At 42.8% G+C, this 60,948-nt stretch overlaps 1 protein-coding gene across 1 annotated transcript; it reads left to right on the top strand.

Annotated features, from left to right (window-relative positions):
- Positions 1–1,385: 1,385 nt before the first annotated feature.
- Positions 1,386–57,463, top strand: loxl4 (lysyl oxidase-like 4; the record flags this gene model as incomplete). Its single annotated transcript, XM_084150659.1, has 14 exons — positions 1,386–1,713; positions 3,317–3,624; positions 3,953–4,167; positions 28,591–28,629; positions 28,902–29,115; positions 29,437–29,614; positions 40,323–40,477; positions 40,913–41,080; positions 44,831–44,993; positions 45,361–45,604; positions 48,481–48,596; positions 48,821–48,957; positions 56,820–56,931; positions 57,121–57,463. 14 exons carry the CDS (start codon positions 1,386–1,388, stop codon positions 57,189–57,191), a joined length of 2,448 nt encoding a protein of 815 aa, XP_084006785.1. The 3' UTR covers positions 57,192–57,463.
- Positions 57,464–60,948: the final 3,485 nt, after the last annotated feature.

Raw genomic sequence — 60,948 nt, 5'->3', positions numbered from 1 at the left:
AGAGGGACACGGAGTGAGAGACAGAAAAATGTGGGAGGGAAGGAAAGTGATGAATGGAGGAAGGGAATGAGAGGGAGGGAGGAGCAGAGGGATTGACCAGGGACCTCATCTAGTAGGCACACTCGTTCACTCAGTCACTCTCTCCTCTCCCTGTGTCTGTAGCTTTCTAACAGGTGAGTCCACTTTACTCTTATTTTAGGCTGGTTTTATTTATAGCCTTTTTATTAACCTTATTGCAGTGCTTTTGGTTTTGATTCATAATTCAAATTGTAATTGAAGTATATTAGTCTAGATAATGTATGTTAAGTTTACATGTTGGCTCTTGGCTGATGTTTTTTGCCTACTCATACAAGGATTTTCTCAGATGGTTCAACGTGAGTGGTTGCTTCATTCTAGATTAGTTAGTGAAGGACTAAAACATGTGATTTGATGAACATCAACCATGTCTGTGACTCAACCTTTTTAAATGAAGATTAACCATAGTCCAAGTATCATTTTAGGTTATGCCTATGAAGCCACATTGATTCATACCTGGTAAATGCAAATACCCACCTGATCAAATGGAATCCAGGAGTAGGCTTTATCTGGGTCTGTGAAACTGGCATCATTGATGTTGGATGTTACAGGTGTTTCATTAAAATTTTGAATTTTGTGCCAAACTCACCAATTTCTGATAATTTCTGATTCAAATAACTTTCTGGGGTATTTACATGTAATTACACTAAGGAAGTGAAATTATTATAACGGCTTCTGTGCAACTCAATGTAAAATGTAATCTAAGTGTATACTCATGTGTTTCAGTGGATACAGTGAATGTCTCAAACATTTGTGGAGTTATTTAGTAAAGTTATAGTGTTGTGCAATGCTAGGTCTGCCTGTGTCTGTCCAGGGTTAAATTTTTTCAGTATCCCCAGGGTGATATTTTGTACAGATAGGAGGTTAGATTTTGAGAACTGAAATATTTATAGACTAATTATACCTCTAAGTTTGTGTGAAATGCAATTATAGTTCTGCGGTTGAACAGAATGTTGGAAATTTAGTGTTGGAAATTGAATAGATTATTCATATTCTGCCCATATTAGACTGGTTTCTATCAGGTCCTCTTCATTGTATCTCTAAACTATGTCCAGATGATGTCAGTGTTGGCCTGTTTGAGGATAGCAATCTCTTTCTCTCTTTTTTCCCCAATTTACTATCAGTGCAGCATTATGGAGCTAAATATCTAATTGGAAATAATCACCTCTGAATACAATACTATTGATCACTATAAAATCCAATCGACTAATAAAATTGTTATCAATTACAATATTTAAAACTAAATGATGTTGATGACACTCTTTCTCTCTCCCCCCCCCCCCCCCCCCCACGCCTCTCAATACTCAGACATGATGCCTCGCATCTTCCTCATCTGCTTGAGTTCTTTGCTCCTCCTCTTCCTCTCCTCCCCCGCGTATTCGGAACCCCGCCGAACGTCGTCGTCATCACCACGCAGCAGGACCGCGCGCGCTCCGGCTCCCGCAGGCAAGGTGCGCCTGGCGGGAAACTATGCCCGGGGACATAACGAGGGTCGCGTAGAGGTGCTGCACAACAACACGTGGGGGACGGTGTGTGATGACGAAGTGGACATCAAACTGGCCAATGTCGTCTGCCGCGAGCTGGGCTTCCAGACCGGCATGACGTGGGCGCACAGTGCCAAATATGGAGAGGGTGATGGTAAATGTTCCAGAACAGGTGTTGGATTTTGCAACGATCATAATATTATCTGTATTATGTTATTATGTTATTTCTGTAACATAATACATATAATATACTCTTTACAATTGAAAGGTAAATTAAACAAACATGGTCACCTGTTGATTTCCAATATTTTCCATCTGTCAAATGTCAGTGCATAGGCCTATCTTTCTGTAAAGAGTGCACCTGCTTTCTAACTTAAATAACTTTCTCCAAACCCTCCACACCTTGCACTTGACTTTTACTGGGGGGCCTGATTTACCATATTGCATTGGCTGCACATTTAGTAATTTCACAACAACAGTAACCTATCCCAGGCTGCAACCTGGTCTCAGAGCATTTCGTATTATTCTGCATGTAAATCAAGACACTCCATTTCGTATATGTTCTGAATTTGCAGAATGTACTATATGTTACGAATTTGCAAAACGTATATGTTTAGATTTCTAGCTAGGTGGCTAACTATAGCTAGCTGGCTAACGTTAGCTAGGCTAGGGTTTAGGGTTAGGGCTTAGGGTTAAGTTTAGGAGTTAGGGTAAGGGTTATCTAAAATGGTTAAAGTTAGGGGAAGGGTGTGCTAAAAGGGTCAAGGTTAGAGTTAGGGGAAGGGTTAGCTAACATGCAAGTAGTTGCAAAGTAGCTAAAAACTAATAAGTAGTTGAAAAGTTGCTAATTAGCTAAAATGCTAAAGTTGTCCGTGATGAGATTCGAACTCGCAGCCTTTGGGTTGCTAGACGTTCGTGTTATACGCCCACCAATCCACTCCGACCAACCACCCTATTTTCGTTTTTGCCTTAAGTAACCATCTGTCTTATGTAACAATACCAAAGTAACATATCCTACTAATTTCAGTGTCCCGGGTTTACTGTATTATGTTTAGTCTATGAGACCAGGCTGCAGGATAGGGTGGTGGTGCTAGACAGCCTAGCCTAGATACTGCTCTGTTGGTTCACTGGCTCTTCCATTTTAATTGGAATTTAAAGGGGGCAATAAAGAATGTCCATAAACCAAGGCAAGTGTAGCACGTCGCTGGCAGGGCAAGGCTGTCTTTACTGTAAAACAAATGCTCCTCTCAGGCCGTATATCGCCAGCCTGCCAGGCAGCGGCTGTATTGAGCAGTGCAGTGAAGTCCCATAAGTTATCTTTGTATCTTTATGATGGTGGCGGACTCAGCTCAGTCACTGCAGGGTTATTTTGATGATATTAATTGGTGGTATTTACTGTGTTTACTCTAAGGGTGTTGGAGGCCTACAGAAGCTGAGGAGACATATGATGTCTAGTCCCACAGTTGCATCTTATTACAGTATATGGCACATCTTTTATTTAAAAAAAAAAAATATATATATATATATATCAGTGAATGAAGGAATGGATAGATGATTCAGTCAATCAATCATTAAATTAATCCATCCATCCATCCACGCACCCACCCACCCACCCACCCACCTACAAACCCATCCACACATACACCCACAAACCCACCCACCCAGCCATGTATCCCTCGCTCCCGCCCTCTCCCTACATCCATCAATGACAAGTTGATGTCCATATCCGATAATAACCCAGTTTCCCCCGTCCCCAGGTCCTATCTGGATGGACAACGTGCGTTGTGACGGCACAGAGAAGACTGTGAAAGACTGTAAACATAATGGCTGGGGCGTCAATGACTGTAAGCACTCTGAGGACCTTGGCGTGGTCTGCAGTCCGGAGCGACGACTGGACCAGGTCACAGGTTCGCGTAATGGTCAGTCGGTCGCCCTGCGTCCGGATGTCAGCCCCTCGCCCCAGTGGCAGAGCATTCTGGCCAGCCGCAGTAACCCCCGACAGGCCCATCAGGGGAACGGACACACCCCGGAGAGCCCCAGACTGAGACAGCACCTTTACAACCCGGTAGGTAGCATTAGACCTTATACTCTCTAACCCTGATACCTCTAGTAGTAAAGTAGGTACTGTAGACTAAAACAGCATCTATACAACCTGGTAAGCAGTTACAGTGGGCACCACCAACTCTATAACTTTGGCACGTGCTAATGTCTGGTATTTGCTGATCAACCACCGATACAGCCAATGCCAATCAATGAAATAATCAATAGTCAATCACTCTCTTTATTGTCCCAGTTGGGAAATTCATTGTGTAGGTCAATTGAATTTGAAAGTGTCCTTGATCAAACTATTCTACAGTGAAGCTTTAAGAAATCCCCTCCCCCTTCTCTCTCAGTATTCCAGCAAGGTGCGTATTCAGGAAGTGCGTCTGCGGCCCATCCTGATGCACACTAAGAAGCGAGCCCTGATCACTGAGGGTGTGGTGGAAGTGAAGCATGCTGGGAGATGGAGACAGGTGTGTGACCTGGGCTGGAACCTCAACAGCAGCAAAGTGGTGTGTGGAATGCTGGGGTTCCCTGAGGCAGAACTACACAATGAAAGAACATACAAGTAAGTCACCCCCTCCATTTTGCCCTCAGGTCTGCAAATAGTTGGAAAGGGTAGTTTTCGGACAGGGCTACGATTTTTTTGTCCTCATGTGTATGGTGTTCATATTAAGAAGTCCCTCAGTTGTCAGGTCAGACAAAACATCCTCAGTTGTCAGACAAAGTGTCCTAGATTGTCAGTTCTCAGTTGAAGGATTAAAGAAAAATACCTGATGGAGTTTTGTTTTGTCTAACAACTCTGGGAGTTCCTAATATGGATGCCTTACATGTGTTAAGTACTGCGCTATTGGCGCTGACTCCTGGACTGTGACAGCATTGACATTAATCCCATTGTGAAATGATTTTTAAAAAACATAAATTGAATAAACGCATAGAGAAGAGAATGTGAAAAAAGAGACAGCAATTTTAATACTCCTTTAAGTCACTGGTGTTCAGACTGGAGTGTAAGCCTATTGTCTTCCTTATCTCCCTCCTCCAGCCTCCCCTCTCTCTTTTCTATTTTTCTCATTTTCTCCCCCTTTCTTTCCCTCCTCCAATGCACCATGCCCAGAATAAGGACAGGGAAGATGATAAAGATAACTAATCTCCCCCTTTCCTTCTCTCACTCTCTCTCTCTCTCTCTCTCTCTCTCTCTCTCTCTCTCTCTCTCTCTCTCTCTCTCTCTCTCTCTCTCTCTCTCTCTCTCTCTCTCTCTGCTCTCGCTCTCTCTCCCACCCCTCCCTCCTCTCTCTCTTCACTTCCCCTCCTCTCTCTCTGATGCTATCTCCCTCTCCCTGCCCTCTCAGCCCAGACAAACAGCTCCACTCAAACTTATAGATCCCAGTGATGAGCTCTAATATCTATACTGATTGTTATTTAACTGACCCATCAATACAGAGGCATATAGGGAATTGGACAGAGAGACAGGGCTTTTTGTGGAGGGACTGGTGGTATTGGCAGTTCCCTCATAGGGAGTTTAACTCAACCATTCATCTCCTCACCTTTACCTGCTGTTCCCTCTGAGGACACTGCTGATGTTCTGCCAGCCCAGGCATGAGAGAGAGAGAGCGAGAGCGAGCGACTGACTGACTGACTGACTGACTGACTGACTGACTGACTGACTGACTGACTGCCTGCCTGCCTGCTATGGAGGACTAAAAGTGCCACAATTAAATAAATAAATACACCATTAAATAATTACTTAAATGTGTCATTTATTAATTCAAATTATAATTAAATACATAAATGTGTTATTAAATGTGTCATTAATTAATTCAAATACCGATTCATTTTATGTAAAATACATATATAATAATTTCACTATTTACATTTACATTTCATGGTCCTGCGTTGGAGTGCTTCCTGAATTACTTAAAACTGTCAAACTGACCCATCAAAAGTTGGTAGGCGGAACCTAACGCCTGATTGGTTACCCTCTGCATCAAGCCAAGACAAATCAATTCCGGATAATGTCAGCAGGTCCTGCTTCTACATCCTCTGCTAAGTTTAAAATGTCTCTAACCAACTCCCTGGAAAGTTCACGGAGATCCTCCATTGTCTCTATCCAGGTTGGCCTACTCTACTTCAGACCAAAGCAATGGATCAGACTAGATTCGCGTTAGCCCCGCCCACTGACTTTGATGGGTCAGTTTGACAGTTTTAAGTAATTCATGAATCACTGCAATGCAGGATCATGAAATGTAAATGTAAATAGTGAAATAATTATATATGTATTTTACATAAAATGAATCGGTATTTGAATTAATTAATGATACATTTAATTACACATTTATGTATTTAATTCTAATTTGAATTAATTAATGACACATTTAAGTAATTATTTAATGGTGTATTTATTTATTTAATTGTGGCACTTTTAGTCCTCCATAGCCTGCCTTCCTTTCTTTCTTTCTCTCTCACTCACTCAACTACATGTCCTCTGACCCTGTGGAAAACAGTGGTTTCAGGACGGTTTGGTTCATAACCGAGGGAGGACCACATATTAGCATGACTGTTTCTGTTTTGTCCTGTGTGACTCAAAGTTGAGACATTCATTCTCCATATGGGCTGCAGCTACTGAAGCGAGCCATGTGTGTGAGTGCTTGTGTGTACGTGTGTGTGACTAAGCTGACCACAACATCTGTTCTATACTCCAGGTGTTAGATTCCTGTAGCTGTTTAAAGAGAGCTACTGTTTTAGCCAGTTAATTTCCTCACTAGTCATTTTCATGTCATGCTATGTGAAAGTGAGGGGAGTTTCAAGACCACACTGGTCAATTTTCCTGTTGTAAAATACTTGTTTGGTCTGTTTGCCTGTCAACCAGTTTTCTTGTGCCAGATGTTTCAATTACAACATGATATCTTTAGTTTATGTTTGTAAAGGGGGTGGGAATGGGCGGGCCTATAATAACTGACTACACCACCTTTTAGAATGAAGGGAGGTCCTCATGTAAATATAACACTGGCTGTTTTATGACAGCAAACACTCACCATGTTACACCTGGGATGGCTCCTCTTAATCATGAGGTAACCCAACCCTATAGTTCCAAGTAGACTACACCACCTTCTGTTTAATGAGGGGAAGGACATCAACCTTAAAGAATGGCCTATTGTTTTCCCTGCACAGTTCAGTTACAGATCACAAGATGAGACAGTTTAGAAAATGCAAAAATACAATTTTATTACAGCGTTCAATATGTTCACAAAAGTTAGAGAATTAATTACTTTGTTTCAGATATTTAAAATACTCCTGTCTAGCCGACCACCAGACACTGTCTCAGAGCCACCGGAAAACGTGTGGTGAGACAGCATTTTCCCCAGTACTTTTAAAGCAGCAGCACCGACCGGGCCAGTAAATTCTCAATGCATTTTTGCATTCCAGTTCAACATTTACCTGCTCTGTCGCAGTCTACCATTGAAAACCATTTAAGACTACATGCAAATAAAGTCGTGCTATTTGTATTTGAGCAATATGATTGCCCGTTCATTCAAGCACCACTACGCTTCCACAAGTCACAACTTCTCGAGCGCTCAAGCAGTACAGAAGTTGATAGCTACATTCACACAGCACACGCAAGCTGTCCTGAGCAAAAATAAGTGGCCATCAATCTACTCTCTGAGCTTATTTATTTTAAAGTGATTTACAAAAGTAAACCTTCAATAGTAAACATACTAGCAATATGCTGGCTACTGTTGATAGTCTGCAAAAAGAAAGCTACAAAAATACACTTTAGCATTTGTCTTGGCTAACCTGCTGTAGCCAGGTGATCTCATTTGGAACATAATTGTCTTAAAGGGGCAGTGTCCTATTTTGAGATGTGAAAACAAATCTTCTCAAAATGACATACATTAGTAAAAAACAAATAATGCAATTAATACAATGCAATTCTAAAGAATAGAGTTATGACTTACATTGCTAAATTATATTAAACAGCTTTTTAATACATATCATAATAACCAAATATAGCCTATTAAAAGCTGTATATAGAGAAAAAACATTCCAACCTATAGGCCCTGGATGACCCCAATGTGTTTAAAAACTACATCATGTCCGGGCCAACTGGCCCGGTCGGTTCAGTGAGAAAATAACTGTCCAATGTTAAGTTATGTTTTGATCACACGGACTGGGATATGTTCCGGGTAGCTTCTGAAAATAATTTAGACATATACACTGAAACGGTGACTGAGTTTATCAGGAAGTGTATAGGTAATGTTGTGCCCACTGTGACTATTAAAACCTACCCTAACCAGAAACCGTGGATAGATGGCAGCATTCGCGCAAATCTGAAAGCGCGAACCACCGCATTCAACCATGGCAAGTTGACTGGGAATATGGCAGAATACAAACAGTGTAGCTACTCACTCCGCAAGGCAATTAAACTGGCAAAACATCAGTATAGAGACAAAGTGGAGTCGCAATTCAACGGCTCCGACACGAGACGTATGTGGCAGGGTCTACAGTCAATCATGGACTACAAAAAGAAAACCAGCCACATCGCCGACACCGACGTCTCACTTCCAGACAAGCTAAACACCTTCGCCCGCTTTGAGGATAACACAGTGCCACTGATGAGGCCCACTACCAAGGACTGTGGCCTCCTTCTCCATGGCCGACGTGATTAAGACATTTAAGCATTTTAACCCCTGCAAGGCTGCCGGCCCAGACGGTATCCCTACCCGCGTCCTCAGAGCATGCACAGACCAGCTGGCTGGTGTGTTCATGGACATATTCAATCTCTCCCTTTCCCAGTCTGCTATTTCCACATGCTTCAAAAAAGATGGCCACCATTGTTCCTGTACCCAAGAAACCAAAGGTAACTGAACTAAATGACTATCGCCCTGTAGCACTTACCTCTGTCATCATGAAGTGCTTTGAGAGACTAGTCAAGGATCATATCACCTCTACCTTACCTGTCACCCTAGACCCACTTCAATTTGCTTACCGCCCCAATAGATCCACAGACGATGCAATTGCCATCACACTGCACACTGCCCTATCCCATCTGGACAAGAGGAATAACTATGTAAGAATGCTGTTCATTGACTATAGCTCAACATTCAACCCCATAGTACCCTCCAAGCTCATCATTAAGCTCGAGGACCTGGGTCTGAACCCTGCCCTGTGCAACTGGGTCCTGGACTTCCTGACGGGCCGCCCCCAGGTGGTAAAGATAGGAAACAACATCTCCACTTTGCTGATCCTCAACACTGGGACCCCACAAGGGTGCGTGCTCAGCCCCCTTCTGTACTCACCCCTGTTCACCCATGACTCCAACTCAATCATCAAGTTTGCAGACGACACAACAGTAGTAGGCTTGATTACCAACAATGACGAGACCGCCTACAGGGAGGAGGTGAGGGCTCTGGGAGTGTGGTGCCAGGAAAATAACCTCTCACTCAACATCAACAAAACAAAGGAGATGATCGTGGACTTCAGGAAACAGCAGAGGGTGCACCCCCCTATCCACATCGACGGAACCGCAGTGGAGAAGGTGGAAAGCTTCAAGCTTCCTATGGCGTACACATCACCGACAAACTGAAATGGTCCACCCACGCAGACAGTGTGGTGAAGAAGGCGCAACAGCGCCTCTTCAACCTCAGGAGGCTGAATACATTTGGCTTATCACCTAAAACCCTCACAAACTTTTACAGATGCACAATTGAGAGCATCCTGTCGGGCTGTATCACTGCCTGGTACGGCAACTGCACTGCCCACAACCGCAGGGCTCTCCAGAGGGTGGTGCGGTCTGCCGAACAAATTACTGGGGGAAAACTACCCGCCCTCCAAGACACATACAGCACCCGATGTCATAGGAAGGCCAAAAAGATCATCAAGGACATCAACCACCCGAGCCACTGCCTGTTCACCCCGCTATCATCCAGAAGGCGAGGTCAGTATAAGTGCATCAAAGCTGGGACCAAGAGAATGAAAAACAGCTTCTATCTCAAGGCCATCAGACTGTTAAATAGCCATCACTAGCACATTAGAGGCTGCTGCTGCCTATTGAAATCACTGGCCACTTTAAGAAATGGAACACTAGTCACTTTAATAATGTTTACATATCTTGCACTACTCATCTCATATGTATATACTGCATTCTATTCTATAATATTATTCTGTATCTTAGTCCATGCCGCTCTGTTATTGCTTGTCCATATATGTATATTTTCTTAAATCCCATTCCTAACTAATTATGTGTGTATTGGGTATATGTTATGAAATTGTTAGATATTACTGCACTGTCGGAGCTAGAAGCACAAGCATTTCACTACACCCGCTATAACATCTGCTAAACGCGTGTATGTGACAAATAAAAGGTGATTTGATTTGTCATAGCCAACGAATAGGAGCCAGAGTTTTAGCTGAACAGGTCATGAGATCAGGAAAAACGTCAGGCCCCAGAAAAGACACGTACAAATTTTGCCACACCACTTTTGAACCTGTGGTGCCACCTCTGCACTGTCTCCTCACTGCATCCCCAGGGAGCTGGAATCCACTCTTAACACACCATCCACGCCCACACCACGGGAACCTGCAGTAGAGATAGTGATGTGGAAAGAAAGATACAAGAAAAGCACAGCAAACCACACAGAATACCAAAAAGAGGAGAAAGCATGCAAATTCCTAAAACAAACCACTTCAAGCCAGGAATATGTATTTTGTGCACATTCTTATATATATATATATATATATACACACACAGTGGGGAAAAAAAGTATTTAGTCAGCCACCAATTGTGCAAGTTCTCCCACTTAAAAAGATGAGAGAGGCCTGTAATTTTCATCATAGGTACACGTCAACTATGACAGACAAAATCAGAAAAGAAAATCCAGAAAATCACAATGTGGGATCTTTTATGAATTTATTTGCAAATTATGGTGGAAAATAAGTATTTGGTCAATAACAAAAGTTTCTCAATACTTTGTTATATACAGTTTGTTGGCAATGACACAGGTCAAACGTTTTCTGTAAGTCTTCACAAGGTTTTCACACACTGTTGCTGGTATTTTGGCCCATTCCTCCATGCAGATCTCCTCTGGAGCAGTGATGTTTTGGGGCTGTCGCTGGGCAACACGGACTTTCAACTCCCTCCAAAGATTTTCTATGGGGTTGAGATCTGGAGACTGGCTAGGCCACTCCAGGACCTTGAAATGCTTCTTACGAAGCCACTCCTTCATTGCCCGGGCGGTGTGTTTGGGATCATTGTCATGCTGAAAGACCCAGCCACGTTTCATCTTCAATGCCCTTGCTGATGAAAGGAGGTTTTCACTCAAAATCTCACGATACATGGCCCCATTCATTCTTTCCTTTACACAGAGGGAATTATTTTGAAGCGGCGTTAATACGCTTACACAGTATAGGCTACAATAATATGGAATCACACCAGGGGCGTCAAGCACCCCAAAAATCTGAGGGGGCACAAAGTACGTGAGGATGATTGGGGAATTCTTCTGCATATCTAAGCACTCCTCTTGTGTGGTCTTAATCTTCATGACTGCCGGTTATATTTTTTTAAAGAAACTAAATATGCTTCTCTGCATCTCTGCTAAAATCTGGGTAAAAGATTGAAAGGAAATGTGAGTCTTATTCAGTACATTTAGTAATTGCTTGATTTTCTAAAGTCTACCAACCTTACCAGCAGGCTTGCAAGCTAAGATAGTTAGACAAGCTAGCTACTCTAACTTGATTGATATCCTGAAATGGCTTCTTGGTAGCAAGTTATGAGGTTGGGAGATTGGGAACCTATCTGGGCTAGCTAAATCCAACTTCATAAAAGTGCTAGGTGGCTAGTAGTATTACATAGAAAAATACTACAAAAAAACAACAAATATATTTTACAATAAATACCAATTACAGGACAAATCTGAGGGGGCACAGTGATTGGGATTAGCTTTTTCTAAGCGCTGGCTACATGCGCCTGGACTGGCTCCCCTTTCCCTCCCTCCTATCCGGCTTCTGAATTGCAGAGCTCCACTCACAACCCCTGCACAGCATGTGTTATTTCTCTCGAATACTCCATGCTGCTCAATGACTCACTCACTCATTCACCCCTGTAGGCAAATATGACTGAATGGTCTTGAGAATGTCAGCTGTGTGAGGACTGTAGGTGTTGTCAGCCAGGTCAACACTGCATCAGGCCTGGATACCACACTCAAGTTTAAAGTTTTATTGTCACCAGTGGTGGAAAAAGTACCCAATAGTCATACTTGAGTAAAAGTAAAGATACCTTAATAGAAAATTACTTAAGTAAGTGTGAAAGTCACAGAGTAAAATACTACTTGAGTAAAAGTCTAATAGGATTTGGTTCTAAATATACTTAAGTATCAAAAGTAAAAGTATAAATAATTTCTAATTCCTTATATTAAGCAAACCAGACGGCACCATTTTCTTGTTTTTTAAATTTACGGATAGCCAGGGGCACACTCCAACACTCAGACATCATTTACAAACGAAGCATGTGTGTTTAGTGAGTCTGCCAGATCAGAGGCAGTAGGGATGACCAGGGATGTTCTCTTGATAAGTGCGTGAATTTGACAATTTTCCTGTCCTGCTAAGCATTCAAAATGTAAAGAATACTTTTGAGTGTCAGGTAAAATGTATGGAGTAACAAGTACATTATTTTCTTTAGGAATGTAGTGAAGTTAAAGTTGTCCAAAATATAAATTGTGAAGTACAGATACAAAAAAAACTGATTTAAATAGTACTTTAAAGTATACTGAACAAAAATATAAACGCAACATGCAACAATTTCAAACGAGATTTTACTGAGATACAGGTCATATTAGGAAATCAGTCAATTGAAATAATTTCAATAGGCCCTAATCTATAGATTTCACATGACTGGGAATACAGATATGCATCTGTTGGTCACAGATACCACTCGCCCACACAACGCCATACACGTGGTCTGCGGTTGTGAGGCCAGCTTGGACTTACTGCCAAATTCTCTAAAACGATGTTGGAGGCGGCTTATGGTAAAGAAATTAACATTCAATTCCCTGGTAACAGCTCTGGTGGACATTCCTGTAGTCAGCATGCCAATTGCACACTCCCTCAAAACTTGAGACATCTGTGGCATTGTGTTGTGACAAAACTGCACATTTTAGACTGGCTTTTTATTGTCCCCAGCACAAGGTGCACCTATGTAGTGATCAGCTTCTTGATATGCCACACCTGTCAGGTGGATGGATTATCTTGGCAAAGGATAAATGCTCACTAACAGTGATGTAAAGAAATGTGTGCACAAAATTTGATAGAAATAAGGTTTTTGTGCTTATCGAACATTTTTGGGATCTTTTATTTCAGCTCATGAAACATGGGACCAACACTTTACATGTTGCGTTTATATTTGTGTTCAGTGTATCTTTACTTTAGTACTTTACACCACTGATTTGTCACGTGCACAAGTACAGTGAAATGCATTTCTTCTTCATTTCTGCCTAAACAGAACAGCAGATGAAAGAGGATAGATGGGGTAGTTATAGCTTTCGCAGTATTCCTTGAATGGTGTGAAGTCTGACTACACACCAAGGAGAGGGAGGAAGAGGGAGTGGTGAGTGAAGAGGACAAGATTGGTGAAGGACTTGGCCTGAAGCCTTCACAGGCAGCTGACTTCTGTTGGCATCTTGTTTTAAAACCTCTGAGGTCAAGGGAACAGAAACACCAAGGCTTTCAAGGAAAGAAAGAGAAAGTAAGGAATAAAGAAATACAAAAATAAGGGAGGTGGATATATTCAGGAGCATTTCTTTGTGACAGGTCCATGCTAGTCTTGCCTATTCCTTAATAAAACTGCATTCTGTGTATCATAGGCTACTACATACTATTTAGAACATACTGTTTAGTAAAAATGTATGCAGTTAGCAACAAATATCAACATAGCCTACTAGGCTCACCCATACTGAGAATGCATCATCTAATGCGCAATTGTGTTTCCCGCCATTTGGGTACAGCGTATCCCCTTATCTCATTATCAGCTGAATAACAGCTGTTGTCAAACACACGTGGATCTGAAAAGATGACTCTCTTCCTCAATAGTGTGCAGGGAATTCTACCAGAAAGAAAGAGGCAAAGCAAGAGGATTTACTCCGCCCAAAATCTGTCCGCCTGAGATAAGCCCTTTTTTTAGGCTTATTTGATCAAATATAAGTTTTGTAATGTTTAAGCTGTTACAAATTATATAAGTACTGATATAAGTGGATGCACGTGGCATTCCGGCAACTTTTAGAAAAACACCTTAGTTATGCCTGTTGTTCACACGGGTAACTGCCCTCTCATTGGCTAGAATAGTCCCACCTGATCTCGCCTGCCTTCAATCATTGAGGACATGTATTTCCATTGTTAGAGTGCTCACTCGGCTATCTTGTCAATATAATAGATAATCTTTGATTCTACTAGATGAAAAGCCAAAGTGAGTATGACAACCTGGCATTTAAAGCATACACTTTTTTCGAAATTTCACATAGCCTACTATAAAACATTATATTTTCGCATACCTAAAATGTCTACTTGTACGGGTATTCGGACACGGCCATTGTCTTTTTTCAAAGTTCAAACCACCAGTTTGTTTTTCCGTCAGTAGGCCTATGTTGCATTCTCAGTTTACTAAATTAAATGGCATTTGGGATGGCAGCAGTGGCTTTCTGTTTTGATTCAGTTATGTCTTTGTGTCCGAGGTCTTTGTGACCTGATGTTGTGTTCACAAGGGACAAACGGGAGAAAACTTCTGGAAACGGACAACAAAAAGGGACATTCTCAATGGCAAAACTCCATCTGTTTCAAAGCATTTTCAGTTCATTTCGTGCCTACTGAACGGTACCCAAGTGTTTGTGTGCCTTCTGGTTTAGCTGGTGAAAGCTTTAGACCTGTCATCACATCACTCTGATATACAGTCATTTAGCAGACGCTCTTATCCAGAGCGACTTACAGTTAGTGAATACATATTTTTTTTATACTGGCCCCCCGTGGGAATCGAACTCACAACCCAGGCGTTGCAAACGCCATGCTCTATCAACTGAGCTACATCCCTGCCGGCCATTCCCTCCCCTACCCTGGACGACGCTGGGCCAATTGTGCGCCACCCATGAGTCTCCCGGTCGCGGCCAGCGGCGACAGAGCCTGGATTCGAACCAGGATCTCTAGTGGCACAGTTAGCACTGCGATGCAGTGCCTTAGACCACTGCGCCACTCAGGAGATATGACCTAGAATGGCCAGATCGTTTTCACCTCATTACAGTTACAGTTGAAGTCGGAAGTTTACATACAGTTAGGTTGGAGTCATTAAAACTTGTTTTTCAACCACTCCACAAATTTCTTGTTAACAAACTATAGTTTTGGCAAGTCGGTTAGGACATCTACTTTGTGCATGACACAAGTAATTTTTCCAACAATTGTTTACAGACAGATTATTTCACTTATAATTCACTGTTTCACAATTCCAGTGGTCAGAAGTTTACATACACTAAGTTGACTGTGCCTTTAAACAGCTTGGAAAATTCCAGAAAATGACGTCATGGCTTTAGAAGCTTCTGATAGGCTAATTGACATCATTTGAGTCACTTGGAGGTGTACCTGTGGATGTATTTCAAGGCCTATCTTCAAACTCAGTGCCTCTTTGCTTGACATCATGGGAAAATCAAAAGAAATCAGCCAAGACCTCCGAAAAATAATTGTAGACCTCCACAAGTCTGGTTCATCCTTGGGAGCAATTTCCAAACGCCTGAAGGTACCACGTTCATCTGTACAAACAATAGTATGCAAGTATAAACACCATGGGACCATGCAGCCGTCATACCGCTCAGGAAGGAGTCTCCTAGAGATGAACGTACTTTGGTGAGAAAAGTGCAAATCAATCCCAGAACAACAGCAAAGGACCTTGTGAAGATGCTGGAGGATACAGGTACAAAAGTATCTATATCCACAGTAAAACAAGTCCTATATCGACATAACCTGAAAGGCCGCTCAGCAAGGAAGATGCCACTGCTCCAAAACCACCATTAAAAAGCCAGACTACGGTTTGCAACTGCACATGGGGACAAAGATCATACTTTTTGGAGAAATGTCCTCTGGTCTGATGAAACAAAAACTGTTTGGCCATAATGACCATCGTTATGTTTGGAGGAAAAAGGGGGTTGCTTGCAAGCCGAAAAACACCATCCCAAAAATGAAGCACGGGGGTGGCAGCATCATGCTGTGGGAGTGCTTTGCTGCATGAGGGACTGGTGCACTTCACAAAATAGATGGCATCATGAGGAAGGAAAATTATGTGGATATATTGAAGCAACATCTCAAACAATTTAAAGGCAATGCTACCAAATACTAATTGAGTGTTTGTAAACTTCTGACCCACTGGGAATGTGATGAAATAAATAAAAGCTGAAATAAATCATTCTCTCTACTATTATTCTGACATTTCACATTCCTAAAATAAACTGGTGAGCCTAACTGACCTAAGACAGGGAATATTGAATAGGATTAAATGTCAGGAATTGTGAAAAACTGAGTTTAAATGTATTTGGCTAAGGTGTATATAAACTTCAGACTTCAACTGTATTGATGTTTAAAGTCTGTATAGTTATTAAGGGCAGTTTTGCTCTTTTATATTTTTTTTCTAATGGATTTTATTAGTATTTTAGTCCTGGCTGGTTGACAATTGTAAGACATAACAGTTTTTATAAATAGCCCAATATCCCACATCCTAAGCTTGTGTGATTGAGTGACTGATGGTTGGTTGACTGATTGATTTTAACATGGCTTAAAGGTGCAGTCTGCAACTGTCATTATTTGCTTTCTTCAAACACATTTGTCCAAGAAGCTAAGTAAAAATAGCACTTTTTTAACTGGAAATGAAAGTTATAGATTGCACCTTTTTAATGTAGGCCTAACCGAGTAGAGCTCAGTATGGACTGGCATGACCTGGCATGGATTTGACATATAGACCAGACAGTCTCTGGTCCATTCTTAGAAAGACCAGACCAGAGCATATGGCTCCTGTCCCCTCCTGGCTCCTGTCCCCTCCTTGCTTCTGTCCGTCTCTACTGGTCTGGATGAGACTCTGAAGATGTTGTAATTACAAGTTGGGCAGGAGTGAGGCTCTCTAGGATTTCTTCCCTGCCTGCCGCCAGATACATTTTTTCCCAATTATAGCTGTGTGTGTGTCCGTTGATATCTGTGAGTGTGTGTGTGTGTATGCATGCATACTTTGTGTGTGTGTCTGTGTATGTATGTGTGTATCGTTCGTGTGTCTGTGTGAGTATGTTTGTATGCGTGCATCGTAAATGTGTGAGTGAAGAAGAGTGTGTAGGGCAGGGACTGAGCCACTGAGGCTATCCAATTATAGCCTGGGCCCTACTTTGGCCCCGCTGTGTCAGCAACGTCTGTTTCTCTCTGTCAACGTGGAGATTGGAGGACCTACAACCACCAGCTCTCTCTAAGATGGGGGCTTTCATTTTCCTTAGGGTGACATATAAAAAAAAAAAAAATGTATTCACTAAACTGTAAGTCGCTCTGGATAAGAGCGTCTGCTAAATGACTAAAATGTAAAATGTAAATGTAATTTTGTGTGGCCGATTCAGTCTTGGTTGGTATCTCAGATCTGAGCAATCTGAGTGATCCTAAGTGAGCTTGTCTCTAATTTATATGGCTTTCTTTTAATGTATGTAGGCCTATGTATTTCGGCTGTGCTTTATGTGGTTGTGGAGAAGCGATGAACCCTGGTGCTGAGCCCAAGTTGTAATTTAAATAGATTTTTGTTTTGATGGATATGTCAAATTGCATTTGTTGTGTAAGAGCTCATCCTAGCCAAGGAGGAGCTCATAGGCTATCATCTCTGATCCCATGGAAAAAGTTGATCCTGACATGATAGGAGGACAAAGATTATGCAACTCTGCAATTTCACCTTGGCAACTGAAATTGTGCTTAGATCGGTGGTTCCCAACAAACGCTATCCTGACAAAACCTTTGGTGGTTAAAGTGGTTGTTATTAATATTCGGGGTTCAAACAGTGCATGGGGTACTCCTTCTTTTGGCGAGAGCGAGAGAGCGAGAGAGAGAATTGTTGTCATTTAGGAACAGGGGTGGGTCCCCCTATCGTTAGCCGCTCTTGCTCTCCCTGTGGGTTGGTAAATGAGGGGTGGAGGCCTCGAACACACCGATTATACAGGCAGACTGGGGCTCTTGAGAGGTTAAACACATTTAAACACACACCATTACAGAGTCAGAGGTGTAGTCTAGGAACAGTCACTCTGTTTTCTCAACCTGATCCGACCTGTTCATAATGTGTGTTCATACAAGTGTTCATAATATACTCACTAGTTAGCTGGCTACCATCTGTGCAATCATTACAGAGAAAGAGGGATTTATGCAATCGTTATGTGTAGAGAGAGCTCACCATAAATACCTACAAAGACAGGAGAAGTAGCATGAATAAAGTTAGAATAGTAGTAATTATACATGGTTTTATATAGTGCTTTTTAATGTTCTAAAGACACTTTAAAGTTAGGTTGAAGTTAAGTGAACTTAGGTCAAGTTGAATGAAATATACTGTCATTGAATCAAATGTAGAGTCTGGTGTATGGTTGAAACGTGTTTTTCTTTCCTTAGTGCTCAATTTACTCATTGTCAGTGTGGCTTTCTGGTGAGAGAAAACAGTTGGTTTGATTGGTGTGTGGTGAGGTCACAATTATGTTGGTTAGGACATCTACTTTGTGCATGACACAAGTAATTCTTCCAACAATTGTTTATAGACAGATTATTTCACTTATAATTCACTGTATCACAATTACAGTGGGTTAGAAGTTTACATACACCAAGTTGACTGTGCCTTTAAACAGCTTGGAAAATTCCAGAAAATGATGTAATGGCTTTAGATGCTTCTGATAGGCTAATTGACATCATTTGAGTCAATTGGAGGTGTCCCCTGTGGATGTATTTCAAGGCCTACCTTCAAACTCAGTGCCTCTTTGCTTGACTTCATGGGAAAATCAAAATACATCTGCCAAGACCTCAGAAAATAAATTGTAGACCTCCACAAGTCTGGTTCATCCTTGGGAGCAATTTCCAAATGCCTGAAGGTACCACGCTCATCTGTACAAACAATAGTATGCAAGTATAAACACCATGGGACCATGCAGCCGTCATACCACTCAGGAAGGAGTCTCCTAGAGATAACGTACTTTGGTGAGAAAAGTGCAAATCAATCCCAGAACAACAGCAAATTACCTTGTGAAGATGCTGGAGGAAACAGGTACAAAAGTATCTATATCCACAGTAAAACGAGTCCTATATCGACATAACCTGAAAGGCCGCTCAGCAAGGAAGAAGCCAATGCTCCAAAACCGCCATAAAAAAGCCAGACTATGGTTTGCAACTGCACATGGGGACAAAGATCGTACTTTTTGGAGAAATGTCCTCTGGTCTGATGAAACAAAAATAGAACTGTTTGGCCATAATGACCAACGTTATGTTTGGAGGAGAAAGGGGGACGCTTGCAAGCCGAAGAACACCATCCCAACCGTGAAGCATGGGAGTGGCAGCATCATGCTGTGGGGGAGCTTTGCTGCAGGAGGGACTGGTGCACTTCACAAAATAGATGGCATCATGAGGAAGGAAATGTATGTGGATATATTGAAGCAACATCACAAGATATCAGTCAGGAAGTTAAAGCTTGGTCGCAAATGGGTCTTCCAAATGGACAATGACCCCAAGCATACTTCCAAAGTTGTGGCAAAATGGCTTAAGGACAACAAAGTCAAGGTATTGGAGTGGCCATCACAAAGCCCTGACCTCAATCCTATAGAAAATGTGTGGGCAGTACTGAAAAAGCGTGTGCGAGCAAGGAGGCCTACAAACCTGACTCAGTTACACCAGCTCTGTCAGGAGGAATGGGCCAAAATTCACCCAACTTATTGTGGGAAGCTTGTGGAAGGCTACCCGAAACATTTGACCCAAGTTAAACAATTTAAAGGCAATGCTACCAAATACTAATTTAGTGTATGTAAACTTCTGACCCACTGGGAATGTGATGAAATAAATAAAAGCTGAAATAAATCATTCTCTCTATTATTCTGACATTTCACATTCTTAAAATAAAGTGGTGATCCTAACTGACCTAAGACAGGGAATTTTTACTAGGATTAAATGTCAGCAATTGTGAAAAACTGAGTTTAAATGTATTTGGCTAAGGTGTATGTAAACTTCCGACTTCAACTGTATGTCCCCATAGTACAGTATGTCATACCGAGTGACCGACTGAAAGTGAATGTACAGTTATTCATATAACTACTGTTCCCTGAATGAGGGAAGAGAGAGGTATATCATATTTTGGCCCCGCGCCATCAGGGGATTTGGGCTCGTTGAAGAGCTGTACTGAATTGACGAAATTAATGTGATCCCTGGTATTATAGCCATTGGTTGTGAAACTAGGAGGCCCAGAAATGGTTTACAGAAGCCTGAACTGTCAGAGCCTCATGAGGCCTGAACTGTTAGAGCCCCATATAGGGAACCAGAACATGCTGCAACTTGGCTATGCGCACTGATACGCTGCCACTGCAGCCCGTCCATTGACCACATGGTTCCAAGAACAACACTTACCTTGCGAGCCTGAAATGTCAGAACTCCTACAAGGAACCGCCAAAACAACAGAACACCTGTCTTGACTTGGTAAAGCACACACTCGCACTGCATAGCATCAACCAGAGTCCATGAACCACGGCAGCCCGAGGCTCAAACCCGCAGGAAACCTGCAATAACCTGGAAACTGTGTACTCGCGTGCTGCCATAGCAGCCCAAGGCTCAAACCCACAGGAAACTGTGGTAACCCAGATAATTTGCACATTACGCGCTGCCGCACCCAAAGGCAGCCCAACCCAGATAAATACGCAATCTGCGTGCTGCCTAACATCCACTCCTGGACCCAGCCATAAGAACACTATGAGCCACACTGGGAGCAGTTACATCCAAGTGATAAAACCTCACACAGGTATGTCGGGAACCCCAACTCGCTGCAGGAATGTTATCACCAATCGACATGCCCCAGAACAATGCCCAGGCAGCCGCCACACCCCTAGTGGAGTGAGTATGCACACTGCTAGGCAACCCTTGTCTTTGCTGTCTTACGCAAGGGAGATAGCCTCCACAATCCAATGAGAAAGACGCCGCTTAGTAAGTACCCTACCCCGAGCTGGATTAGCGAAACAGACAAAAAGCTGGTCACAAACGCGGATATCCTTGGTCCTATCCATATACGTGCGTAAAGTGCGCACCGGACACAGGCCATGCAACCTACATTGTTCACTGGAAGCAAACGGAGGAGGTGAGAAAGGAAACCGCTTGAAATCCAGGGACCTGTAAAACATAGGCATAACCTTGGGAGCAAAAGCTGCATTAGGACGTAACATCCCTTTGGAGTCACCAGGCGCGAACTCCAAACAGGAACGGGTACTGATAGCGCGTGGAGATCTGACGCCAAGGCCATGAGCAAGGCAGTCTTGTAGGAAAGGACCTTCAGGTCCTCAGACTCCAATGGTTCACACAGAGCATCCAGGACCAAAGCCAGGTCTCAGGTCGGTGCCATAGGCTTAGACACTGGTCTGAGCCGACGCACACCTTTCAGGAACCGTACCACCAGAGGATGAGACCCCGGGGTAGAGCTGTCAATCCCTATATGACACGCCGAGATGGTTGCCATATAAACCTTCAATGTGAAAAAAGATGTCCACCAAAGAACTATGAAAAGGAGAAACTCCTTTTAACCTGACACAAACCCTCAAACCCATAGCCGTCAAATTCAACCATTCAGGGGCTAAACCCAAAGATTCTATATCTGCGCTCGTGGGTGCCAAACATGCACCTGGGACAATAGATCCCGACGACACGGAACCCTTCACGGGTCCTCGCCGAACAAGCGGATGCTCTCCAGGAACCAGGGTTGTCTGGGCCAATGGGGAGCCACCAGAATCAACAACAGACCCTACTGTCGGACCCTCTCCACGGTGGTCTAAATCAGGTCCACTGGAAGAAACGCATAGAGCAGTGTCTGAGACCACTGATACGCCAAAGCATCCATTCCCAACGGAGACAATGTACATTTTCTCACGATGCGGCCCTGCCGAACTGGTCCCATATCTGGGCAACCACCGAGGGGTGCAGTCTCCACTCCGTAGAGATAGGACACCCCCTGGAAAGTAGATCCGCACCCATGTTGAGGAATCCGGGAAGATACGTCACCCTGAGCGACAGGAAATTAGCATTGCTCCAAAAGAGCAGCGTTAGCAAATCAGTCAGTAGCTCTAGGTAATTGATATGCAGCGCCCTTTGCACTGTTGATCAAATCCCTCTTTCCGAGTAGCCCACCCACAGCGCTCCCCATCCCAGTAAGGATATGTATGTCGTGATCACCCTGTGGGACACTACCCAGCCCATGAGAATCCCCTACAACAGCAGTCTCCCATCCCTCCAAGGAGTCAACGCCCTTAGGCACGACGGGGATACCTTGAGCAACCGATGGCAGTGGCGAGATGCGTCAAGACTCATATAAATCACCCAGTGTTGAAACAGACACATCAACAGAAGTCCCAGAGGCACCACAGCTATCATAGAGGCCATCAGACCCAATAACCACAGGCACAAGTGAAAAGACACAGAGTGCCCCAGCTGAAACCGTGCCAGACAGAGACAGAATGTGACCCTCCTCTGTTGAGACAAAAACGCTTTATTCAGGACCAGAATGAGACCCAGAAACTGAATTTGCTGAGCCGGAGTCAAACAGCTTTTCTGGTGATTCACTATGAACCTCAGAGACTGAATATGAGAAACCAGTGTGTCAGTGTGGAGTTCCACCTGTTCCCTCAACTCCGCCACGACCAATCAAGCATCCAGATATGCCAATACTCTGATCCCCTGGCACCACACCGGTGCCAAAGCTGCCTCCACCACCATAGAAAATGTGTGGGGCGATAGTGAGAGCCCGAAAGGCAGGACCAGAAACTCATAGGCCACACCCTCGAAATGAAACCTCAACTTTCTGTGGGGTGAAAATACGCTTCCTTTAGATCATTGGACGTGAACCAATCGCCGGGACACACCAACTGCAATAGCCGATGAAGTGTGAGCATTTTGAACTTGCAAACCTTGAATGTGCTTGTTTAAAACATGCAAGTACATTATCTCCTGAAGGGGCAGAGCGCCACCCTGATTACTGGGATAATTAGTTTTTCTGTCATGCTTGTTTTCATATCCACCACTCTTGACAACCGTGTGTCTGAATGTGGGAAAGGAACTGTGTTTATTATGCCCACACCTGGACGATACCACACTCTCCATACCCCTGAACACAGAGGGACTTTGGTGAGAAACAATTTTGTGGTACCGCTGTTCTGAAACCCAGCCCAGACTGGGTTTGGGGACTTTGGCATCCAGTAACTTGCCCCCATTGACCTGAGCCACTTGTAAGCACTGTTGCCACAGTAGATACTTGGGGAGGAGGGCCCCGCTGAGCCACCACCATCGCCCCCATACTTTTCCCCACAGCCAAGATAGTACAGCGGGACAAATGCAGCACAAACTCAGCCATAGCATGGATTTCGTTGAGAAGCTCTGAAACTGGCTTCCCCGCCTCCATGGTCTTATTCAGCTCCTGCAACAAATCAGTATGATACATCTGCAGCATTGTGACCACATTCAATGACCGGGCCGCCACATCCTCAGCCTGGTACACTTTGTCAAGCTGATCTGCCAAGAACCGGCAGTGTTTATTCGGAAGCACTGTGCTAGGATTTACCCCCTTGTTAGCCTCTGGAGCTAAGTAACTCGGCGGTGTGCATACGAGCCCTGCCTCCTCCATACCCTCTACATTCACGATTTCGCCTGGTAGCACCAGCCTGGCTGAATGAGGGGAATCCCAGGTCGCCTTTAGCTCATCTGCGAAATCTTTAAATGGGGGTAAGCGACGCTTCACCACTGCAGGGACAGGAGGTAAATACTAGTGATGTTACATTTGATATCGGAGCTCCGAGGCATGTGTCGAAATCGCTAAGCAGCTAACTTTGAAGCAGTGTGCCGACGCGTGTAACATTTTATCAGAATTACGTCATCAATGACATCCGAAGAATCATTTGATCGCGTGCTTTTTCAAAATGTGTGTTGCAAAATGCTAGATTACACTGATTTCGTTGTGGTTCCGGTGCTTTCTTTGATTCCAAGGTGCTTTCAAACACCAGCCTCTACTGGACACCATACTTACAAATATAGTTAGAATTTTGTACAACATTTTTCACCCGACCGGTAGCTTAGCAGGTAGAGTAGGGAACTATGGAACATTTAGGGACCAGCGCATTTTATGTGATCATCATTCAGTATTTGAATGTTTTATTATACTTTTATTGTGTACTAGATCTTATTGGTTGAAAATTATTATTATTATAAATAATCAATTCCAGGTGAAAGCCAAAGGTCATAGCTTTCTGGGGGGGAATACTACTACATGAATATAATATTGATGACTAAAGCCATAGCAAAACAGTGCAAAATGGCTGTAAGCTCAACTGGTTTTAACACCTCAATCACACCGCATTTTGGTACACCAGAAGTACATTTATTTCCAATGGAACCTGCGTTTGCCTTGCCGATTTGCGTTGCAGAGGCAGTTGCAGTGCGTTCTATGTGGTGGATACGTTGGATTTATCAAACGTATGCGTCAAACTGTATGCGTAGACGGCTTGACAAAAATGGTAGCAGAAGGTGAATGTTGCACACATATCCAGATGATGCTGCGTACAATTTTGCACAATGACGCTGTCGGTGTGATCAAGGCGTAAGCATCCTAAATAATGCCATAGATTCCGTTTTTGAAAAATAGTAAACTTGAAGGCAAAAAGGGGAAGCATGATGTAAGATGCAAACCTGGTATTCCAACTGATTATAGGCTACTGAAGCCAACGATTTACCATTGCGCCACAGAGTTTTGATTAAAAAAATACATATATCTGATAAAACATTTACTTGACTATGACTGTGATATGTGGTTGTCCCACCTAGCTATCTTAAGATGAATGCACTAACTGTAAATCGCTCTGGATGAGAGTGTCTGCTAAATGACTAAAATGTAAATGTAATCACACGCTGCTATTTATTGCTGACCAACAGATATCACTAATGTGCATTGTGAACAGATAATTAAGCTCTGAGTAATGAACAGTTTTTCGTCATAATTTGGTGAAAGCGCTGAAGCCTTCAAAGATCCTCAGTTTCCCATCACTAGTAAATACCTTCCCCCAAACCTGGAGGAATTCCACTGTGGGGGAGAAGACAGCCAATCCACCTCCAGGTGATCTGCCGCCCTACGACACAACTCCATCAAAGGCTCATTAACCACCAATGGTTCACTCTCCCCCGCCTAATCCAAAGCCGGGACTTTAGGCTGCCCCGGACTGATGTCATCTGATTCACACTCTGAAAACCCTTCAGAGCCAACCAGGGATAGTATATCATCTCCGGAATCTGTACTCTGAACACTGCCAGAGAAACTGGAATGAGCCTCACTCGGCTGGGATGACACCCCTATCAACTCCAACCACCGCTGCTGGTCTGTCCCGGCCTCTAGCCTTACTCAAGCAAGGAAGCACTGGCTACACAAGCAGAATAGAAAGTAGTGGGTTTTTAGCAAACACAAATCCTACACAAGCAAGGAAGCATTAGCTACACAAGCAGAGCAGAAAGTAGTCAGCTTTTAGCAAACAAAAAAAATGATACCAAAACCCAAAACTCGCAATATCTAGGGCAGGGATCATCATCTAGATTCAGCCGCAGGCTGATTTTTTTCTTGAGTGGGTGGTCGGGGGGACGGAACATAATAACAAATAATGTGTAGACTGCAAATTGACCGCAAGAAGCCCAAACAGATATAATGTTTGACTAAAACATAATAATTTCAAACCTTCCTTACATTTGTATACGATCACATGTCTCTATATTATGCGTAGGAATAATTGGGAACAGATTTCTTAAATAAAAATCACTTGGCTGATTTCCTGGTGTTTTTAAAGTATTTTATGTTAAAAGAAAACATACGAAAGCTTTGGGGGCCAAATAAAACCACCCGCGGCCCACCAGTTGGGGAACCCTGATCTAGGCTGACGAGTACTCTCTCCCCACTGACACCTAAGTTGGAGCAGAATCTCGTAGTCATCGTGTGCTTGAAAAGTTTGTAAATGGCGTGACGTAACACTTTGTGTTACTTGAACTAAGAAATATTTGTTTTCTTAAACTTGCACACAGTGCTTTTAACATACAATGTTTTCAACTTACATATTTGACACACGTTGACATACATGATTACATTGTGCATTATACAGTAATTATTATTCAACATGTCCTCACCTGGGATTTGAACTCACAACCTCCTGGTTCATGGCATTCTGATCTTCCTGACACACCACCATGTCTGTGTCAATTATCAGTTAATCTGACTATTCTCCCATCTTTATTTGATTTACTTATTTCAGCAATTCTAGTTTTTTCTGGAGAGTTGTCTAACGTTGGTGGGGCATATTACTCTGTTTTAATGATGCTCCTCAATAGTTTTTTTGTGTACTTTTAACAGAGCTGAGATTTGCTTTGAAGTGCAAAGTGTAGCAATACAGGTGAAATCAGTCATTGGCACAGACATGTTGGCATAGCAGGAAGATTAGAATGCCATGAACCAAGAGGTTGTGAGTTCAAATCCCAGGTGAATACATATTGAATATTAATGGCTATATAAATGAACATGCACAATGTAATTATATATGTTAACGTGTGTCAAATATGTAAGTTGAAAACATTGTATGTTAAAAGCACTGTGTGCAAGTTGACAGAATGTTTTCTCAAGTTTAAGAGATCTAATATTTCTTAGTTCAAGTAACACAAAGTTGACTAAAGTAAACAGAAAAATGGCTGTGGAACCACTTACTTAATAATAATTTTAATCTCTTGATTCCAACATCCTTGTTTGTAGTTTGTGACTAGAAAGGCAGAAATGTTTGTTAGTTTCATGTTGCAAATCCAAATATCCTGTGTTATCCGTAGATGTATTTGTTTCCCTAAGTGCAGCTGACTGAGGTGTATGTGTGTAGTCTAACTCAACTCCTGTTTGGCACTCCTGTGGCGGGAACTGAGGGACGGCTGCTTTGATGCTGATCGACTGTATGTGTGTGTGTGTGTGTGTGTGTGTGTGTGTGAGTGAGAGAATCAACAGGGGATTCCTTTTGGGCACGTCTTGGCTATGCCTGTGATGGAGTGCCAGGAATGAACTCTGGCCTAAATGTCTGTTTTATGAATCAAAGTTTATTCGGGTCTTTCATTTATTTAGTTTCTCGGACGGCCTGACCAGTTCTTACGGTTAATGTGTGCCAACACTGAGTGTTTGTTTGTGTGCGTATGGGGGTTTTGTTACAACATTTTCCCAGCAATGTCGTTCATAGCTGTTCAAAGTCACATTTTGTAAATAGCCTATGCATGGTTGGTTAGGTTAAAGAGTAGTTTCAAAATGCCCATGGTTTATGCTTGAATCCATTCCTAGTGATCCAGTTATTTACAAATGTTGTTGTACTAGCAATGTTCTTGTAAGATGCCAAGTAAGAGTGATTTAAGAGTTCTTATTTTGTCATGTTACCAACACCCAAGCAACACCACACCAGGGTCATATTCCTTATGGCAAAACGTATACTGTTAGAAAAAAGGGTTCTTCGGCTGTCCCTATAGGATAACCTTTTTGGTTCCAGGTAGAACTATTTTTAGTTCCAGGTAGAACCATTTTGGGTTCCATGTAGAACCCTCTGTGGAAAGGGTTTTACATGGAACCCAAAGGGGTTATACCTGGAACCAAAAGGGTTCTACCTTGAACCAAAAAGGGTTCTTCAAAGGGTTCTCCCATGGGGCCAGCCAAATAACCGTTTTAGGTTCTAGATTGCACCTTTTTTTCTAAGAGTGTAGCAACTTTTTCAATGGAAAACGAAAACAAGCGTTTTTTATTAGACAAGTCCAGGTAGTCCATCCCTGTTTCAGTCTGTTTCCTTAGAATACTACCCAGTTGTTTGAGCAGATCTATGCCCCCACGTTGGCAACAGACATAATTGTTTTTCCATTGAAGCCTGGCTTAGCTGACAGTACTTAAAATACACTACTATGTGTGGTACATAGTCCTACACTCTGACCACTCATTCTAAACATACACACAGACCTAGACTAGACATTCCTGATGCAAATATCTACACCCCAACATAAAGGAGGGAGAGCCAGGAAGTGGTGGTCAGAGAGAACAGGGAAAATGAGTTTGTTCTTATTCTAACTATGCCACTCATCATCACCACAATACCACCTACACACACACATGCACGCACACATAAAGGTGTACTGTAACTCAACACAGATGGGCCTTTCTGTAGGCTGACATATTTGTCTGTGTAAGTGTATTTATAGTTGTTGACATCCGTAAGGCCAGTATGTCAGGGACAGATGCTTCTAGGAAATAACTGTTACTGTGTCCAAACAACAAACAACACATGCCCACCGAGGTGGCTTTTTTTTGACAGTGTGTTTGGCTGTAAATCTGTGTGGCATGGACCATATTAACCAAATGTGAGGCCAGTGTGTGAGGTGTAGGGAATACTTTACCCATCTGTGTCTATGTTCATCAACACACATGCCCAACGATATGGCTAATAAATAGTGTGTGTGTGTGTGTGGGGGTATCATTTTTTGTGGCATGTACCATATTAACCAAACACCAGATATCTACAGTGTGTGGGTATCACTGTATGGCATTAACCAAGCACATTACACAGTTGTCTTCTGCAAAAGCTGACTCTGTAGTCAAGCTTTAGTCATCTCACCTTACAGGACTAACAGTTTCACGAAACCTCAACAAATAAACAAGAGATACTACCATCCTTTCCTATTCTTTCCTGTTTCTTCACAGGAAAATCTGGGACACCAAGGTTGCTGATCCATCCACAAGGTAAGACCTACTCAATGTTTGAACATCTCAACTAACTAGAAAGTCTTTGAACATTTTTGTGTGTCTGATTTATCTCTATTATAATGCCTTGTGAGCTTTAAATGCATTATGTAGAGTGTTTAAATGAAGTGTTACTGGATAGTTCTTGTCTTGTTCCTCTCCTTCATGGAACTGACATGACATACGTAACCAGACGTTACAGCTATGCACACGTTATAATGTGTTATAAAGCATTATAAGACTCTTATGGCCTCTTCTCTCCCCCTTCCTAGGCTGAGCCTCATGGCTCGTAAAAAGGGTTTCTGGGTAGAGAAGGTTCACTGCCTGGGGTCAGAGACCAGCCTATCACAGTGTCATGCTCAGCTGTCCATTCCACACAGCCCCTCCCCCTGTAAGAGTGGGAGACATGCGGTGGCAAGGTGTGTACCTGGACCGCAGTTTGCACGTATGTCATCTGGAAGAGCCCAGTCACCCCACCCAATTGTGGTAAGAGACAGGCACACGCACACGTACGTACATAGACAGACAGACACACACACACACACACACACACACACACACACACACACACACACACACACACACACACACACCATGCCTCACTGTGCTAAGAGCCAAAACCTAGATAATTTTCCTGTGTTCTGCACAAATATGATACAAAACATTCTTAGACAATCATACAGTCTAGTCATACATGATGCTGACTCTCTCTGTCTCTCTGTCTCTCTCTCTCTCTCTCTCTCTGTCTCTCTCTCTCGCTCATTCTGACTCTCTCTCTCTTTCTCTCTCTCTCCTCTCCACCTCTAGCCGGTGCGTCTGAAGGCTGGCCCCAGGCTGGGTGAGGGCCGTGTGGAGGTGCTGAAGGAGGGGAAGTGGGGGACCATCGTAGACCACATGTGGAACCGCGTCTCAGCTAGCGTGGTGTGCAGGGAGCTGGGCTTCGGAACTGCCAAGGAGGCCCTCACTGGAGCTTACATGGGACAAGGTAGGATAGGACTCCCTCTCTATCTGTATTCTCTGTCTTTTTGTCTGTCTCCATTTCTCTCTGTCTGACTCTTTGTCTGTCCTAAAGGGGTCAAGGTTAGACTTTTATTCTCACTGGCAAAGGAAAAAGTTCACTCCGGTTGTGCCGTGTGAACATGGAAGTTGTGTTTTTACCAGTTTCTTCCATTTCATCCAGCCCTATAAGGTTCAGGGTCTTAGGCACCTGAGAGAAGACACCCATGTATATGTCTGCCCTGGCTTAGGTCACAGGAACAGTGTATCTCTGTACCCTATGTACCTTAGGCTGTTTGATATTCCATGCGAGTCAGAGGCACTTTTCCAGCCATGCTTAGGACTTATCTTAGGACTCTACGCTCGTCTACCGCTGAATGGTCTGAGAATGTATTTGTTTGTGAGCCTGAGGGTGCTGATCTGTGGTTCACGCACTGTTAGCGGATTTCCCCTCTTCTCCACCATGGTCACTGCAGCTGTATGTGTGCGCGCGTGTTTGGGCAGCTGGAGGGCTCAGCGTATATGGCTCAGATCACAGCCAGAAGCTCCTCAAAGGAATGGAGTCAGCAATCAACACTTTCTCAGCTCCACCAAGACGCGCACGTACACACACACACACACACACACACAGCTGTGCATTTTTTTTCTTTTTTGAATTTCCTGATACGCGAAAGCCACCAGCTGTGGGATAGTTCTTACCACCCAGCCACAGGTCTTTCCCTGTCCTAGATGGGAGAAGTCTAGGTGGAGCAGGGAGTGGATTGGTAGGGTTTGTAGTTTGTGCTGATAAATCCCGTAGATGATAAAGGGATATGTAACAGTACCTGATCGCTTTCTAAATAAATCTTGGTGGCTTTATAATGAACTATAGTGTTTTCAGAAAGTATTCATACCCCTTGACTTATTGTTTCAGCCTGAATTCAAAATGGATTATATATATGTTTTTTTTTTTCACCCATTTACACACAAAATACTAATTGTAGGGTATTTCTTTATTTTTTACTATTTTCTACATTGTAGAATAATAGTGAAGACATCAAAACTATGAAATAACACATATGGAATCATGTAGTAACGAAAAAAGTGTTAAACAAATCAAAATATATTTTATATTTCAGATTCTTCAAATAGCCACCCTTTGCCTTGATGACAGCTTTGCACACGCTTGGCATTCTCTCAACCAGCTTTACCTGGAATGCTTTTCCAACAGTCTTGAAGGAGTTCCCACATATGCTGAGCACTTGTTGGCTGCTTTTCCTTTACTCTGCGGTCCGACTCATCCCAAACCATTTCAATAGGGTTGAGGTCGGGGGATTGTGGAGGCCAGGTCATCTGATGCAGCACTCCATCACTCTCCTTCTTGGTAAAATAGCCCTTACGCAGCCTGGAGGTGTGTTGGGTCATTGTCCTGTTGAAAAACAAATGATAGTCCCACTAAGCCCAAACCAGATGGGATGGCGTATCACTGCAGAATGCTGTGGTAGCCATGCTGGTTAAGTGTGCCTTGAATTCTAAATAAATCACAGACAGTATCACCAGCAAAGCACCCCCACACCATAACACCTCCTCCATGCTTTACGGTGGGAAATACACATGCGGAGATCATCCGTTCACCCACACCGCATCTCACAAAGACACGGCGGTTGGACCAAAAATCTCCAATTTGAACTCCAGACAAAAGGACAAATTCCCACCGGTCTAATGTGAAGTGCTCATGTTTCTTGGCCCAAGCAAGTCTCTTCTTCTTATTGGTGGCCTTTAGTAGTGGTTTATTTGCAGCAATTAGACTGTGAAGGCCTGATTCACATAGTCTCCTCTGAACAGTTGATGTTGAGATGTGTCTGTTACTTGAACTCTGTGAAGCAGTTGGGCTACAATCTGAGGTGCAGTTAACTCTAATGAACTTATCCTCTGCAGCAGAGGTAACTCTGGGTCTTCCTTTCCTGTGGCGGTCCTCATGAGAGCCAGTTTCATCATAGCTCATGATGGTTTTTGCGACTGCACTTGAAGAAACTTTCAAAGTTCTTGAAATGTTCCATATTTACTGACCTTCATGTCTTAAAGTAATGATGCACTGTCATTTCTCTTTGCTTATTTGAGCTGTTCTTGCCATAATATGGACTTGGTCTTTTACCAAATAGGGCTATCTTCTGTATACCCCCCCTACCTTGTCACAACCCAACTGATTGGCTCAAACGCATTAAGAAGGAAAGAAATTCCACAAGTAAACTTTTAAGAATTCACACCTGTTAATTGAAATGCATTCCAGGTGACTACCTCATGAAGCTGGTTGAGAGAATGGCAAGAGTGTGCAAAGCTGTCATCAAGGCAAAGGGTGGCTATTTGAAGAATCTCAAATATAAAATATATTTTGATTTTTTTTAACACTCTTTTTGGTTACTACATGATTTCATAGTTTTGATGTCTTCACTATTATTCTACATTGTAGAAAATAGTAAAAATAAAGAAAAACCCTTGAATGAGTAGGTGTGTCCAAAACTTTGACTGGTAGTGTAAGTATTCACACCCCTTTGCCATGATATTCTAAATTGAGCTCAGGTGCATCCAATTTCATTTGATCATCCTTCACCAGTGACCAATTCAATTGTTTGGACATGTGTTTCTTTCAAAATCACCTGTCTATATAATGTCCCACAGTTGACAGTGCATGTCAGAGCAGAAACTATACCATGAAGTCCAAGGAACTGTCCATAGATCTCCAATATATAATTGTGATGAGGCATATTATCTGGGGAAGTGTATAAAACTATTTCCAAGAGCACAGTGGTCTCCATCATTGGGAAATTGAAAAAATATGGAACTACCCAGACTCTGCCTAGAGCTGGCCGTCCGACCAAACTGACCAACCGGACAAGAAGGACCTTGGTCGGGGAGGTGACCAAGAACCCAATGACCACTCTAAACGAACTACAGAGTTCCATGGCTGAGATGGGAGAACCTGCCAGTAGGACAACAGTCTCTCTCAGAAGCCACTCCTGAGAAAAAGTCACATGACAGCATGCCTGGAGTTTGCAAAAAGGCACGTGAAAGACTGAGATCAAAAGGCAAAAGATTCTGTGGTCTGATGAGACAGATTTTACTCTTTGGCCTGAATGCAAAGCACTATGTCTGGAGAAAACCAGGCACAGCTCATCACCCGTCTAACACCATCCCTAGCATGAAGCATGGTGGTGGCAGCATCATGCTATGGGGATGCTTTTCAGCAGCAGGGACTGGGTGACTGGTAAGGATAGAAAGAACAGTGAATGTAGCCAAATACAGCCAAATCCTTGATGAAAACCTGCTTCAGAGTGCAAACAACCTTAGACTGGGGTGAATATTTACTTACAAACAGGACAGTGACCCCAAGCATACAGCCAAAGCAACACTGGAATGGCTTCAGAAAAAGAATGTGAAAGTCATTGAGTGGCCCAGCTAAAGCCCAGACTTGAATCCCATTGAAAATCTGTGGAAAGACTTGAAGATTGCTGTTCACCAGCGCTCCTCCTCTAACTTAACAGAGCTTGAGAAAATCTGCAAGGAAGAATGGGAGAAAATCCCAAAATCCAGATGTGCAAAGCTGATACAGACATACCCAAGAAAACTAAAAGCTGTAATCTCTGCCAAAGGTGCATCTACAAAGTATTGACTCAGGTGTGTGAATACTTATGTAAATTAGATATTTCTGTATTTCATTTTCAATCAATTAGCAAAAATGTCTGAAAACATATTTTCACTTATTCATTATGGGGTATTGTGTGTAGATGGGTGAAAAACGAAACAATCTAATCCATTTTGAATTCAGGCTGTAACACAACAAAATGTGGAATAAGTCAAGGGGTATGAGTACTTTCTGAAGGTACTTCTGAAGGTACTGTAATTGTCAAGATGATGTCATTGTGTTGCATTGCTCTTAGACATGCTTAATTGAAGTGCCCTCTGGCCCTTGTCAAAAGTAGTGCACTATATAAGGAGTAGGGTGCCATTTGGGATGTAAATGTTAAGTCATCTGAGTGTAGATCAAGGCTGTTCAACAACTTTGTTCCAGCCCTCAGCTTTCTGTCCTGTCCTGCAATGTTCTTCACCAGTGGTGATTTTAGCATGTACATCTTGGTGGGGTAAACTATTTATTTTTATTTTTATGAATGCCAGCAAAGCCACTACACAACACAACACTAAACAATACATTAATTGCACTATAAAGGTGACAAATGGTGCCCACAAACTGTTAGGGCCTGCATAAAGCTGTCCCAACAGCAGAGTCCCAACACCTTACCAATGCTACACCTGGCTATCAGTGAAGCCTTGTCTGGCAGCGAAACAGTTAATTCAGCCTCATTTAGTGCCTTTTAAAAATACATAGCTGATATGGCTGACTTACTTAAACAAATGTAGTGTCTACTGACAATTTAGATGTACAAACTATGGCATACGGGGACGACGAGCAGATAAGAGGCAATTCATGAGCGAGCTAGGACGGACATAGTGAATATAGCTATTTGTTCAGCACTTTTTTGAAATGTACAGCGACAGAATCCAAAACATGGGCTGTTCTGACAGTATTCTAAGAACCCTCTTCTATTGCATAAAACAACCATTCAATGCATAAACAGTATTAAACATAATCTTGTCATTTTTCTATCACACAAGTCAGAACCATAGGAAAAATAAAGGGGGCATATAAGCAGACAATGAAAGCTCTTACAACGTTGATGACATTTATCTAAAACAGGCTATAGGCTACATGTGCACCATCAAGTCAGAACAGTAGGCTATGTTATGAGGGGGAAAGGGACCAAATTATTTGGGTGAGGCACATGGGCTACAGTATACATATCTCCCTGGCATATGACATAATTTATGCATCAGCATACAATACATTGTTGGACTCACCTTGTTGTGCTGTGCTCACTTGAACAGGAAGGTGGCGCGGCGGTCCTTCTTGTGGGCTCTAGAAATTGGCCCGAAACCCCGACCTTGGAATTCCGAGTTGGATGACCGTTAAATTATTTTCTGTATTTTTCCAGTCAGAGGTAGTTTTATCAGAGGTCCCAGTTGTCTTGAACTCACTGAAGTCTGAGATTTCACAGTTCTGAGTTTCCAGTTGTTTTGAATGCAGCAGAAGTCATGCTGGACTGACAGCATGGCCAATGTATTCAAACTTTTCTGGCCCATGGCGTTACCCCATTCTTCGTGATATCCAATTGGTAGTTTCGATCTTGTCTCATCGCTGCAACTCGGAAAAGGTTGAGAGCCACACTGCTTCTTGACACACTGCTCGCTTAACCCAGCCGCACCAACGTGTTGGAGGAAACGCCCGGCCCACCACAAGGAGTCGCACAATGAGACAAGGACATCCCGGCCGGCCAAACCCTTCCCTAACCCAGACAACGCTGGGCCAATTGTGCGCCGCCTCATGAGTCTCCCGGCTGTGACACAGCCTGGGATCAAACCTGGGGCTGCAGTGGCGCCTTAGCACTCATTGTTGAAATCGCGATTTACAACTTGTTGTGTAATGTTTATGTCCAATGGTCGATGAGCACCGATACATTTTATCTATAATTTATCTTCATATGACAAGGATTTGCCAGTAGATTGCCGACTTGATGCATGATGATGACTGCTTGTCTAGCTTGCTAGCTAAGATTTTGAAAGTATGATTTTGACATGATCAGTCCAATCAAAGCTACTGTAGATATAACGTGATTTGACGTCATTTTATCATTTCACCTTCTTGGATGGGCACTTTTATTGTAAGTCTATGGCAGCACCCAAGGGGCTTGAATTTTCGAGCTCTACCCGTAGGTTCTGCGGCGACGTAGTGTCCCCATGAGTGACAGAACACTGAGCCAATCATGGTGCAACTAGAGAAAATTACCAACCCCTACGCTCTGTATTTTCCGCTGGCTGCCCCACCACCACAGAAAGCACTGAGCTAGGCTGAAACAGCTGCATTTTGGAGCTGCCTTACTCAAGAAAGCAAAAAAGAGACCATGTTTGTATGCGGCTTTATTAACTCAATTATTATTATTTGCCTTACCTGCCCTGAATGACGCGTCGCCACTGTTAGGAGTGGAGAATATTGTAGCTCTTAGCATCCTCATCTCTCACTATTCAACAATCTCTGGTCTCAATCAGCCTTCTGCACCTATACTGTAGTCTATTATAACCACACCCATCCTAACCTAATCTCGCCACAGCCACATCAAAGTACCCCTGTCCCAGATCTTATGGTTGCTACATACTGTAACACCCAGCAGTCTGTGCCTGTGTTGTAATAGTCAAGGCGAAGTGAAAAGCTTTTAATTTTCTCCCAAAATAAGTTCATATTTCCTCCTGATCAACCCTGGGCTGCTGCTTCAGTAACACCCAGTGTGTGGGTGTGCGTGCGTACAATGTCTGTGTTAAGTCTGTTCCCAGACCTGCCTGTAGCATTACTATTATGGCCTTGCAGCTCTAGCCTCCTAGCCTGTCAATCAAATGACAGGTTTAATTTAATAGTTTAATCCTCTCGACCTGTTTTAAATACAAGTCCCTAACTATATCCTGATTGGCAGGGACAGAGTTTTCAGCTGCGCACACACGTGCACACACACACATTACACACTTTCGTAACGCCTGCTTAGCTACAGCCATAGCCGGACTAGAGGACATCTGCCACCATTCTCTATAATGTTGCTTTTTAGACATTTTACCGTCCTATATAATTTTCACTGAGTTCTGCAGGCCACATAAACACATACATGTATGGTGTCGGAAAAGGCCTACATTAAAAGTCCAGATGGCTGGCTGGCTGGCTGAGACACAGAGACTAACTGGTGTTGTTATGTACTGTAGTTTGGTAAGCATGAAAGAGAGACGTTCTGGTGAATATCTTGGGTTGTTGTCGCGCAATAGTCTCAATAAATGCAGTAAATGCAAGTAAAATCTACAGTCACTATACGTTAGTTTAAATATAGCATTTACAAAAAAATTGATAAATAAACTATGCTATAATGAATGTTAGCACATACAGTACATGCCAATCAAGCAGACAGATACAAATCTTAAAGACTTTAGGGAGCTGGAAACGGGATGATTCTGGTCACATAGCTAGTGAGAATAGCCCAAATAGTTGGTTAGTGGTTAGGAGGGAACCCTAGTATTTTCCTCTCTGAAGTTAAGCGTGGTTTAGGGAACATTAATGGTGTTTTTCTTTCCGTGGGACTTCTTAATGTTCAGCTGTTTAATCCTATTTGAAGTCCATTCAATCATCAAATAGGCCCTTTCGCTTCGCCAAGCCTGAGCAGTAAAAACCATATAGGTCTGCCTGTGTGGGTGTGCCATATAGGTCTGCCTATGTGTCTTTCAGCCATAGAGTTTGTGACATTTCTCAGTCACGTTGCCTGTACTGACCCCAGTAGCTTTTGGGTGGGGCGGTTTGGTGACACAAATATAGCTCTGTGTGAGTGACTGGGGTGTGTGTGTGTGTGTGAGAGAGAGAGAGAGAGACACCATTAACAGTGTGTGTTAATGTGAGAATGTTAATGTGAGGCACCAATTATAGAACAAGCCACTGTCTTCCACAAGCCATCCTGATAGCCAGTCATCCACAACCACTACCACAGGCCTCTTTCACTACAACTATCAGAGCTAGGCCTCTTTCATCCTCCTGGGGGTTCTACTACCATACGTCGGCCATGTTTTTTTCCGCTGCACCGTCTGTCAAAGGGATTACCACACATGCAAATCAGCTGCTGTGAGATCACGCAGAGCTCTGATTGGATATGAGATATGATAGTGTTCACAGACCAAATCTACCGTACCTCACAGGGAAAGAGGACTAATCTAAAGATTACACAAAAACATTTCTCCTTTGAAAATGAGACCATGAAAGGAGATAATTTAATGTACGCACACACAAGCGTGATACAGCAGGAACTGGACAAAGTACACAGCAGTGAATGGGAATTTAGTGGGAGTGAATTAGACTTTCGCTGACTGTTTACATCACTCAAATTCACTTTAATCATTGGTAAAGTGAAGTAAAAAACTGAAAACAATGTCTAAACTCATCAGCTGCCATTTGAACTCTCATCATCATCATCATCATCAACATTGGTTTAAATTACTGGGACAATGCCTCTATTTCCTATTCTGAACAACACTGGCATATTTTTACTTCTATATGTGATTTACTCTGTGAGGTGGTGTACAGCCACATTTGTGTGTGTGCCAGCGTGTTAGTGTATGCTTGCTTGCATGATTATTCGTAACCAGTTTCTCAGGATCTATTTCGTACCCGCCCAAATAAGCTAAAATGTGCTTTTTTAATGAAGATCCACAATCCACAGAAGCTGTGTTTGTCCTATTAAGTTAAACTGTGGTTGTTCTGAACTACTCAGTGGTATTTTACGTGGTATTCTACACACAGATAGAGACAGTTGGTTCAGGAAGTGGGTTTTCTTTAGTCTATTTAACGTGGGTGGATGTATACCCAGTCATTGTGACCAATATGGATGGAGGCCTACAATCTATAATTTAGAACAGGGATGGGCAACTCCAGTCCTCGGGGGCCGGAGTGGTGTCACACTTTTTCCCCATCCCTAGAAAACAGCTGATTAAACAAATTATATTCTAAAGCAAAGATGATGATTAGTTGGGCAAAGTGTGGACACCAATCAGGCCCCCGAGGACTGGAGTTGCCCATCCCTGATTTAGAATATCCAACATAGATGGAGATGGAGTGCATTCCGAAAATATTCAGACCCCTTGACTTTTTCCACATTTTGTTACATTACAGCCTTATTCTAAAATTGATTCAATTGTTTTTTTCTCCTCATCAATCTACACACAATACCCCATAATGGCAAAGCAAAAACAGGTTTTTAGAAATGTTTAACCAATTTATAAAATAAAAACGGAAATATCACATTTACATAAGTATTAAGACGCTTTACTCAGTACTTTGTTGAAGCACCTTCGGCAGCGATTGCAGCCTTGAGTCTTCTTGGGTATGACGCTACAAGCTTGGCACACCTGTATTTGGGGAGTTTCTCCCATTCTTCTCTGCAGATCCTCTCAAACTCTGTCAGGTTGGATGGGGATGATTGCGGCACAGCTATTTTCAGGTCTCTCCAGAGATGTGGAGAGAATTCGGCACATGTGACAAATACGATTTGATTTGATCAGGTTCTTGGTCACCTCCCTGACCAAGGCCCTTCTCCCCCGATTGTTCAGTTTGGCCTGGCAGCCAGCTCTAGGAAGAGTCTTGGTGGTTCCACTGTGTTCTTGGGGACCTTCAATGCTGCAGAAATGTTTTGGTACCCGTCCCCAGATCTGTGCCTCGACACAATCCTGTCTTGGAACTCTACGGACAATTCCTTTGACCTCATGGCTTGATTTTTGTCAACTGTGGGACCTTATATAGACAGGGGTGTGCCTTTCCAAATTATGCCCAATCAATTGAATTTACAACAGGTGGACTCCAATCAAGTTGTAGAAATATCTTAAGGATGATCAATGGAAACAGGATGCACCTGAGCTCAATTTCGAGTCTCATAGCAAAGGATCTGAATACTTATATAAATAAGTTATTTCTGTTTTCTTTTATCTTTAATACATTTGCAAACATTTCTAAAAATCTGTTTTCGCTTTGTCATTATGGGTTATTGTGTGTAGATTGATGAGGAAAACAATTAATTTAATCAATTTTAGAATAAGGCTGTAACGTAACAACATGTGGAGAAGGGGTCTGAATAGTTTCCGAATGCACTGTACACCTGCAATCACCAATCTTCTCTCTCTCTTGCTCTCTCTCTCTCTCTGATTTTGTTGTCAGAATCACCCCTGTGTGTTATTTTAGTGGTGACTCGATATCTTCCCAGCTTAAACCTTCTTTTCATTTCTCTACACATTGTTAAAAAAACAATGCCAAGCCCTCTTCTAGATGTACTTCCTCATTATCTCAATGTTACTCTTCATACTTATCAATAAAAGTTAATGTACTGGCCTACTGTCTGAATTTGAGTACTCTATCCACACACTTTCTTTCCTTCATCACATTGACAGGTTGTTTTACAATTTGAAGCACCAATCTATGGACTCAAGTGTGACCATATTTTATCTCCTGATTCACCTTTGGCTCTGTTCTTGCTTGCATGTGTTCTCTGCTCACCAGGGGTGGTAGCGGATGACTAAGTTAGCATTGAGCAGTGACGTTGTCTTTCTGAAAAGTACTGGGTGGGTGGCGGGTGGGGTGTTTTTGTTTTGTTGAAAGTACAAAATGGTGGTAATGATGTGTGTTGGATCTCTGGAGTACTCGAGGTACAGCCTTGTTATCTCCTCTGGCAGACAGACAGACAGCGAGACAGCCATGATAGAGATAGGAACCTTTTGTTGCTTAAGTACAGATAGGAACCTTTTGTTGCTGGGGTGCTGTTGTGATGGGGAAGGCACAATCGGTTCGCACAAACAAATGGCTGAGCTCTTTATCTGTTTACCCCTCTTTAACCTCAGCTTTCACTACTGTGGGTGTAGGTGGGTTTGTCTATTAGATAAGGGCCGTTTAGGGGGATTGCATTGCGATGCCCTCATGTCTAGGTTAAGTACCACACAAGATACAGAGAGATGTATGATTGGTGTGGTGTGTACATGCGCTCATGTCCAACCCCCCCCCACCCCCCCAACCTTCTCTCTCCCCCTCTCTCTCTCTCTAGGTACTGGTCCTATCCATATGAACAGTGTTCAGTGTTTGGGGACAGAGAAGTCTATCCTAGACTGTTACTTTCAGGATGTCCCTCTCTGGACGTTTAAACACACCCAGGACGCCTCAGTACGCTGCAACATCCCCAAGCTTGGCCTAGACAGCACGGTTAGAACACACACATTCACACACACACCTTTACATTATATAATTAAACAATAAGGCCTGAGTGGGTGTGGTATATGGCCAATATACCAGTGCCTGGACACAGCCCTTAGCCGTGGTATATTGGCCATATACCACAAACCCCCTTGGTGCCTTATTGCTATTGTAAACTGGTTACCGGTGTAATTAGAGCAGTAAAAATAAATGTTTTGTCATATCCGTGGTATACGTTCTGATATACCATGTCTGTCAGCCAATCAGCATTCAGGGCTCGAACCACCCAGTTTATAATACCAATTAAATTATTGTAGAGTCATTAGATACTTATAATTCTGAACATCTGACTTGCAAAACATACTGAATTTAAATATAATTTTCTCGCACCTCCTTCTCCTCCTCCTCCTCCTCCTCCTACCCTCCTTTCTCTTCCTACCCTAGGTGCGATTGGCGGGGGGCAGGGAGCCAGGTGAGGGGCGTGTGGAGGTACTGATGGATGTAGGGGGTCGTAAGAGATGGGGGTCAGTCTGCAGTGAGAACTGGGGGATCAACGAAGCCATGGTGGTCTGTAGACAGCTGGGTCTGGGGTTCGCATCCCGAGCACACCAGGTATGGAAACACACCTACGAAACCCTATTCACTGTATATTGCACTACTTCTGGCCAGAGCCCTTTGTAGGAATATGGCACCATTTCAGATTTGCCCCTAGAGTACTCCCACAATTCACCAATCTCCTGGATAGCTGAAAACTCAGTAATACTTTCTGAGATATATATATATATATATATATATATATATATATACACATACACATACACAGTGAGGGAAAAAAGTATTTGATCCCCTGCTGATTTTGTACGTTTGCCCACTGACAAAGAAATAATCAGTCTATAATTTTAATGGTAGGTTTATTTGAACAGTGAGTGACAGAATAACAAACAAAAAAAATCCAGAAAAACGCATGTCAAAAATGTTGAATTGCATTTTAATGAGGGAAATAAGTATTTGACCCCCTCTCAATCAGAAAGATTTCTGGCTCCCAGGTGTCTTTTATACAGGTAACGAGCTGAGATTAGGAGCACACTCTTAAAGGGAGTGCTCCTAATCTCAGCTTGTTACCTGTATAAAAGACACCTGTCCACAGAAGCAATCAATCAATCAGATTCCAAACTCTCCACCATGGCCAAGACCAAAGAGCTCTCCAAGGATGTCAGGGACAAGATTGTAGACCTACACAAGGCTGGAATGGGCTACAAGACCATCGGCAAGCAGCTTGGTGAGAAGGTGACAACAGTTGGTGCAATTATTCACAAATGGAAGAAACACAAAAGAACTGTCAATCTCCCTCGGCCTGGGGCTCCATTCAAGATCTCACCTCGTGGAGTTGCAATGATCATGAGAACGGTGAGGAATCAGCCCAGAACTACACGGGAGGATCTTGTCAATGATCTCAAGGCAGCTGGGACCATAGTCACCAAGAAAACAATTGGTAACACACTACGCCGTGAAGGACTGAAATCCTGCAGCGCCCGCAAGGTCCCCCTGCTCAAGAAAGCACATATACATGCCCGTCTGAAGTTTGCCAATGAACATCTGAATGATTCAGAGGAGAACTGGGTGAAAGTGTTGTGGTCAGATGAGACCAAAATGGAGTTCTTTGGCATCAACTCAACTTGCCGTGTTTGGAGGAGGAGGAATGCTACCTATGACCCCAAGAACACCATCCCCACAGTCAAACATGGAGGTGGAAACATTATGCTTTGGGGGTGTTTTTCTGCTAAGGGGACAGGACAACTTCACCGCATCAAAGGGACAATGGACGGGGCCATGTACCGTCATATCTTGGGTGAGAACCTCCTTCCCTCAGCCAGGGCATTGAAAATGGGTCGTGGATGGGTATTCCAGCATGACAATGACGCAAAACACACGGCCAAGGCAACAAAGGAGTGGCTCAAGAAGAAGCACATTAAGGTCCTGGAGTGGCCTAGCCAGTCTCCACACCTTAATCCCATAGCAAATCTGTGGAGGGAGCTGAAGGTTCGAGTTGCCAAACGTCAGCCTCGAAACCTTAATGACTTGGAGAAGATCTGCAAAGAGGAGTGGGACAAAATCCCTCCTGAGATGTGTGCAAACCTGGTAGCCAACTACAAGTAAGGTCTGACCTCTGTGATTGCCAACAAGGGTTTTGCCACCAAGTACTAGGTCATGTTTTGCAGAGGGGTCAAAAGCTTATATCCCTCATTAAAATGCAAATCAATTTATAACATTTTTGACATGCGTTTCTCTGGATTATTTTGTTGTTATTCTGTCTCTCACTGTTCAAATAAACCTACCATTAAAATTATAGACTGATCATTTCTTTGTCAGTGGGCAAACGTACAAAATCAGCAGGTGATCAAATACTTTTTTCCCTCACTATATATATATATATATATATATATATATATATATATATATATATATATATATATATATATATATATATATATATATATACACACACACACACACAGTGGGGAGAACAAGTATTTGATACACTGACGATTTTGCAGGTTTTCCTACTTACAAAGCATGTAGAGGTCTGTAATTTTTATCATAGGTACACTTCAACTGTGAGAGACGGAATCTAAAACAAAAATCCAGAAAATCACATTGTATGATTTTTAAGTAATTCATTTGCATTTTGTTGCATGACATAAGTATTTGATCACCTACCAACCAGTAAGAATTCCGGCTCTCACAGTTAGTTTTTCTTTAAGAAGCCCTCCTGTTCTCCACTCATTACCTGTATTAACTGCACCTGTTTGAATTCGTTACCTGTATAAAAGACACCTGTCCACACACTCAATCAAACAGACTCCAACCTCTCCACAATGGCCAAGACCAGAGAGCTGTTTAAGGACATCAGGGATAAAATTGTAGACCTGCACAAGGCTGGGATGGGCTACAGGACAATAGGCAAGCAGCTTGGTGAGAAGGCAACAACTGTTGGCGCAATTATTAGAAAATGGAAGAAGTTCAAGATGACGGTCAATCACCCTCGGTCTGGGGCTCCATGCAAGATCTCACCTCGTGGGGCATCAATGATCATGAGGAAGGTGAGGGATCAGCCCAGAACTACACGGCAGGACCTGGTCAATGACCTGAAGAGAGCTGGGACCACAGTCTCAAAGAAAACCATTAGTAACACAGTACGCCGTCATGGATTAATATCCTGCAGCGCACGCAAGGTCCCCCTGCTCAAGCCAGCGCATGTCCAGGCCCGTCTGAAGTTAGCCAATGACCATCTGGATGATCCAGAGGAGGAATGGGAGAAGGTCATGTGGTCTGATGAGACAAAAATAGAGCTTTTTGGTCTAAACTCCACTCGCCGTGTTTGGAGGAAGAAGAAGGATGAGTACAACCCCAAGAACACCATCCCAACCGTGAAGCATGGAGGTGGAAACATCATTCTTTGGTGATGCTTTTCTGCAAAGGGGACAGGACGACTGCACCGTATTGAGGGGAGGATGGATGGGGCCATCTATCGCGAGATCTTGGCCAAGAACCTCCTTCCCTCAGTAAGAGCATTGAAGATGGGTCGTGGCTGGATCTTCCAGCATGACAACGACCCGAAACACACAGCCAGGGCAACTAAGGAGTGGCTCCGTAAGAAGCATCTCAAGGTCCTGGAGTGGCCTAGCCAGTCTCCAGACCTGAACCCAATAGAACATCTTTGGAGGGAGCTGAAAGTCCGTATTGCCCCAGCGACAGCCCCGAAACCTGAAGGATCTGGAGAAGGTCTGTATGGAGGAGTGGGCCAAAATCACTGCTGCAGTATGTGCAAACCTGGTCAAGACCTACAGGAAACATATGATCTCTGTAATTGCAACCAAAGGTTTCTGTACCAAATATTAAGTTCAGCTTTTCTGATGTATCAAATACTTACGTCATGCAATAAAATGCAAATTAATTACTTAAAAATCATACAATGTGATTTTCTGGATTTTTGTTTTAGATTCCGTCTCTCACAGTTGAAGTGTACCTATGATAAAAAATTACAGACCTCTACATGCTTTGTAAGTAGGAAAACCTGCAAAATAGGCAGTGTATCAAATACTTGTTCTCCACACTGTGTGTATGTGTATATATATATATATATATATATATATATATATATATATATATATATATATATATATATATATATATATATATATATATATATAATGCATTATGATTGCATGTATAATGTAATAGCATGTATAATGCCTTGCAACACAACATAATGCCTTACAATAATCCATTGTAACACTTGCTATAAATTGTCATAACGTAACTGACTTCCACACTCACTCACTCATGACTCTCTCTCTCTAGGAGACTTGGTATTGGGCTGGGGATCCTAACGCAGCAGAGTTGGTGTTGAGTGGAACCCACTGTGTCGGAACTGAGCTGTCAATCCAACAGTGTCGCCGTAACAACCACGTATACTGTCCCCGAGGTGGTGGGACTAATGCTGCAGGGGTCACCTGTTCAGAGAGTGAGTCATTATCAAAGCACACCTGTCCACCTGGCTAGCTGTCTACACCTGTGTCGTCTTAAGAGATCCTGTCCAGGGTTCTGTTCAAATGTCAAGAAATAGGAGAAAACACTTTGAAACTGAAGTACCTGAACTCCAATAGCAACACTTATTTTCAGTCTTCCGCTTGAAAACGTTTTCTCCTGTTTGCTTTCTGAACGTGAACTTGGTGTTTGATCATCTCTGATTAACCTTTAACCTACCCCTCCCCTCACCGTAGTGGCCCTTGACCCATCATTCCCTGTAATACCTGGTTTACCTTTCACCCCTGACCCCCATACATGCCTAAGTTACCCCAAACCACTCACCCCTCTCCCCTGCCCTCTAGCTGCCCCTGACCTGGTACTAGATGCCCAACTGGTTCAGGAGACAGCCTACCTAGAGGACCGACCCCTACATCTGCTGACCTGTGCCAACGAGGAGAACTGTCTGTCATCCTCCGCTGCCAGAATGAACTGGCCGTACGGACACCGTCGCCTCCTACGATTCTCCTCCAGGATTATGAACATGGGACGGGCCGACTTCAGACCTAGGGCTACCAGGGAGTCTTGGACATGGCACGCATGTCATAGGTAAGAGGTGTTGTGGGAGTTGTAGTTTTATGATGTCTATAGGATTTGTGGTAGTTGTAGTCTTTGGTATTATGAACATGAGACTGGCTGACTTTAGACCCAGGGCTACCAGGGAGTCTTGGACATGGCACCAGTGTCACAGGTAAGGGATGCTGTGGGAGTTATAGTTTTATTTTAGGTCTATAGGATTTGTTGTATTCTTTGGCATTATGAACATGATACAGGCTGACTTTAGACCTAGGGCTACCAGTGAGTCTTGGACATGGCACCAGTGTCACAGGTACTGCATTGGGGTCAGGGGCTTTGTAGTTCTAGAAGTTTTAGTTCTAGGCCTTGTACTTGTTGTCCTGTTTCGCTTCATGTAGGGATTGTGGTAGTTGTAGTTTTACAATGCATTGCCATATACTTAGTAGTAGTTGAAATTCTCTATTGCCATACTTGTGATGAGCTGTAGTACTATATCACAGTCCTCTATGGATGGGATGTGGTTGACCTCTATGCAGGGGATGTGGTTGACCTCTATGAAGGGGATGTGGTTGACCTCTATGAAGGGGATGTGGTTGACCTCTATGAAGGGGATGTGGTTGACCTCTATGAAGGGGATGTGGTTGACCTCTATGAAGGGGATGTGGTTGACCTCAATGAAGGGGATGTGGTTGACCTCTATGAGGCGGGGGGGTGGTGGAAATCGATACCGTTACATATTGGGATATTATTTTTGACAATATATTGTATCGTATTGTTTTGACAATAGCACAATATTATTTTTGCACTACTTTGCTGTACCTGCACCAAAACTCCACTATTTTTCCTTCATAGCTTGTTCTCCATCTTCTTTTTAAATAGGGAGCCAATTTGTTTTCAGCACTTTTATTTTCTCATGGCTCTCTCTTGTCCCTCTGCAGCAGACATATGGTGAGCAATATGTTTGGAACATTGAATCACAATAAAATCACAGTATCGAATCGCAATACATTACGTATCGGGACGTAAGTATCATGGTAAAATCGTGAGGTTTCTGGCAATTCCAGCCCTATATAATATGTAGGAGTTAAGGCGATTTCACATATCCCCTTTATGATCTGGATTCTGGAGCGTTAAGTACCCTGATCCGTGCTATAAAGCATGTGTGAAACACAAACAAACCCTGGCTTAAATGAATCCTGTACCTGCGTGAGTAACGGGCCCAAGATCCAGGACCAGAGTACCAGGTAGCGCGAGTCGTGTGGAACTTTTTGCCCGTTGTAAACAAGCTGGCTTGCCAACGTCATGTAGAATGTGCGTATCGCAAATCACATCCAGAAACAGTTATTTTCAGGTTTTGTGAAAGCAAAACAAACGGTAATTTGTAGAATTCTCACAAACGCTCCAGGAAACCGAACCAGGGAAAACCCCCTTAGTTACAGTCCAAGGGAGTCTGTGGGAGTCCTAGTCCTAGATCGACACAGCCAGCTTGTTGTGGTTAGCTGTGTTTGTCGGTCATTATGCGCGGTTAGTAGTGGAAGTTGTGGCTTTGGATGACCATGCTTCAGGTAAATGGTTGTGAGTTACATTATTATGGAAACCATAACCACAGACTTCCATTGTACAACTGTAATGGGATAATTGGACCTTGTGGGACAAAATTGGTCTGTGTGGGATGAATAAGGTCTTATTGACTTGAACTGAATTTAATTGAGTTAGGGACAGGTTAGAGGACTGTGTGAGATGAATAAGGTCTTATTGATTTGAACTGAATTGAGTTAGTGGCAGGTTAGAAAACATGTGAAGGTATGACCTCATTGTCATTAAGTACAATAACTACTGTTTGTACGGAAACGTACTCACGGAAACGTATGGTCCACATAAAGCTTTGCTTGGATAATGTTATAAATACACTTATGGAAAATGCCCATTTCGAAAAACAACCGTTAATTTAGCTGTTCTGTTATACTTGTCTCTTAGTGGGTGTCATTAATCAGTACATTGCAAGCGAATGACCCGTCACTTTCATAGTATCACTTTTCATACTGCTGACACTAACAAAATATTCAACCTATTGTGACCTCAACATAAGTTAGTAGATGGCGTTTGTACAAAAACTTGCTCATAGGGTCACATAGAAACCAGTATTTGTTGGTTGGCCTTAGTGGCAGATGGTCGTTGGTCAGTTACTTTGATTTAAATTACATATTTTCCCCACCTATACACGTGACACATTCCTCTATCCTGGACTTCTATTCAGTGACAAACTTTTGCCCCTAATTAAGGCAATTTCTTGTCAGATGACGAGAGTGTGTTCTGACTGTGGTCATCAGAGAAGAAGGAATAATTTAACCCTACTCAGTGTGTTCTCTGTAGAGTTCTGTGTGTGTGTTCTGTTCCAGTAGGTCACGGGTGGCATGGCGGCATGTTGTCACCTACACAGATTCATTAGCTGTCCACTAAATGTGTGTGTCTTAATGAGTACATTGAGATAAATGGAGATATGACTGAGCCACTCTGTGTTACACAGTCAGGGTGTTATACAGGGCCGACCCACCTTTCTTAATCTGTTCCAATAACACAGGAGTGGTGTGTTTGTGTGTCTTAGTTCATGCATGTGTGTGCTTGCATGCATACGTTTGTGTGTGTGTGTGTGTGTGTGTGTGTGTGTGCACGTGACTGCATGAATGTGTGTGTGGGTGAGTTTCAATGCCCCCCATTCACTGTGAGTGTGTAAACAGCTCTGTGTGTGAGCGGTGAAAGTTCTAAAACAAGCTTCTATGAGAGGTGTCACCCTGACACCCTGCCCCATGTTTTAGTGGTGAGGTCACTAGGCTACCATACATGGGGACCTACTGTTGTCATTCTGAAACACACACACACACACACACACTATTATTCTGTGTTACCAGGCACTACCACAGCATTGAGGTGTTCACCCACTATGACCTGTTGACTCTGAATGGAACCAGGATAGCTGAGGGACACAAGGCCAGCTTCTGTCTGGAGGATACATACTGCCCTGAAGGTAATAACACCTGTTATTAACATGGATGACATGGCAATGTCACATGCTATTAACATTTATAACAACCATTTATTTTAAACAACTTGGCTTCATATGCTGTCCATGACCTCAAATATTCCTGGACCATGGTTAATCTGTTTTTATTTGATTTATTTGAGTCGCTGAAACTGGCCCCAAAAACCTCAAGTCGAAGAGTAAAGTCACTGTTGTTGTCTGTATGTCAGGTTTGCATAAGCGTTTCTCCTGCTACAACATGGGCGACCAGGGCATCTCAGTGGGTTGCTGGGATACGTATCGCCACGACATCGACTGTCAGTGGATTGACATCACTGATGTCAAGCCTGGAGACTACATCTTCCAGGTACAGGCACACACACACAGACACACACACAGGTGCGCTTGATTAAGCTTGGAGTTTGCACTTTTGATACTATCCCATTGGTTCCTTTGTTCCTTTGCAATTTTTTTAAAAGTATGTTGAAGTATTTGACTGAGGTCTGCAGATCCCCCTCTGTGATATGTGATACCATGAGAGACAGCTATGTTGTATTAACCCCGCCCACACACACACACACTCCATTTATGTCATGACCCTGTCTCATGTTCACCTCAGGACACATCAAAGACTCCAACTCCCATCAGCCACCACTTCTTTCTCAGACTACTAATCCCAGTATGCCGTCCCAGGGGCCAATTAGGCTCTTGATTCTTTTTATATCCCAGCCATGGGAAAGCCATGGGTAACAGTAAAACTTGCTACAGTGAAACACGCTATCTGTTAATGAGAGTTATGGTGAGACTAGCTCCCCCAGTAAAACTCACTGATATCTGTTAGCTAATGAGAGAGGGGTTACGGAGAAACTAGCATCCCCGTAATTACTGGTACTACCTAATTACACCCTGCTAATGAGAGGGAGGTTGTGGTAAAATTAGTTCCCTTAAAGACTGTGCTACCTAAGCCATGGGAGTCGGTTGAGAGGTTACAGTGAAGACGGATCCCTGTTTAATCACACACTCCCTAAGTGTCACAGCCAGTTTTATTTATTCACCCTGCATGTTTCTGTGATAGACGTACACACACACATGCTCACGGACACACACACACGGACGTATGTATTTTAGGCATGTAGTGCAGGGCTTAATTACATGTGGTGGCCCTGCCACAGCTATGAGGAGAAAAGGATGAGAAGAAGAGAGGATGAGAAGAAGAGAGGATGAGAAGAAGAGAGGATGAGAAGAAGAGAGGATGAGAAGAAGAGAGGATGAGAAGAAGAGAGGATGAGAAGAAGAGGATGAGAAGAAGAGGATGGAGAAGAAGAGGATGGAGAAGAAGAGGATGGAGAAGAAGAGGATGGAGAAGAAGAGGATGGACAAGAAGAGGATGGAGAAGAAGAGGATGGAGAAGAAGAGCAGGATGAGAAGAAGAGCAGGATGAGAAGAAGAGGGGATGAGAAGAAGAGGGGATGAGAAGAAGAGGGGATGAGAAGAAGAAGAGGCTGAGAAGAAGAAGAGGCTGAGAAGAAGAAGAGGCTGAGAAGAAGAAGAGGCTGAGAAGAAGAAGAGGCTGAGAAGAAGAAGAGGCTGAGAAGAAGAAGAGGCTGAGAAGAAGAAGAGGCTGAGAAGAAGAAGAGGCTGAGAAGAAGAGAGGATGAAAAGAAGAGGATGAGAAGAAGAGACCGCTGCATGGTCACATGGTGTTTATACTTGCGTACTATTGTTTGTACAGATGAGCGTGGTACTTTCAGGCATTTGGAAATTGCTCCCAATGATGAACCAGACTTGTGGAGGTCATTTTTCTTCTCTGGTCTTGGCTTTCTTTTGATTTTCCGATGATGTCAAGCAAAGAGGCACTGAGTTTGAAGGTAGGTCTTGAAATACATCCACAGGTACACCTCCAATTGACTCAAATGATGAATTAGCCTATCAGAAGCTTCTAAATCCATGACATCATTTTCTGGAATTTTCCAAGCTGTTTAAATGCACAGTCAACTCAGTGTATGTAAACTTCTGACCCACTGGAATTGTGTGAATTATAAGTGAAATAATCTGTCTGTAAACAATTGTTGGAAGAATGACTTGTGTCATGCACAAAGTAGATGTCCTAACCTACTTGCCAAAACTATAGTTTGTTAAAAAGAAATTTGTGGAGTGGTTGAAAAACGAGTTTTAATGACTCCAACCTAAGTGTCTGTAAACTTCCGACTTCAACTGTAACTAGATTAGAAGTTATAGTTTTGACAAAGGAAAGACAGCCCCTGTTGTACAATCTACAGTTATTCAAACTCCAGGGCTTGTGTCTCGGAGTACGAAAACATTTATGAAAATGTATGCACTCGATAAGAGCGTCTGCTAAATGAAGACAAATGTAGGAGTGATGATCTAGGATCAGTTAAATAAGACCGGGGGGGCCTGATCCTAGATCAGCACTCCTAATCTGAGGCACTTTGTGTGTTTGTGTATATATATATATACAGTGGGGGAAAAAAGTATTTAGTCAGCCACCAATTGTGCAAGTTCTCCCACTTAAAAAGATGAGAGAGGCCTGTAATTTTCATCATAGGTACATGTCAACTATGACAGACAAAATGAGAAAGAAAAATCCAGAAAATCACATTGTAGGATTTTTAATGAATTTATATTTGCAAATTATGGTGGAAAATAAGTATTTGGTCAATAACAAAAGTTTCTCAATACTTTGTTATATACCCTTTGTTGGCAATGACACAGGTCAAACATTTTCTGTAAATCTTCACAAGGTTTTCACACACTGTTGCTGGTATTTTGGCCCATTCCTCCATGCAGATCTCCTCTAGAGCAGTGATGTTTTGGGGCTGTCGCTGGGCAACATGGACTTTCAACTCCCTCCAAAGATTTTCTATGGGGTTGAGATCTGGAGACTGGCTAGGCCACTCCAGGACCTTGAAATGCTTCTTTGAAGCCACTCCTTCGTTGCCCGGGCGGTGTGTTTGGGATCATTGTCATGCTGAAAGACCCAGCCATGTTTCATCTTCAATGCCCTTGCTGATGGAAGGAGGTTTTCACTCAAAATCTCACGATACATGGCCCCATTCATTCTTTCCTTTACACAGATCAGTCGTCCTGGTCCCTTTGCAGAAAAACAGCCCCAAAGCATGATGTTTCCACCCCCATGCTTCACAGTAGGTATGGTGTTCTTTGGATGCAACTCAGCATTCTTTGTCCTCCAAACAAGACAAGTTGAGTTTTTACCAAAAATTCTATTTTGGTTTCATCTGACCATATGACATTCTCCCAATCCTCTTCTGGATCATCCAAATGCACTCTAGCAAACTTCAGACGGGCCTGGACATGTACTGGCTTAAGCAGGGGGACACGTCTGGCACTGCAGGATTTGATTCCCTGGCGGCATAGTGTGTTACTGATGGTAGGCTTTGTTACTTTGGTCCCAGCTCTCTGCAGGTCATTCACTAGGTCCCCCCGTGTGGTTCTGGGATTTTTGCTCACCGTTCTTGTGATCATTTTGACCCCACGGGGTGAGGTCTTGCGTGGAGCCCCAGATCGAGGGAGATTATCAGTGGTCTTGTATGTCTTCCATTTCCTAATAATTGCTCCCACAGTTGATTTCTTCAAACCAAGCTGCTTACCTATTGCAGATTCAGTCTTCCCAGCCTGGTGCAGGTCTACAATTTTGTTTCTGGTGTCCTTTGACAGCTCTTTGGTCTTGGCCATAGTGGAGTTTGGAGTGTGACTGTTTGAGGTTGTGGACAGGTGTCTTTTATGCTGATAACAATTTCAAACAGGTGCCAACACCTCCTTTGGCCGCCATTCCTTCCAGTTCTCTGCTGCCAATGACTGGAACGAGGATCAGCGTGGCAGATGTGTTGTTATCTACCCTTACCACCTGGGGGCGGCCCGTCAGGAAGTCCAGGATGTTGAGCGGCTTCACAGCAGGTAGATTGAATGCACATAAATAAAAAGACAACCCCAATACAGTGACATGACAATCAACTAGAGAGGGGGAGGGGTGACCTGGGTCCTATCAGGACGCACAAGGCACCCAGCCAGCCCTGCCAAAGCTCGTTCCATAGTCAAGAAGTCCTTTAACCAAGTGTCCATGCTGAAACACTGAGGTTGACACACTTTCCAATTCATAAGTATTGTCTGTTTGACTGATAGGTGGGCCAGAGCAATGATGCGTTGCATGGTTCTAGGTTGGCTATTACCCACCATACTCCCTAGATCTTCCTGTCTGGGTTGGCGCCCCCCCCTTGGTTTGTGCTGTGGTGGAGACCTCTGTGGGCTATACTCAATTACAGGATTGTAAGTTGGTGGTTGAGGATATCCCTCTAGTGGTGCGGGGGCTGTGCTTTGGCAGAGTGGGTGGGGTTATATCCTTCCTGTTTGGCCCTGTCCGGGGGTTTCTTCGGATGGGGTTTCTTCGGATGGGGCCACAGTGTCTCCGGACCGCTCCTGTCTCAGCCTCCAGTATTTATGCTGCAGTAGTTTATGTGTCGGGGGGCTGGGGTTAGTTGGTTATACCTGGAGTACTTCTCCTGTCTTATCCAGTGTCCTGTGTGAATTTAAGTATGCTCTCTCTAATTCTCTCATTCTCTCTTTCTCTCTGAGAACCTGAGCCCTAGGACCATACGTCAGGACTACCGGGCATGATGACACCTTGCTGTCCCCAGTCCGCCTGGCCTTGCTGCTATTCCAGTTTCAACTGTTCTGCCTGCGGTTACGAAACCCCTACCTGTCCCAGACCTGCTGTTTTCAACTCTTAATGATCGGCTATGAAAAGCCAACTGAGAGACCTGAGCCCTAGGACCATACGTCGGGACTACCGGCCGTGGTGACTCCTTGCTGTCCCCAGTCCGCCTGGCCTTGCTGCTATTCCAGTTTCAACTGTTCTGCCTGCGGTTATGGAACCCCTACCTGTCCCAGACCTGCTGTTTTCAACTCTTAATGATCGGCTATGAAAAGCCAACTGAGATTTATTCCTGATTATTATTTGACCATGCTTGTCACTTATGAACATTTTTGAACATCTTGGCATGGTTCTGTTATAATCTTCACCCGGCACAGCCAGAAGAGGACTGGCCACCCCTCATAGCCTGGTTCCTCTCTAGGTTTCTTCCTAGGTTTTCGCCTTTCTAGGGAGTTTTTCCTAGCCACCGTGCTTCTACACCTGCATTACTAGCTGTTTGGGGTTTTAGGCTGGGTTTCTGTACAGCACTTCGAGATATTAGCTGATGTAAGAAGGGCTATATAAAATAAAATTGATTGATTGATTGATTGATAGTAGGCACACTAAGGGACACAGTGGGATACATACATTCACGATTTGGTCCATTTTAGATCAAATATTATATTAACTGGTGACTTGATATTTATCCCAAGGTATTTCATGCCTTGTGGTTTCCAAAGGAAGGGACCAGTACCCAGGTGGGCTGGACATGTGTGGTGGTTTAGAGGAATACCCTTACACTTACTCCAATTCACCTTATATCCAGAACATTGGCCAAACACCAGGTATCAAACTGCTGGGATTTGGCTGTAACCGAATCTAGAGAGTGCATAGAACAGGTAAGACCACTCTATTCTATCAAACGCTTTCTCTGCATCCAGCGATACTGCTACCTACATTTCTACATTTCAGAGAGATGGACGTTTAATAAAGATCTAGAAGCTCTTTCCTTGAACCACGCAGAGTTAGAAACAGTTACATTAGAAACCCCCACCATTAGAAACCGTAAAATATCCCCCATAAAATTCCTTTGCTGTTCTTACAAGCCTTTTCTCACTCTGTTACACATTGCGATGGCCCAAGCCAACCGGCTACAGATGACAAAGTCCAACACTAATTTCAACAGTCGCCATCATGGCCAGTTTTTATGTATTCACAAATTAGATATATATATATATATATTTATTTGTAGTTTAGAGTTGCTTTCCTGTGTATTTAAAGTGGGTGTAGTAGGTTTACAGAGCGGCTATAAGGGAAAATGGGCCCTCAGTATAATCACAGTGTGTGTGTGTGTGTTTGCCTGCCTGCCTGTGTTTGCCTGCATTCGAACGCATGTGTGTGCGCATGGGCGTGTGTGTGCGCTTACTGAAGAGAATGGCTATGTCAGCAGCTGTGAAAGTAGACTGTTAGACTGGCGAATAACAGCCTATTAGAACATGGTAAAGCGCAGAATAGCACCTATTACAGAAACGTATACAGTCACGGTTATGCACTCTGTAACTACTGTACCTTTTTAACCTCCAACTAAATTACTCCTTTAATTCAGCTTAAGTCCTCAACTTAACTTAAAGGTGTTCTTTAAGTTAAGAGTAATTCCAGCTGATGTGGTAGACTGCATAGGCCATGTGGAGGTTGAAGCTTTTATTGTGATTGATTTTGATTTCAACATGAAACAGAATGACATTACAATGAACAGGACAGAAACGTGGAAGTGGAGCAAGCACGTTGAGGCTTTCTCTGAAAGATTCTTCAGTTATAACTCAAATGGTGAGACTCCGTTGGGCATATGGAATGGCCATACTTTAGTCCTGTGACGAACCATACAATTACATAACTCTCAGGATGTACACTGTATGGGTGAAAATATATTTGTTACTCAACATTTATACTAAACTTACAACCTTCCATACAGTAGTCAAAACTATTGATGAGTTTTCTTCAGGCTGCTATTGAATTAATGCCTTCCAGCATTTATTTTATGTTTCTCAGAATGGGACAAACAAGAGTTTTATTATTATAGTGTCTTAACATTATACATCTTTACAACTCTATAAATTGATTGTTACTTAAAGAGCAAATGGGGATCCCATCCATCCATCCCTCTATATGGAGAGAAAAGTACTGTATTTATCTCTCCTATTGAAACATGGAGAAGCCATCCCACCTTTTTATGGATGTGAATAAGACTGACTATAAAAACAATACCAACCATGACTGACTTTTAATGACAGAGACCATCTAACAATTTTACATCCAACTGATCTTTATTTCAGATGTCTCTTTCAGTCTGGGGATGCTAGCGCACTCTGCACATATTATTACTCTATGGGTGTGTCCCAAATGATACCATAGTCGCAATATAGTGCACTACTTTTGACCAGAGCCCTATGGGCCCTGGTCAAACGTACTGCACTACCAGGGAATAAGGTGCTATTTGGGACGCAGGCTATTATTACCTGCCAACTAGGGTTACCTTAAATGGCAGTTTCTGTTAAATGAGAGGGGGACACCTCAACCTTATGAAGACACACAGGTTTGTGACAGGCCACCTATTGAGCTGGGTCATGAGCAATGCAATGGGCCAGGCAACACTTGATAATAAAAAATAAAAATATATTACAATATTCTTCAGTTACAAGATTACAAACAGACTGGCAGTTTATTTCTGTTTACCTATATAAATAGCAATCAATACATACCTGGATGGTGGCTTGCACACTACTTAAAACAATTAGAATACCTAGGACTACAATCGCGCTACTGTCACTTTAAGTGCAAATAAATGTTGTAGTACATAATTTCATCATCATAACAAATCTACCTGGCGAAGACACCATCACTGCGAGCATATGGGGTGCTTGGATCAAGAACTTAAAAAAACAAATGATAAGCGACAACCCTGAACGCAGGGCAAACTATGTTAGGACGGACGCCACTAGGAGCTAGCTCCAACCAGAGCTCTGCAGGAGGAGGGTGGTTAAAAAAAGTTAATACAATTAAGCACAGCAGATCTCCAAGTCACAGCAAATACATGCACTCAATTAAGGGCAATCAGTAATACATTTTGATCAATCATTGGTGAAAGCACGCATAGATCAGTGAAAATTCTGTTAAATAGGAAAGCTGAAGTCAACCCTATGGCAAAATTATAAACTCCCTCCCTCTGTTTTCTAATAAAGCAGTGTGGTGAGGATTGAGTGAGTGGCTGCAAGTCAGGAGGTCACAGACAGCCATCATTATCTTACATTGTAATAACTTTGTCATTACTCTCTGGCTCTGGCCAATTGCAGGGCTCAAGTACAGTCAACTACTGATAAGTGCACAAAGAACAAGTACAATCTCTGTTTGAGTACAGTAAAGTTAATCAGTCCTATTTCAAATATGTGTTTCTTGTTCTGGACATCTACCTGCTCTGGTTTAGTGCACACAGTCCTTTGACATTGCATATATGGGTGTTGACTATACTAATAGCTTTCTTCTCTGTCTCTGTCATATTGCAGGTGGAAGTTAACCCTTCGTTAGACATGGCTGAGTCGGACTTCCAGAACAACGTGATGAGATGTCGATGCAAATACGACGGACACAGAGCATACATGTATGGATGTCACGCAGGTATGGGAAGTTACATGTCGCTCTCGTTAACACACACATTCACATTCTTGTATTCTATCCCTGTCTTTCTCTCTCTCTCTCTCTCGCGCGCGTTCTCTCTCTTGCTCTTTCTCACTCTCTCCCCTCTTCTTGCTCTTCATCTCTCTTTCTTGCTCCCTCTCTCTAACTGTATGTTGTTTCTTCTACCAGGTGATGCGTACAGTGCAGAGATTGAGGACCTGTTCGAGCACCAACGGCAGATCTCCAATAACTTTGTCTAGGCCCATCCAGGGCCCAGCATTGGCCCAGTCTGGTGCCCAGCGAAGAGGGCTCAGAGCTGGGACCATAGACTACTCAGGGTGGCCTGGGGTCTGGTGGGTCCAGGGACTCCTGCCCCACAACACTAGAGGACTCACGAAATGGCACCTGTCCACCTCCCTGACCTGCTGTTGACTACACTACCCAAAGTACACCACAATCAGGAGAAGACCATCACCCTTACCACACCCTTCAACCCCAACAGTCAATAGCAACTGAGAGCAGGACAGGTGTCACCAAGGCAACCAAATTAGTGCAGTAAACAATGGATAATTCAAATTATATGGATTCAATCAACTGTTAGGTATTTTGTTAATTTATGAATGTGGATTAATAGTAATTTAGCTACTCAAAGTTTGTATGAATGAATTCTGATTCTGATTAAATTATTATTGTCTGTCCATGATTTAAAATGACTAACATACGCTTGGTCCCATATGCCCGGGTCCCAGGAAAGGGGAAAGAATGTCTGAAAAGAGTTCTGCGTTATCTGTTTGACTGTTGGTCTGTCTGGACAAATGTCTCCTACATCTACATTATCACAATATCGGTAATGTTTAACCAAATCACAACCTTCCTGTAGACTTTGAGGTCCGCAGCTCTACAGTGGACCTCAAGGCCCGGGTAGTTGTGTATGAACGTTTATCTTAGTTTTTACAATTTAATTAGCTTTTTTATTATTGTGCAGGTAGTCATTCTGATGTGTTAATCTTTTTTCTTTTTTTTATATATATACTGTAACTACAGTAGAACTGATACACAAAGCTAAATACAGTTGAGTTAGTTAACATTTCTCTCTTTTGTTTTTAAATTACTATTACATGAGGTCCTTTTAAATTGGCTTTTGTGATTTTATCTTTTGATACCTGCCTAGAAAATGTAACTTGATGCAGTTTACTGTATTCTTTCCTGTATTAACTGAATTTCAATGCTTTTGGCGCACATTTTTTCATAATATGTAATGCTGCAGGTTAATTTATTTAAGGCTTGCATACTTTTTATATTGATTAAACATATAAAACAAACACATTTTCACCCAATAAGTCACTAGCTATGTTATACACTAGAAAAAAGGGTCTACCTAGAACCAAGGGTTCTTTGGCTGTCCCTATAGCTCGGAGAACTCTTTTTGTTTCTAGATAGAACTATTTTTGGTTCCAGAAATAACCCTTTTTGGTTCCATGTAGAAAATATTTTCTTAGAGTGTAACTTAAAAGGGTTGTGTCATCTTAACATTTCGTATTCCAAATGGCCAACTGAGAGATAGCTTTGTGCCATCCACAAATGGCCTTTCCAGTGTGAGTGAAAGCAGGTTCGGTGGTAAACCCACAGTTCTGTGGCAGCCAGGCAGGCAGTGTATAAAAAGCCTTTAATTAGCTATGTTTGGGTTAGAGTTAGGGTAAGCAACTGTGAACTCTGCTGTCACCAGCTATAGGCCTGGGTAGGATAGACAGACAATATAGGGAGAGAAAGAGAGAGGGAAGGGAGGAGAGAGATAAGAGAGAAAGTTTGACAGAGAGGATGAGAGAGAAAGAGAGACAGACAGATCGAGAGAGAACACTGCCTTTGAATGGGCAGAGAGCACAGGAAGTTGGTGTCAGCTTAATTGGGGAGAACGGGCTCGTGGTAATGACTGGAGCGGAATCAGTGGAATGGTATAAAATACATCAAACACATGGTTTCCAGGTGTTTGATGCCATTCCATTTGCTCCGTTCCGTCCATTATTATGAGCTGTTCTCCCCTCAGCAGCCCCACTGGCAGAGAGAGAGCAAAAGAGAGAGAAAGAAAGGGAAAGAGGAGGAGCCTTGATATGGGCAACACAACAGATTTTACCACCAGTGCAAATCCACCATGGCCACTACTGCAGAGACCGCATGGCTGGCATACTGAGCTCCTAAAGAGAACAACATGTTTGTCTGAGAGCAAAATAAACTGCTGGATTCAAACAGTCAACAGCTGTTGCTGCTGTTGGGATCTGCTAAAAGCAGATTAGAAGTTGAACCTTGCTTCAGCCCTGTAGTGTTTCAAATATACTGTATCTATCCATGTCCCAGTTGAATTAGTATCGGTGGAATATTCAATTTTCTGTACAATATTATAACTCAATTTTGAGTCATCCATGTTTGTGGCATGTATGTCATAGCTGACTGGTAGATGGATCTGTTTGTGTTTTATCCTTATCTTTTGTCTTTTGCATGAGTTGGAGAAAATGGAAACAAATCTGGCGCAAAGCTAGTATACAGACCTTCCCCTTTACTCTTAAAATACTGACATATTGTCCCCCCCCCCCCCAGTTCGTTCAATGTTTACTTCTACACCATTATGGCCTTTGATGTTTTTTATTGACTTACCGTCCTCAAGTGTAGAAGCAATCTAGATGTTTGTTGTAATGGACAGCTTCCAGGACATTATAATGTGGTGTGGTTGGCTGTAAACACTAGAGTTCCTTAAAACACCCTAGAGTCTACTGACGCACCGATGCAATCTATCAAAAATCCATCAAAATTTGTCAGTTTAAGCTAGAGATATCTGTTTTTTTTTGCATGGACTGTGTCTCAATCCACCGCATCCGCCTATGTTGCGCTTTCCGCATCTGCGGTGGAAAGTGACAGAGCTACAGTGCTGTTTGTCAGACCAGGAGACATCCCGAAAATCGGTCTTCTCATGAAAACCTCTGTAGCATCCAAACGGTTTGGCCTAAAAAACTCGATAGAAAGGGGAGACTCACAAACACGATGGTGTTCTCCGTTTTGCTCTACGACCCCCACAAGTGTCATGGGACTTATCTAAAGGTAACCCATACAAATTAATGGAAGTACGGGGGTTGTTTTGTACCAACAAAAAAAAGGGGTTAAATATGTGTCAAATAAACAAAAATGTTTCCTGAGATTTATTTTTTGACTGTCTTTTTTGCCATTTTTGAATGTGTTATTCTATGCGTTTCTATGGGCTATATTAGTAAAGGCCAATATTTATTATACCTAAATGGGTCCTAAAATTCCAAATCAAATAGCTAAATGATCCATGGTATGACCTTCTTAAAACAGTTCCATATGTCAGCTTATAACCACCCCCCAACGGCTTAGACTTTTAAGAATTTATTATAAATATCTTTAGCAGATCCCTTTGGTTTCCCTGCCCACTCAATTCACATTTCATGGGCTTTAGTTATTGCCGTCTTGTCTTCATCAACTTTTATATTACAAAACACCTCCATGTTATTATGAAACAGTGTTAAATTAACCCACACCTTCCTTACACACACACACACACACACACACACACACACACACACACACACACACACACACATACTTAAACTCTTTAATCAATAAAAAGCTGTAGATGAAATCATACTAAATAGAGCTTAGAGGCACCTATACAGTGGTATTTAATAATGACAAAAAACATGTTATTGGCTAATATTTTTTTTTTAATTGTATTGTGTTTGTGTACAGTTGCTATTGACATAATACCATCGTCTATTCTGTCTTGTTATTTAATTTTTGTATTGTGTTCCATAACTTTAATAATAACTCTGTTTTTGATTCGTATTCATCACATTCACTACATCTACATCATATCTTGTACTGTACTTACACATATCCATGCTGTTGGGTTATCTAGTGTTGGGATATCTATAATGCTACATGGCCAGTTTGCCAACCAGTTGTCATATGCAATAATGTTTGAAACAGTATGCAGTGTAAGCTGAGGGT

Source organism: Coregonus lavaretus, assembly GCF_964263955.1.
Source record: "Coregonus lavaretus genome assembly, chromosome: 1".
NCBI lineage: Eukaryota > Metazoa > Chordata > Actinopteri > Salmoniformes > Salmonidae > Coregonus > Coregonus lavaretus.
Note: the sequence above shows the minus strand (reverse complement) of the source record. Positions and strands in the feature narration are given on the sequence as shown.